The 72,089-nt window shown below is 38.5% G+C and overlaps 1 protein-coding gene across 1 annotated transcript; it reads right to left on the reverse strand.

Annotated features, from left to right (window-relative positions):
• Positions 1-21,501: 21,501 nt before the first annotated feature.
• LOC145097853 (uncharacterized) lies at positions 21,502-23,141 on the reverse strand. Its single transcript, XM_079035507.1, has 3 exons — positions 22,982-23,141; positions 22,068-22,344; positions 21,502-21,990 (listed from the first exon to the last, which is right to left on the reverse strand). The coding sequence occupies exons 1-3, from the start codon at positions 23,036-23,038 to the stop codon at positions 21,806-21,808; spliced, it is 519 nt and encodes a 172-aa protein (XP_078891633.1). The 5' UTR covers positions 23,039-23,141; the 3' UTR covers positions 21,502-21,805.
• Between the last annotated feature and the right edge of the window lie 48,948 nt (positions 23,142-72,089).

Consider the following 72,089-nt stretch of genomic DNA (forward strand, 5'->3'; position numbering starts at 1 on the left):
CTTATATGTCCAAGATGACAATGCCATAATGATGCTTTATCCAAGTTATTATTATTAACAGAATCAATACACAATACATTATTTCCTAAGTTATCAACCACAGATATTGTTTCATACACGCCATCACAAGGTAATGCTTTAAAATAAAGAACATTATTAAAAGAAAGCATTAATCGAACCAACTTCATTATCAAATGAAAAGGTGAAACCTTGTTTATACAATGCATGAAAGGAAATAATATTTCTTGCCATTTCTGGCGAATAACAACACTTATTCAAATCTAAACTAAACCCACTACTTAGCGATAAAGTATAAACTCCAATCTTGGTGACAGGTGAAGCTTTCCTGTTTCCCATGATCAAGTTTATTCTTCCTTGCTCCACATTCTCACTTCTTTTTAGTCCCTGTAAATCAGAACATATATGAATACCACAACCGGTATCAAGGACCCAAGAATTAGAATGGGGTGAGTTATTAGATAAGATAGTGTAAATACCTGCATGGTTGGGTTTGACTTTCCCATCCTTCACATCTTGCTGGTACTTTGGGCAGTTCCGCTTCCAATGTGCCTTTTCATGGCAATAGAAGCATTCAGCCTCTTTTGGGTCAGAAGAAGGAGTGATGAAACCTTTCTTGGTTCCACTTGAAGAAGAGCCATCAAGGGTCCTAACCTTGGTACCCTTCGAAGAACTCTTTCTCTTCTTCCCTCGTCCTTTCCCGATTGCCAAGACAGGGGCGGAGTTGATAGGAGTAGGAGTAGTAACAACCGCCTTACCCTTAAGACCACTTTCTGCGGTCTTTAAGAGTCCTTGAAGTTTGCTGAGAGTGACCTCTTCCTTGTTCATGTGGTATACCATGCGGAATTGATCATAACATGAAGGTAAGGAGTGCAAAATGATATCTATTGCAAGATCCTCGGGGAAGATCACATTAAGCTTCAGCAAACGGTCCACAAATCTTTGCATTTTCTGCATGTGGCCCGTGATGGGTTCTCCATCCTTCATGCGAGTTGTTATCATGGAGGAGATGATTTCATACCTCTCTTGTCGTGCACTTTGATGGTATCTTTCCATCAAATCTTGGTGCATCTCAAAAGGGTAGTAGTCCTCATAGGACTTTTGAAGATCGGCTGTCATAGTGGCCATCATGATGCATGCTACCTTGGTGGCATCCCTTTCATGTGCCCTAAAGTTAGCGATCTCTTGAGGAGTAGCAACTGTCTCATCAATCTCCTTAAGCTCCTTATCGAGGACATATTCCTTGTCCTCGTAGCGAGTAATCATTCTGATGTTTCTGATCCATTCATTAAAGTTGGATCCATCAAGAGTGACTTTCCCACACAAGTTCATAAGAGAAAAGGAACCACTAGGATTAGAGCCAGAAGCAGCATTGTTTGCAGACATCTGAAAAGAAGAAAAGTTTAGTTTAGAATAGAGATAGTCCTTAATAAAACACTCAAATGTAGTATTAAGGCTAGGACCCAATCACAATATATTATACTTAGAAGAGGTATGCCGTAATCTAAGTAATAACATATTTGAAAGGTAGGTGAATGACGATTCACCAATTTCCACCAAAGTCGAAATATTAAAATATTTAATTTGGTTCTTAGAAACTCCTAGATTCTTTTGAGATTCAATGAACTTTTCAAAGGCATGTTTCAATCTCGAGTGTGCCCTCCAAGTTTTGTGACTGGGATGACGAGGATTACAAAACGAGGTGTGAAGTAACCATGCAAATTACTTGGTACCCTTAATAAATTACCCCTCAATCGATGTGTCGGTTAACCACACACGCTCCATCGATACTATGATAAATATTAAGTAACCCTTTACCTACCTTGTTAAGTCCAAGTTAGTGTGCCGGTTAACCACACACGCTCCACTAACGACTTAGACAAAGTGTAAAGTGTAATTTCATGGATTAGCACCTTATTCACATTTTCTCTAAAGTAACTAAGATTGGGAATTTAATAAAACATTTAGTTACTTTATAATATTCATCATACTTTTAATGAGAATTTATAAGTCCTTGTCTTACCCGTTCGGCTAACGACCCTTCACCAGTCAAGCAAGCGGTGGGTGAGAGTGGACACCCATTAAGTTGCCATTTTATAGGCAACAACCTTATACCCACCTTATAAACCGGCTTCGTGAATGAGGCGTACTAGCAGTAAGACGACTTTAATCTTATACATATATATATATATATATATATATATATATATATATATATATATATATATATATATATATATATATATATATACATATTATTAACTTATAATATTATAAGTATAAGGGTTGAATTTTAACTTTTAAAATTCTAAGGGTTTGAACTAAAGTTTTAATCAAGACTTTACTTGTTCCAAAACTTGAGGGCAAGTTTTGTAAACTTTCAAAACTTTTCATTTCTTGTAACTTATGAGTTAAATAGAGTAATAAAAATAAAGACTCTTCATTTTTCTAACTCTTGTGATCTTTTAATGGTTTTAATTCAAGTGACTTTTGGTTTTCCATAAATTGAGGACAAGTTATGGACTCCATTAAAACACTTTATGATCAAGAATTAAACTACCACATAGGTTACAAATAATTCCTATGATCATCTAAACATCATAAGATCAAGAACATGAATATGAACACTTTCATGAATCAAAAATTACACCTAAAAACTTGTAATTTTGATAACTTGTTGTTGTAAATGGATTAACATGAACATTACACCAACTAAAACAAGTTTTAAAACACCAAAACAGTTTAGGATAATATTCCTAGTCCATTTCCAGCAACAAGAACCGAAATTCTGAAAACTGCAGCCTCTACTCGTCGAGTCCATGAACTGACTCGACGAGTAGCTTGCATTTGGTCATGGACTCGTCGAGTCCCCCCAAGGACTCGGCGAGTTCATATGGGCAGAAAACAGAAAACTCGATTTTTCAAGCAGTTTGCACAAAAATCAGACAAGCAAGCCTAGGCTTTGATACCACTGATGGGTTTTGAGCATTCTAACACTTCCTAAGTGTACATGCAACCCTAATAACCTTGGATATATGTTTGTCTAATAATCATGCAAAGTTGTTTTCCAAGGTTATGAACCTATCTAGCATACATGGGGTACAATTTTCTTTGTATAAAAGATAGAACTACATACCTTGTTGTTGTAAGTGTTCCTTGAAACCTTGTGAGCCTAGCACCTCAAGTGTGATGCCTCAAATGCTTCACAAAACACCTAATGCAAAGTATAAACTTGAGAGAATACTTTAACACACTCAAAATCGTCCAAGCCCTCTTGTTTCTCTTGTGTATCACAAGTGTAGCCGATTTTGGGGAGAGACATGGTCCTTATATAGTGTGTTGCATTAGGTAAAACCCTAATGTAACATGACTCTTCATTTCTCAATCCATGGGTTAACTCCATGGAGCATCCTATGGGTGGAACCCAACTTGATAATCCATGGAGCCTTTTAGCCCACTATATAAGATATGGACGATTTACATAATCTAACCATATATTTAATTAGTTATTCTTTTGATCACTTAATTAATTCTAAATTAATTCTTGATCAAAACTAATTAAATAATATTATTAATATATTAGAACTTATAATATATTAATAAACCATATGTGTTATTTCTCTCATTTAGTTTATCCAATTGCATGGTGCCATGCAACCCAAATGGACCATGCCGGGTCGGGTCAAGTATTTACCAGAAATAGTTATGGACTTAGACACCTTATCCAACAGATAGAAGATGATCGAGCAGCCAACTTCCGGGCTGGTATGTGTATTATTGCAAGGGTTTTGAGCAATAAAGGAAAGAATTTCGGAAATATCATTAGCGTGTTCTGAAGCGTTAGCACTTTCTCTGTGTTCCAATTGAGTATTTGGATACACCGAAGTTGTGCATTGGGTAAAATGACGAATTAATTATGGGGTTTAGAGGGAATGTATTGATGTATCCGTAAGATGATGGGAGTAGGAGACTAGTGGTTGAGGAAGCACATTGTAACGTTCTGTGTTAGTGCTCCGAGGAAGCTGGGTATAATGTCTTGATTTCAGAATTATTTTAGAATCTTGAGTTTGAGACGGCAAGTGCCAAGTGGTGTATCAAGAATCTACGGTTCCAGTGGGAGCCCTTCGAGTATGGTCATCAAGAGGGATTATTTAGGAATGTGGATCTCAGCATGGGAAGGTATTTTGTTTTGGCGGTTGCAGTCAGAGTCTGTGATGCATATTTGGGTCAAGTGTGTGTAGATATCTATGATAGTCTACGGAGCATGAGTTAGTGGACGTAGTGTGGTGTTGTAATGAGAATGAGATTATGGGTTGATGAGAGAGGGTGTTGTGATGCTACGGGGAGCCGTAGTATTCACTAGTCAGAGGGTGTTGTGATGCTACGAGGATCCGTAGTACTCACTAGTCAGAGGCTGTTGTGATGCTACGAGGAGCCGTAGTACTCACTAGACGGCAAGATAGTGTGATGATGAAGTGTTCTCTGATCATAGTATGATGAAGAAGAGTTTTAGGCTTGAGTAGCCCTAGTATTGAGTTTTGGAGCCTGGTGGTTGGACCAGAGGCGAGACTGGGGTCACCGTCTTTGTCGGAAATCGCTATATTCCGAATTGAGTGGTGGTTGTCGCAACCAAAGGGAATTAGAGAAGTGGTTTGCATGTAGGTTGCGAGTCATTAGTTATGAGATGATGGTTTTTTTGGGATGCGTAGTTCCAACTTTGGGGCCAACCAAACTCTCAAGTTGAGTTTGGCTCTGGTGATGCGTCAGGTAGGCAGGTTGAGTTTTGGATTTAGAGATGGATTTCGTGAAAAGAGGGGGGTGTTGTTGTTGTTGGAATAGTGTCTAAGGCTGCAACTATATTAGGCAGGTATTTGACCCGGTTGTGCATGGTCCTTTTGGGTTGCCGTCACCATAGCAACTTGACAGGATGATTTATTGTGAGAGAAGAAATATTATTAATATATTATGAGAATAATATAAGGAATAATAATATTATTATTTGATTAATATAAGTCATAAATCAATTAGGAATTAATTTGGTGACTTAAAGAGATTAATTGAATAAAGGGGCATAAACTGTCAAGTGTTTTATAGTTGTACTTTGGGCTATAATCCCTTATGGATAAGGGGTGGACGATTTCTAGGGCTTAGGATAGGCTTAGTATTCGTCCAAGAGCTTATCAATTAGTGTATTGGATTGCTTAGAGCCTAAGTTATCCAATTAGGGTTTAAGGGTGAAACCCTAAGAGCCTCACTAGTATAAATAGACCCTAAGGGTCAAGGGAATCGGCACCTATGCTCTAAGAAGAAACCCTGGCCGATTCTTGATCCTCTCTCCTCTCTCTCAAATCATCCTCTTGCTAGTTGGTGTTTGTAAGCCATTAGAGGAGTGACAATTGTGACTCTAAAGCTTCAAGGACAAGAAGATCAAGCAAGTGATTCAAGGTAATCTTCTAATTCTGATTTCTTATTGTTATTATACTCTATTAGCCATTAGAAGTCTTGGATTCAATGCATGTTCAATCAGAGAAACCTAGATCCAAGCATTAGGGTTTGCATGTGCACATAGGAATGTTCATATGGCTAAAACCCATCAGTGGTATCAGAGCCTAGATTGGTTTCTATTGAATTGATGCATTGGTTGCTTGTTTGATGGCTTCAAAATTCAAATTTTATGTTTCTGTCTGATGAACTCGGCGAGTCCCATAGTGGACTCGGCGAGTAGGGTCGACTCGGCGAGTCCATTGTGGTACTCGGCGAATCCAAGCGTCAGAAAGAGCTAATTTCGGGATTTCCTACTGTTTATCTTTGAGATACTTGCCTTAATCATATTAGATCAATATAAATCCGATTTTATGATATATATGAGTATATTTTTGACCTAAATGAAGATATTTATCAATTAGTAAAATATTTATTTCCTTATGTGATAATTGATTAATTATTTTAATTAAATTGGTAAATTGTTTTGCAATAAATTATTAAATAAATCAAATATGGATAATTATGTGATTAAATGTTAATTTAGATTATTTGTTATTTGATCCCCTATGTTTTGAAAAGTTTAAAACTTGCCCTCAAGTTTTGAAATTTATGTTTTGTGATTAAAAGTTTAATTTAGACAATATAAATTCCAAACCCTAGAATTTTACAAGTTTAAAATTCAACCCTATACTAATATGATATTACAAGATATATATATATATATATATATATATATATATATATATATATATATATATATATATATATATATATAATTAAAATGCTAGTCTTACCGTTAGTAGGCCTCATTCACGAAGTCGGTCTATAAGGTGGGTATAAGGTTGCTGCCTATAAAATGGCGCTTAATGGGTGTACACTCACACCCACCGCTTGCTTGATCGGTGGAGGGTCGTTAGCCGAACGAGTAGGATAGGGCAACCTCATCTCCTCATTAAAAGTATAATATGAATTAAAAAGTAACTACATGTTTTTTAAAAAAAATTCCCAATCTTAGTTACTTTAGGAAAAGTGAATTGATGCAATCCCATGAAATTACACTTTGCACCCTTGCTAAGAAGTTAGTGGAGCGCGTGTGGTTTACCGACACACTAATTGGTTCTAAGCAAAGGTGGCAAAGGGTGATTCATTTTTTATCATAGTTCGATGGAGCGTGTGTGGTTTACCGGCACATCGAATAGGTGATCGTTACAATGAAGGCACCATGTAAATTTGCATGGTAATTCACACCCACTTTGTGATCCTCGGTATCCCAATCACAAATGAGAGGGGCATATCGAGATTTAAACATGCCATTGAAAGGTTTCAATGAATCTCATCCAAACCTAGGAATTCTCAATACATTTAGAACTTATAGTTTGCATGTTAGAACTTATGTTTTGTGGTGGAGAATTAGTGAATCGTCATTCACTTACCTTCAAATTGTTTGCATGTTAGATTACGGCATCCCTTTTCTAATATGTAAATATTGTTGTTGGATCCTAGCCCTAATTTTCTTATTGGGTGATAATTATGGATTCATATTCTAATCTATCTTTGTCCTTTCTATTTGTAGATGTCGAACGCAAACAACGCTGCTGCTAGTTCATTCACATTAATGAGCCTTTGTCAAAAGGTGACTTTCAATGGGACGAACTTTAGCGAACGGATAAGATACATTCGCACAATTGCTCGCTACGAGGACAAGGAGTATGTCCTCGATGAGAAGCTCGAGAAGATCAACCCAGAAATCGCTACTCCGGCTGAAATGACTGCTTTTGAGACTCATGAACATGATGCAACGAAGGTTCATTGCATCATGATAGCCACAATGAACGCAGAATTCCAAAAGTCCTATGAGGACATGTATCCGTACGAAATGCACCAAGACTTGTTGGAGAGATACCACCAAAACACGAGGCAGGAGCGTTACGAGATTTTCACTAACATGATCTCCGCCAAAATGGGTCATGGAGAATCTCTAACCGTGCACCTACAAAAGATGCAAAGGTATGTCGATCGTCTTCGCAAGTTGAATGTTGACTTTGGGAAAGACTTAGCGATCGACATGGTGCTTCACTCTTTGCCTCCGTGTTACAATAAATTTAGGATGACCTACCACATGAACAAAGAAGAGGTCATCCTAAGTAAGCTCCAAGGTCTCCTTAGGGTTGCTGAAAGCAACCTTAAGGACAAGTCTGTTGCACCCACTCCCAATCCACCCACTGCTCCTGTTTTGGCCATTGGGCAAGGAAGAGGCAAGAAGAGGAAGGCTCCGTCTAAGAGCCATCGCAAGGGAAAGTCCCGACATGGTTCCTCTTCTAGTGGGACCAAAGTTGATCCCGCTAAGCCTAACCCTAACCCGAAGGAGGCAGAGTGCCACCACTGCCAAAAAATAGGGCATTGGAAGAGAAGCTGCCCAGACTACCTGCAAGCCATTAGGGAAGGAAAGATCAAGCCGTATTTCGCAGGTATATACCAAATTAAATCTAATGATTCATCTCATGCTATTTCTTGGGTCCTTGATACCGGTTGTGGTTACCACATTTGTTCTGAATTGCAGGGACTAAGAAGAAATAGGGATGTGGAGCATGGAAGAATAAATCTAATCATGGGGAACAGAAGATCGTCGCTTGTGACCAAGATTGGATTGTATTCTCTAGTGCTTAGGAATAGTTTATGTTTAGATTTGAACAATTGTTGCTATTCGCTAGAAATGGCAAGAAACATCATTTCATTTCATGGTTTGTTTAGACAAGGATTTAGATTTTCTTTTAATAATGAGAATGGTTCTATTTTGTGCTTATCTAAATGGTGTCTTATATTTTGAAGCAATACCATGTAATGGAATTTATGAAACTGTTATGATTGTAGATAACCTAGGAAATGATGTTTTATGCATGGATTCTTCCAATGCTATGGATAAAGCATCCTTGTGGCATTGTCGTCTTGGACATGTCAACAAGAAGTGCATAGCCCAACTCCAAAAGGATGGAGTGTTGGAGTCATTCGACCTTAGGGAAGATGACACGTGCGAGTCTTGTTTGCTTGGAAAGATGACTAAGTCACCCTTCACAAGTACGTGTGAAAGGGGTGAGGGTCTATTGGACCTAATACATACCGGTGTATGTGGACCGTTTAGATCAACCACGAAGGATGGGAACCGCTTCTATGTGAACTTTACCGATGACTATAGTAGATATGGGTATATCTACTTAATCAAGCAAAAGTCAGAAACTTTTGAAAAGTTCAAAGAGTTCAAGAATGATGTGGAGAATCAATTGGGCAGGAAAATCAAGATGATTCGATCCGATCGAGGAGGAGAGTACCTAAGTCTTGAATTCCATGATTATCTCAAGGAGTGTGGAATAGTTTCACAATTGACGCCACCTAGGACACCGCAGTTGAATGGTGTGGCAGAAAGGCGTAATCGAACCTTGTTATACATGTTTCGCTCTATGATGAGTCGTGCTTCACTACCTATCTCTTTTTGGGGGTATGCCTTAGAGACTGTCGCCCATATCCTTAACCGAGTCCCTACCAAGAAGGTTGCCAAAACACCTCACGAGATGTGGACACGGAAAGCCCCCTCATTGGCACATATCAAGGTTTGGGGTTGCGAGGCTTTCGTAAGACGAGATACTCACGACAAGCTCGAACCTCGTAGTGAGTGATGTATTTTCATCGGCTACCCGCAGAAATCCTTTGGAAATCTCTTCTATAGACCGAAGGACAATGTTGTATTTGTTGTGAGGAGAGGAGTTTTCTGAGAGCGAGAACTCATAAGCCAAGGAGACAGTGGGAGGAAAATCGAGCTAGAAGAGATTCAAGAGTCGATAGATGAAGGAACCTCTACCGCTGAAACTCAACCCGAGGAGGAAACTCCGGTTGAACCGATTGACGAATCATTACCTCTTAGACGTTCCAAATGAGTTAGAGTTCAACCCCAGTTTTATGGTTTTCATATTACTACCGAAGGGGACAAGTATATTAGTGATGGTACACTAATAAATCTAGATGAACCTAATAGCTATAAGGAAGCCATGGCAGGCCCGGAGTCTGCGAAATGGAAAGAGGCGATGGACAGCAAGATCCAGTCCATGTATGACAACCAAGTTTGGAATTTGGTTGATAATGTGCCCGGACGTTTGACCGTTGGGTGCAAGTGCATCTTCAAGAAGAAGACCGACGTGGATGGAAACGTGCACACATATAAGGCGCGATTGGTTGCGAAGGGCTTTACTCAAACTCCCGGAGTTGACTATGATGAGACCTTCTCACCAGTTGCGAAGATAAAATCTATTAGAGTGATGCTAGCAATTGCCGTATTTCATGATTATGAGATTTGGCAAATGGATGTCAAAACCGCTTTTCTTAATGGGAAGTTGGCTGAGGATGTTTACATGGCTCAACCAGAGGGTTTTTTCGATCTGAAGAATCCAAATAGAGTGTGTAAGCTTAAGAAGTCCATTTATGGACTTAAGCAAGCATCTCGCAGATGGAATCTTTGCTTCGATGAGAAAGTCAAAGATTTTGGATTTGTACGAAGCGAAGATGAATCCTGTGTATATGTCAAAGCCAGTGGGAGTATAGTAAGCTTCCTCGTTCTGTATGTCGATGACATACTACTCATAGGAAACGACGTCCTGACTCTGCAGGAAGTTAAATCCTGGCTCAGGAAGTGCTTCGCTATGAAGGACCTCGGAGAGGCTTCCTATATTCTGGGAATAAGGATAGTGAGAGAACGAAGTAAGAGACTAATAGGACTTAGTCAGAACACTTACCTGGATGAAGTACTGAAACATTTTAGTATGGAAAACGCGAAGAAGGGAGAATTACCGATACAAAGTAATGCCAAGTTGAGTAAGACTCAAAGTCCGAGTATCGAAGCTGAAATAGCAGAAATGAGTCGAGTACCATACGCTTCCGTAGTTGGCTCAATCATGTATGCTATGACTTGTACTCGCCCTGATGTAGCCTTTGCTTTGAGCATGGTTAGTAGATATCAAGGGAACCCTGGTAGAGCCCGTTGGATTGCGGTCAAGAATATCCTCAAGTACCTTCGGAGGATGAAGGAATGGTTCTTAGTTCTCGTAGGGAGTGATGACTTGAAGGTGCGAGGGTATAGTGACGCCAGCTTTCAGACCGACAGGGACAACTACCGTTCACAGTCGGGCTGGGTCTTTACCCTGAATGGAGGAGCAGTAACTTGGAAAAGTTCCAAGCAGGAAACCATAGCTGATTCAACGTGTGAATCAGAGTACATTGCAGCGAGCGAAGCGTCAAAGGAGGCAATATGGTTGAAGAACTTCATCGGTGATCTTGGAGTTGTACCTACCATAAAGGAGCCCTTGGAGATTTTCTGTGATAATGAAGGAGCGGTTGCCTTGACCAAGGAACCGAGGGATCATGGTAGATCTCGACATATCGACAGAAAATATCACTTTATTAGACATCATGTAGAAGAAGGACAACTCGTGGTGAAGAGGATATCATCAGCATATAACCCAACATATCCGCTTACGAAGGGACTGATCAGGGTTAACCACTTGCAGCATGCTAGGAGTATTGGGCTGAAGGATGATATTAGTATAGATTAGATAGTAGTAGAAACGTGTAATAGATAAATGTAATTAACATTTGATGATTAAATAAAATAGTATTATTTATGAGTATGTTACTGTCTTATGTTAATTGTTTAATTATTGTTTCACTTTGCATGTTTTGACTTCCAGAATAATTGAGCTTATTAAGAATAATCGAATTATTCAAATTGTCCACAATCGTTCATATGTTGGAAGTAGATATGAATGAAGATTGTCATGAATTGGTGTGTAGATTGTCTAAATGGTATTAGACATAGCAAAAGGTTGCTGCAACGTTCATGAGTGCTTATGAACTGGTTTTGAGCATTGGAACAAACCCGCGCTTGCTGGAATCATCTTATGGAATGTGATAAAAAGGATGATCGCAAGACGATAATATCATATGGTCTTAAAACCAAGATATATGGTTTGTTATTTGTTAATTGGTTGTACATTGATAATGTGAAACCGCATCAGTAACTTGATGTTATAAAACGCATTGTTGTGTATAGTTGAATGAATAAGTAAATGCATATAAGTCAAAGTTTATCTGTTACTTTTATCCTAAGAGGGTAAAAGCGATATCTCGACCGCTCGATGATTTGATTTGACTTATGTGTCGAGCCCGGTCAGAACTGAATTGATGTGTTCGATTAAGTTCTATGTCAAATAAATCTGAAATCAAAAAACCAAATGCTAGACAAATTGGTTCCATAGAATTGTCAGCATGATATCTAAACAGAGGACTGTACGATCCCTTATCTGAAGGACAAGATTGATTAGATTAGAGTTTGAAAGCGTCTTTGAGAGCTACGATTGCTAATCGGATTATACTTGTGTATATAGTTACTAGACTTATCCAAGTGGGAGACTGTTGGAATAGTGTCTAAGGCTGCAACTATATTAGGCATGTATTTGACCCGGTTGTGCATGGTCCTTTTGGGTTGCCTTCACCATAGCAACTTGACAGGATGATTTATTGTGAGAGAAGAAATATTATTAATATATTATGAGAATAATATAAGGAATAATAATATTATTATTTGATTAATATAAGTCATAAATCAATTAGGAATTAATTTGGTGACTTAAAGAGATTAATTGAATAAAGGGGCATAAACTGTCAAGTGTTTGATAGTTGTACTTTGGGCTATAATCCCTTATGGATAAGGGGTGGACGATTTCTAGGGCTTAGGATAGGCTTAGTATTCGTCCAAGAGCTTATCAATTAGGGTATTCGATTGCTTAGAGCCTAAGTTATCCAATTAGGGTTTAAGGGTGAAACCCTAGGAGCCTCACTAGTATAAATAGATCCTAAGGGTCAAGGGAATCGGCACCTATGCTCTATGAAGAAACCCTGGCCGATTCTTGATCCTCTCTCCTCTCTCTCAAATCATCCTCTTGCTAGTTGGTGTTTGTAAGCCATTAGAGGAGTGACAATTGTGACTCTAAAGCTCCAAGGACAAGAAGATCAAGCAAGTGATTCAAGGTAATCTTCTAATTCTGATTTCTTATTGTTATTATACTTTATTAGCCATTAGAAGTCTTGGATTCAATGCATGTTCAATTAGAGAAACCTAGATCCAAGCATTAGGGTTTGCATGTGCACATAGGAATGTTCATATGGCTAAAACCCATCAGTTGTCACCCAATATCTTAGACCTGAGCAGGGTCGGTTCGTAGGCGCGGGAAATACCATGGGGTACATGAGACGATTCCAGTTGAGAGTAAAGTATCCAGTTGGGGTAAAGAGGACTTTATGACTTGTGTGTCACTGGGCCGAGATAGTTGATGCGAGGAGGAATTCAGTGAGACATTTTGGATCATGTTATGGGTAACCATGGAGGTTCAACTATGGGGTTGAGGTCAGACCTCGTGTGGTGATAAAAGAGATATGGAATTTGGACCTGAGGCTTATGAATGTGATGTTTAAGGAAACTTTTGAGCAAGCATGGTTATGCCTTTGTGTCTGAGGGCAGAGTGTTGGGGGATCCTTGTTCGGATGGTTTCTGATAGCAGTTTAGTAGATGTGCCCGGTGGAGTGCGAACCATTTTATTCGTGGGGCATGATTCGTATGATTTAGCATGATCGTTTTGGAGGAGTGATAGCCGGTTGTTGGATGTAGTCTTGTGAGAATCAGAGAGCCAGTGAGTAAACAAGGTTGATATTCAAAGAGCGAATATCATGGTGATTGCTTGAGTAGGCGGTCTGGCGGCGGGTCTGGCCACTAGAGTTTCCGGGTATTGGGAAAGAGTATTTCAGCGACGAAAGAGTTGGTTTAAACTCTGGTCTTGGAAGTTCTATGTGATTTTGGGTGTCCATAGAGAAAGATATCAGTGTTTAATGAAGGGACTCGACGAGTCGGGTATCTGGACTCGCCGAGTCAGCGCTGTTAAGGGAAACCCTAATTGTCCAGGTTTGAGCCCTATTTAAAGGACCTTATAGCCCTCTTGTGCGGCTACCAATCCAGAGAGAGATACTCTAGAGAGCTTGAGCAAAGAGTGAGAGAGAAAATTCCCTTTTGAGCATTCTTGGTGTGATTTTGCAAGGTAGAAGTCATTTCCAGCAAAGGGAGGTCAAGGTAGTTGTTGATTCAGAGTTCCTGAGCTCGTATCTTCACTGTATAGGTATCAAATCGAATTCCCTTTTCTGTTTTGGTTAAGATTGGTGATTTTAGGGTTTCTACACCTTTCTATGGCATGTAGTGATGAGTATAGGGTCCCTTTGTGTGAGAGGTCCCAGATCTGGACCCATAGAGGTCCATATAGCCTTATTCTGTATGCTTTATGTTGGTTCATTGAGGGAATGAGACTTTGATGCCATTTTAGGAGCCATTTCTCCAAGGAAAGCCTTGTGAGCTTTTCATGTATGTCAAGCCTCGACCTTTACGTGGTTATTGGTCGTAAGGAAGCCATATCTATGGATTAGAGGATCAGATCTGACCTTAGAAGGTCAGAAGAGTGTTGTCATGGAAGCAACTTGCCGAGTCCATGGGAAGACTCGATGAGTCGAGTCGGGTTGCTCCGTGATTCGAATCCAGTGGAAACCCGTCGAGTGGAAGGTTCACTCGACGAGTCAAGTGAGGCCTTGCAGGAGTCAGAAGACACGCATGGACTCGCCGAGTCACCCTTGTGTACTCGACGAGTCTGGTCGGAGTTGACCGTTGACTTCTGTTGAATTTGGGGTTCGATCAACATAACTAATAGAGACCTTGGAGGGGTAAAATGGTCTTTTACCCACTACCCGATTAGAGAGGGAAAGAGTAATCGTCGGTTTAATTAGAGTTGAGACTTCAGAGTTAATTAGAGATATTTTCCTTATGTGTTATGCAGTGGCGAGTCTGAGATTCAAGTGTAAAGATAACCGTTTTCTGCTTGCCAGGTGAGTCTTCTCACTATGCCTTACCCGATGGAGTGATTATGTGTGACCGGAAGGTCTTATGTGTATGATGAAAATGTGATGTATGTTGTATATGTAATATGTTATGATATGAGTATGATGATATGGATTGGAAGGTCAACAGAGCATGGACCGGAAGGTCAACAGAGTTATGGGATGGAAATCCCCTGAGACACTTGGATCGGAAGATCCCATAGAGTTTTGGCCTGGAAATGCTTATGTGTTGTACGTGGTATTTTGGGGAACTCACTAAGCTTCGTGCTTACTGTGTTATGTGTTATGTGTTTCAAGTTTCTCTCAGGATTACGGGACGACACCGGCTCGATTGTACACACCAAAGGAAGAATTATGTTTTTGGAGGATCCTGGATTATTATTTAATTGAATATGGAGTTTTGTTTTGTAATTTATTCAAAAATGAGATTTTTACGAAAAGTGTTTTAAGATTAAGCGATTTTAAATGAAAATTTTTGTTTGAAAATTTTCAATGTTACACTTGAGGGATAATCATGCTTAAATAGGGTGCAAACTCTAAAAATTAGGGTTTTTCTCCAACAGCGGTTACCACGTCGTGGCACCTATTGTCACGTTGTGGTGGAACTCCACCACGCCGTGTGTCACACCCCGAAACCGAAGGCGGAAACGTTTCGGGGAGGTGGTGACTTCATGTAGTATCGCAACCAATGTACATAGTAAGCATAATAAACACAAAACATTACATTACATAGAATCATTACATTTGTTTGAAAACAAAGTTATACGTGTGTTATACATATATATATCATATGAACAAAAGCTAAGACGAGTCTTCTATATGCTCCGTCTTCTCCAAAAGATCGCAGGGTACCTGTCTAATGCGAACCTGAGAATACAAGCAGTTTGAAAATCAGCATAAAGCTGGTGAGTTCATAAGCGGTTTGTTTTCTGAAAATGAACAAGTTTCCTTTGGTTTTCTGAAAAAGTCGTTATCCAAGAAAATCTCATATTTTCTTATAAGAAAAGTTTAGTTATCCATTTGTTACACAGTTTTGGTTAAGAATGGTTATGTTATCCCAGGAAAAACCCTTATTTTCCTAAAAGTTTGTGGTCGGTTATTGATTTAGAACGCAGAGTACAAGTATCTACCATACTTAAAGTGTTTGTGTAAAGTTTCTGAAAGTCTGGTTATCCTTAAAAAGTACATTAGTTTTAACACGTATATAAAACTAATAAGTAAATAGAAAAGTTTTCATAATCTAGATTGTGAGTTCCATAACCATACTATAGACTAGATAAGGCTCGTAACGGGGCCAGTATCGCTTTATGACTTTTGTCACCCTTGAACCTTTCGGTTCGACTGTAGCTAGCAGCCAGGTGCAGGGTAGTCAATCCCATATAGATCTATACACTCAAGTCACGTTCTCCCTCCAGGAGATTCTGGTTACAGGGTTAGTCCTCCACTTTCATATCTAGGGGAAGTGTTACAAAGGACGTGTCTCCAATCTTAAGATTAATGAATTTTAAAAGTTGTCCTTTACTCTCGAATCTAGGGGGAGTATTATCAAGGACGGGTCTAAAGTTCTAAGTTTTAATGTTATTAGTCCTTCACTCTCGTATGTAGGGGGAGTGTTATCAAGGATGGTTCTAATATTCTAATTTTAATGTTATTAGTCCTTCACTCTCGTATCTAGGGGGAGTGTTATCAAGGACGGTTCTAATATTCTAAGTTTTAATGTTATTAGTCCTTCACTCTTGTATCTAGGGGGAGTGTTATCAAGGACGTTCTTAAAGTTCTAAGGTTCATACTTTTAACAGTAATAATGTGGAAGTCATTGTTGAAATGTAAAATATAACATTTTATAATAGGATTTGCAATCAGTTCGAAAACTAACTTTGCAAGTCAAACAGTTGGTTAATACGGTTTCGATTGTTAAAAACATACGGAATATGAAACAATTCAAAATGAAATAATAAGTTTGAGTATAAGATATTCTTGTACTTTTGCTTGTATTCCCCCCCCCCCTGAAAACATTAAAAAAAACACTGAAAAAGGTGTATGGTTATGAACTCATCGGTCGAGAAATGTGTCGGCTAGGATGCTAAGTGTCAGTTCGGGGCTTGAGTATACGCGAGGTTCCTATGTAATATGAAGAGATACATAAATGTATCTAATTAGACTTTGAACTACTAATTAAGTAATAATATACACTCTGAGGCGCGTAAACACTTCATATCAAGTGTTTAGAATGATCCGGGTTGCATCTATGGGTGTGTAAGGCCTAATTATGGAGTTTGCTCTTCAAGAGTAAACTCTTTGAGGAGTTTACGGTCCAATGACCATATCCCCATGAGTTTACGGCTGTAAACGCATGGGTGGTGGGTTCTTGGGTGCTAAATGGTCTCACAATGCACAAGGGAAGGTTTTAGGGTTGAATCAAAGGCTTAGGAAGTGATCGGGACTTGAATTGACCTTGGAAAGGAGTTTACGGTTTATGAAGATGTTCTTGGTGATTTTACTACCTTAAACACATGAATTTATGGCCGTAAACTCATTTTTGTCCATGAATCATGTGTTTTGGTGGTTGTAGGTTAAGCATACAAAGTTCTAGGTCCAATTCTAAGCCATACAAGGTGTTAAGGGCACTTTAACACCCTTTGGAGGTGTTTATGGTCTAAGAAGGGGTGTTTACGGTCCAAGAATGTTATTGGGCCGTAAACTCAAGTTTGACTCATTTGTGTATGTTTTGGTGCATCTCATGAAGGAATTGAAGGTTCTATGCACTCATGGAAGCTTATGGAAGCTTTTGGAGGTGTTTAAGGGGCAATCTAACACCTTAAAAGGTGTTTATGGTCTATGAATGAGGGTTTACAGTCCAAGCATGTTCTTGGACCATAAACTCAAGTTTACTCCCCAAATGGTAAGATTTTGGTGTTCAAATCTTGCACATGCAAGTCCTTAAGCCATATCTAAACACTAGAAGGGACTTGGAAGGGTTTTGGGGCTTCAAAACCCCATTTATAGGTGTTCACGGTTTGGGGAGGTTCTTGGAACGTAAACACAAGTTTTGGTCCTTTTGGATGATTTAAACACGAATTTGAAAGCTAAACATGCTAAACTATAAGCTAGGATAGATCACTTACCAAATTGGAGCTTGAAAAGGGTGGTTTTGGCTCAAACTCGAGTTTTAGAGAGAGAGTAGAGAGAGAAAGTTGTGAGGTGGTGGTAAAGAGCTAAATTTAAGTTCAATCATCCTTTATATAAGGCTTGAGTTTGTGGCCCGGTGGAAATCTACCCGATACTGACGTTAAACGAGGCTTTTGGTCGTACCCGGTTTAATTGTTTGTAACCCAACGGAATAAAACTAAAAATTTTCCAAATAATAATTTGGAGCGTTTTCACGAGTTTCTAACGGGTTTGGATACTCACGAGGTCATAATAAAAGTCTTAAATTAAATGACCTAATCCAAAATGTTAACGTAAAAATTTCAAGACAAACGGTTTTACTGACGGAAATGGGTTACCATGACGGAATAAATTACGGGTTATCACACCGTGGCCACCCAGAAAACATTAAACTTTGAAATTTAGATTCATACCTTTAATGGGTGTTACAATTTACCCTTATATTTAATTTGATATTTAATAATAGTTAGATGGTTAATTTGAGAATCATCAAGAATTGAATTTGAAAATGGACACAATGAATTTTTTTAAAAGAATAAGAGTTTAAATACATGAATTAATATGTAATGATACATAATTTCATGTTGTCACTAACAACATTACAATAGGATATGAGAGAGAATCGATTATTGGGAAGAAGATGAATGCGTTTCTATATGTTTAAAAAAAAAGAGTTTGGTTAGAAGTTAGCATCTTAAAAAGTAAAGTTTTATTAGATAAAGTCTCTCTTGTAATATTTCTCAATATTGTTCGTTTTATGCCACCCAACATGAGAACTTCGTAGTAGGTCACTCATCCTTTAATTGCTCTCTCATAGAGATGCTTAATTGAGAGTTCTTATATGATTTGCTGCCCTCTTAAATTGAAACTGTGTTGTGTTAGGACAGGTATCTACACCTTATAAGGTAATGCTTTGTTCTCCTTCCAAACTGATGTGGGATCAGGTGCAAGTAGCCACACACCGTTACCATCTTTACATGGTTTGATGTCACCTTCAAGCACATCGACCCGTGCCTTAGCTAGGATACCATTTATAACATCCCTCAATGACACGAATCACAAAATTGTCCGTTTTGGGTCATCCGATACAAAAAAAAAAAAAAAAAAAAAAAAAAAAAAAAAAAAAAAAACTTCCTAAGAAATCACCCATCTTAGAATTTCTCTCGCACGGGCACACTTAATTGCAACGCTCTTATGAGATATGTTGCCCTCACGGATTTAAGATGTGTTGTAATGGGGAAGGTATCCATACCCTTTATAAGGCAATACTTTGTTCTCACTCGAAGCCGATGTGGGACCAGGTGCAATTAGCCACCGACCATCACAGTGAAACGCCCATCACTAAGGTAATTTAAAATATCATTTTTTAATCTCTAAAACTTTTTGTTTAAGTTTGAAAAAATCATACGATCCCTTAATCCAAAATAAGTTTAAAAATTCAAATTATGAGTGCTTAACAATGAAAATATCATAACATAGTTTAATAGACCACACATGGCGTACCTTTCTCAAAATTCCTTGTCATTTCTAGTCTCGCCACTATAGTCTTCAACCAAGTCACATGTAAAAATAAGTTAAGCAATGAAATGTCTAGTGAGAGGCCGATGTTGGTTCATTTTGAGTAAAAAAAATAACAATCTACTTTCTTGAATCAAACTTCCAAAATCACTAAAAAAATATAGATCAAATTAGGGTTCTTATAACCCAAAACAATGATAAAAAGGGTAATATATAACGCATATCTCTCTAAATACAATCAAGGCTAAACATTAGTTAGCGAAGAACAACAAATCATCTCAACTTCCAAAACAAGGTAATATTTGATTCAATATGCAATATAATGTAATCATTTGTCTATTCCCAACCTTTGTCCATCTCATAAATTTAAAATCACCAAAGTAGATGGTTAACTATCAAGATTATGATATAACTTCCCCAATTTTGCTCGCTTATAGACTAGGCACTAGTGAACCATCATGCTATCTCATACAAGAGATAACTAGCTTACATGTGAAACATGAATATTATCTAGAAATCTACTCAAATACCGACTTAATGGCATCTCATAAACTCAAACTCACCAAAGTAGATGGTTAATCATCAAGCTTATGAGACAGTTTCCTCCATTTTGCTCATTTTTAGACTAGGCACTCGTAAACCATCACACTATGGCATACAAGGGGTAACCAGCTTACATGTGAAATATGAAAATTATCTAGAAATCTACTCATTTTCAAATCAATATTAGCTAACTAAGCAAGTTTCAAGGATGAAAGTAGTATCGAAGGGAAGTGAACGGATGAGATTGTATGATATGAAATATAAATGAAAATAATTAAAAACAATATATAAATATTATTTGTGGTGATCATTTGATAGTTTCCATATTACAAAACAATTCAACCCAAAATTTTCTTTTAATTTTGGTTTTGGACATGCCCAATATCTAAAATATTAAAAAAAAAGTTGTAAATACACAATCATTTTCATGTTACAAATTCGAACCATAACTTTATCCGTTTAATTTTTATGTCGTATAAATCAATTTAATTAAACAGATTGAAATATACGGCCCAATCATTTATTTGCATGTCGATATCATATCATATCAAGAATTACCACCCCTTATTTTTAAGGGAAAATGACAATGGAGGGTAGCTAAGCGTTGAGTTTGTTCTGATTTGGTATCTTTCCTTTTCTGTACCAAATATATCATTAAACTTGTTGTTTGTGTTCACTATAGCCCTTTTGATCGGCTTTTGACCAGCTGTCACCTATGATAACCGGTCAAAAGGTTATAATGAACACAAATAACAAGTTTGATGGTATATTGGGTACAAAAAAATGAAAGAGACCAAATGAGAACAAACTCAACGGTTGGTTACCCCCTGAGTCATTTTCCCCAAAAAGTTAAATGGAATTAAAACTACAAAAGTATCAAAAACTGTAACCTTCTTAAGTCATAACGTACATTAAGAACGTTTCGGAGGGGTATCTTCGTCAAAACATGGTCTATGCTATGCTTACTGTGTTTAGCTGTCAAGAACTCTTTAAAAAAAGATATGACTGTGTATGAGAGGTATCTTTATCAGCATAAACGTTTACCTCAAAGTATATTATAGTGATGTGTCTGCAAAAGCTAGATGATATTGTACATATTGATGTTGTATTTTATCTCATGAATTCGATCTTAAAGCCAAGTAAAATAAAAAATCACAGCACTTGTGATTCCACTCGTTTGTAGACTTGTCCAGAATCCATGATACAATAAATTATTTGATTGGGAATGTAAATGTAGTCATGAAATGCATCTGATCAATCAAGATTCTCCTAATAAATATTTAAATGTATTACAAAGTTATACATATATGAATAATGTTCTTTCGTGCGGTTATGTTTTAAAGAAAAGTAAGAATAAATCTCAGAAAATCATTAATATAAGCACAAAATGATATGGGATTTTATGTAAATAAGTAAAAGGATATAACTCATTAATATGAGCACAAAATGATATTGGATTTTATGTAAATGAGTAAAAGGATATAACTCAGAAGGTTAACCAACTATTGAATTTGTTCTGATTTGGTCTGTTTTCTTTTTTTGCTCAATATACTATCAAACTTATTGAATTTGTTCTGATTTGGTCTGTTTTCTTTTTTTGCTCAATATACTATCAAACTTATTGTTGGTCTGTTTTCTTTTTTTGCTCAATATACTATCAAACTTATTGTATGTATTCATCATAACCCTTTAACCGGCTATCACAGATGACAGAAAGTCAAAAACCAATCAAAAAGAATATAACGAAACAAACAACAAGTTCAATGATATATTGGATAAAAAAACAAATAAAAATAAACTCAAACCAGAATCATTCATTTTCCCTATTTTTAAATACCTAAAACAAAAGTTTTGAGAGGGTCCTTCAGTATTTAACTATATATCCTCTCAATGGATTTTACATTTTATATCTCAAAAGACACGACAATTATCGATGCAAGCTAGAAACAAACCTCACTACTATTACGAAAGTCAACATTGACCCAATTCACCATTAAGCACATAGAAACCCTAATCCTCTTAAACACTTCGACTTACAACACACGCTCATTTTATTCCTACAAACTTCAACCTTCATAACAACACAATCGCAGTAATTTCAAGGGCACTTTGGTCTGCCGCCGTGAGTTTTCATATTGGTGTAGCAGGTGCCGCAAACCTCCTTGTTGCCGGACTGACCCGGCGGAACACATTTGCACCGATCACAGCATGTCACACAAGCTCTCAGGCACACATTTTGCCTTGAATGATTCTTGCACCTCACCAAACATGGTGGGTAACATTCTGCAAAAGTAAAAGTACAGATGGAAATTAGAATCAAATGAAGAAATACAGTGTTTTAAAAGGCCAAAAGAGAGTACCTTTGGTGTTTCTTGGTGGGGTTGGTGGGGCGGCGGTGGGTGGCTTGGCGACCGGTGGTGCTGTGGTGGGTGGCTTAGCAACTGGTGGTGTTGGGGTTGGTGGTTTAACAATTGGTGGTGTAGGGGTGGTGGGTGGTTTTGAAACTGGGGGTGTAGCGGTGGGGGGTTTAGCAACTGGTGGTGCAGGGGTGGGGGGTTTACTCACCGGTGGAGGAGGCGACGGTGACGGTGGTGGTAGTGGTGAGCTTTTGGGGGCAGGGGAGGTGGCGAATGCAGCCTGTAGAAAGTAGAATAAAGTTATAAAATATCTATTTTTTTTATTATTTAGTACATATTTGAAATGGGTTTGTAGTTAAAGTCACATGTGATTGTGACTACTCGTATCATCTAAAATGGAATAATACATGATTACATTTGTTCCTTTTTTACCTCTCAAAGTGAACATATAGAGATCTTTTCAACATATGTGTTTCTTTTTTGTACTATTAAGACGTAAAAGAATGAAAACCAATTTGGTATATATAATCCTAGGTTAAATTTCTATAAAGTTCAGTTTTTTGGGGGTCAAATGACTAAATTAGCCCTGAAAGCATGATGAATATAGAACAAAACAACACAATGAAAGTTCAAGAACCAAGATATCTTAAATTTGCTAAATCTTGTTTTTATTCTTTTTCTGGTCATTCTCTTATCTTTACTTCCAAGATCTATAAGAATCCAAAAATGGGTACAACCAATGATAAAATATGATCTGAAAACCAAAAAATAAATCATATTTCAACAACATGACAAACATTTCCAAATAGATCTAAGCTTACAACTTGTTCATTGGATGAAAAAGGAAACAAAAAGAATAATGAGAAAGTAATAAATAAGAAACTAAATCGAAAGTGGATCAAAGTAAAGAAGCTTACAGAAGTAGAAACCAGAAGAAAAGAAGCAAGAAGGAAGAGATGAAGTTTCATAGCCATGTTGATTGTTGAACCTCAAAGACTGAACCTTGAGTGTTTGGGGGGGATGTACTTGATGGTTATGGAGGGTGTGGACTGCAGATGGTATAAATAGAAAGAAAAAATTATCTGGATGAAAGTAAATTAATTTTATTTTAAATATATCTTGCTAAATATGGTGATTTCAAGAGAAACTCATAAAAAAAAATGGGGCACGTATTCATTTAACAAAATGATCGATTATATAAATTATTTAACGTGGTTATCAATTTCTCAGTGAGTCAAATGTGATATTATGGACCCCACTAAATTATTTACCGCAGTCTTGTCTCTCACATTAACTTAAATTCAATACGGAAAACTCATATTTAAGGATCGATACACGTTTTGTAACGTATATGCATATGTAGATAAGGCTGAAGTTATATTTTTAATAACTATTTACTATGTAGATATTTGTGTGTATTTTATCTTTAGATATTTCAAATGGACTGATGACTTTATCATTTATGCACCAATTTTAGTTTGTTTAACTTAGCAATGTAAATCCATGGGTTTACAATAAAATAAGGGTTCGGCTGGATTATTGGTGATTTTTAGTATCACATGACAATTTAGTGTAATCGTACTATATATTGAGTTTCAAATGAGACTTAGATCGTAATCTAATACAGCTCAAGTGGTATGAACTGAATTTTGTACGAATCGTATATAAAATCAAAATATCAATAAAAAATAGTAAATTTTACACGATTCATTAAGATATTTTAATTACCATATTTTTTTTCTAGGTTCCTACAATTTGTACAAGTAAAATCCATTAAGGAGTATGGACTAAGCCAGTGTATACTATTGCATAACAATTACCCAGTGAGCAACAAATACTAATATGTGTAAACATATCTCATTTGGATGATTCCAAATAAATAGTCGAACAGACACGTGCCAAATATTCGTGTTTTGTATCATAGTTAGACCATGGGCCCCTAACTAAACATATTACCATTTGAAGGAAATTTCGGTCCGATTACTTTTTATTTCATAACGTCAAATGGATACTAGTAAATAGTTAAATACAATGAAAACTCATCTAAAATTTATAATTTTTAAAGTAGGGTTATCTACATAAAGCCTCAAACTTTTTTCAAAAGTTTCAATAAGGTCTTAATTTTTTTAACAGAAAAGTCCTAATATTTTGAAAAAATTATATAATCTATCATTTGCTGTTCAAATATAAAAAAACAAAATTTCGTTAATTTAGGAAAAAAAAATTAAAATATTAAGATTTTTCTATTAAAAGAAAATTATAATTTTATTGAAACTTTTGAAAAAGTTTAGGACTTTTAAAGTATAATATTGTCCTTCCTTTTTACCACATTCTAATGGGATCTCAATGTTTGTTGTTATTATTGCACTTATATGATTAAAATTTAATTTTTTAAAAACAATTATTTAACATTATATACTAAAAGGATTATATGACTATGAGCATGTTAACAGATTTGTTAGATCGTCTATTTTCTCACCTATCTCACAATATAGTTATGATCTTGTTATAATCATTGGAGAATATATTAATAATATTGGAATGAAAATTATTTATAAAAAAAAATAGAGTACATTGTACGTAAAAATGATTGTGTTTTCTGTCGACCTTTACCTTAAGAAATGTCTTCTCAAATTATATCTTAGGATCCCTTTATAAGTTATTTTTTCAGGTTAATGAGCTAAAAGGGTAACCGAGTTTAGTTGTTAACTATATTTAAGTAATTATATTTTTTTGTCTGCGTTTGATTGATTAGTAAACTTTTTGACATATTCATAATAAGATAATATCACTACTAATTACAAATAATATTATTTTATTTTGAACATATCAAACGTGTATAAAAAAAAGATTATGTAACAATGGACACAAACTAATGTTTGTTACTCTTTTAAGTCGTTATGATTTATAATCAAACAAATTATTCCTTCATATATCCAATATAAAATAGGATTTTTGTTGTAACATAAATTCTAAGATGATACATTTGTTTTTTGTCGAACAAAAGATATATTTTCAGAATCTTATCTCTAAACTATATATTTTTTCACCACGGTAAACTATCAACTAAAGAAAAAAAGAAAAAAAAAAGTTTTGAAACACCTTATACCGCCTAGATCAAATGTTTTTTTTTGGTTAATACAATACATTTTCAAATTAAAAATACACTCAAAACAATATTTCTTTCACATATATATTGGAGAAAATATTGCTTGCATATATACTACTCGAGAGTTGGTAGAGTTACTAGACTGAGCACGCAGTAGTTTGGGAGTGGGTAGAAAAACCAGCTGGAGTTGTGGTGTAAGTCAATTGAAATTGAAACATGCCAGCTTTCTTTTCCTTGGGAGACAAAGCCAAAGACCATTATTATTTAAAATAATGCTCTTGGAAACTGTGCTTGAGGTAAATCTCACTCATTCATGACCCCCACTCAAGATCTATGTTTTTAGATGCCTTCAAGGAACTTTGTCCTAAATCTATAATAATAATAATAGTAACACCAAATACAATATATTTTTTTTCACATGTTTAATTATTATATTTTTGCAATATATGTTACGATTTTTATCGTATGTTTTGCAATTGATAAAACTAAAATATATTTATTAAATTATATAACATTATACGTAATTCCTAAAATATTATTTAATTTTTTAAAATGACATCTCACTTAACATAATGCTATATGGAGTCGTACAATACAACATCTTAATACACAAATTGTTATGTATGGAAAAATTTTGTTGTGTACAAATCAGTTTCCTATAATATATATAGTTTCATATAGCATATATATAATATGAGGTAGGTAATAAGGCATCATCAATGTGGCATACGGGACATGTTAGTTTTAACATGTACTAAACAAAAAATAAGGCATCATCAAGGTGGCCTACGGGCCGATCATTTGGTATGAAACACTCCAAAATAACAATATTTTATGTTCAAATCTCGTTCAACCTTAAGATTATATGTCGTTAAGAAAAAAATAGAGGGTCACATTCTTTGTTTCATGGTTGATTTCTTTTGAGAATATATGGTTACAAATATAGAGGAATGTAACCATCATAATCTTTTTGAAACGTTCTGTTTTTGAGGTATATTTTATTTTTAATTACGTTTGAATATGGAGTTGCATGATGTGGCAAGTAAAGGCAACAACGTGGGGATGGATCGCCACGATGTGGCGAGGAATTTTTGGTCATGGGTCTCTTTTGACTTGCCAGGATGTGGCAAGTAAAAGCCACGGTGTAACGACCCGTCTCCGGTATGATGATTCTATGGTATTTATTTTGAAGTTTGCAAGAGGGACTCGGCGAGTTCATAGCCTGACTCGCCGAGTAGGGACGAGATTTCGAGCACGTGTTAGCTGGCGACTCGGCGAGTCCATATTCTGGACTCGGCGAGTCTGCCTGTCTGGATGAAACCCTAAATCCCCGGGTTGCCCACTATTTAAGCCACCTTATAGCCCCCAATCTCGCCTCCTTCACCCTCAGAGAGCTGTGAGAAAACCCTAATTCGTTCTTGAGTGATTTAAGTGATCTTGTGTGCATTTGTGAAGGCTTGAAGAAGGAGAATAAGAAAGGAGCAAGGAGAAGAGTTGTAGAGCAAAGATTCAAGGGCAAACCAGAGTTCTTTGAGGTATTCTTCGGATTTCCTTCCCTTTTATGCTTTAAAACCCCATTAGAACTCTTCTAGATCTAGTTGATGCTTTTCTCAAGCCTTATGTTGATATGGAAGCCCTATTATGTCGAGATATCCTTAGATCTGTTCATTTAGGAGTTGTAGAGCCCAGATTTATTGCCTTTATGGAGCTATTTTGCATAATAACCCTAGATCTACCCTTTTAAGTGCCTTTTTAGCCTTTATCCCCTTTTTCATGTGTTTGTACGCGTAAAGTTGTAAACTTTACATGGTAAATCAGCTTATTGGACTCAGATCTATCATTTGTATGTAATGGATTCAAGCAGAATCGAGTGTAGAAGAGTTGCATGGTTGTGACTCGGCGAGTCGAGTCGCGAGTCCCCGATTTCTTCCTTTTGAGCGGTGTCGAGTGGGACCAGTGAGTAGTGGAGTGGACTCAGCGAGTTTGAGGTTAGACTCAGTAATGGAAGGACTCGGCGAGTTGTTCATACAACTCGGTGAGTCCAAGGCAATCTTCTTAGCTCGAAGAACAACTCGTCGAGTTGTTCATATGACTCGGCGAGTCGGATGCAGATTGCGTAAGTTTTGGTTCAAAAGGAAACTCGTCGAGTTGATGCCATACTCGACGAGTAGCAGCGAGTAGGGTTGAGAAGTGAGAATAGGGACTCGGCGAGTTGGTGGCCCAACTCGGCGAGTCAGGTCAACTGTGGGTTGACTTTGACCAGGAGAGTTGACTTTGACCAAGGGTAAAAGAGTCATTTTACCCAGTGCAGTGTTTAGCATTGATTGAGTGTGTTTATGGATTTGTAGCCGGGGAGATACCGGAGCAGCAGCAGATAGTTTCTAGAGCCATACACACAGCAGCCAGTTCACGAGGTGAGTTTCCTTTCAGTAGGAACGAGTCTACGGCCACAATGCCGGCCCCTTTAATTAGCAGTAGTCCCGGACTTTGGTCCGATGCAGTAGCTAGAGTGCTTGATGTCTTTGTGATTCAAGCATATTTGTGTTATGTGTTCCGGACTCTGTTCCGATGCAGTATGCAGTATATGTGGTTATAATAGTTGTTATGTGTTATGCTATGTCATGATCAGTCAGTTCCGGACTTCGGTCCGATGCAGTCAGTTCCGGACTTCGGTCCGATGCAGCTAGTTCCAGACTTCGGTCTGATGCAGTGGGCAAGGCCCAGTATGTGCTTTATATGTATTGTATGGTATATGGTAGTTTGGGGGAGCTCACTAAGCTTCGTGCTTACAGTTTCAGTTTTGGTTTCAGGTACTTCCGCAAGCAAAGGGAAGAGCTCGGGATGATGGCATCGCACACACCACAGCTTCAGTTTTCATCCTGGGAGTTGATTCAGTTCTTGATTTTGATATGTCATAGAAATGATACAGTTTTCCTCACAGTGTTTTTGCTATGTTTGAGATACATCATGGATGGTTTTATGATATGATATTCAGATTATGGTTTTTGGTTATATTGAAAAATGAAATTTTTGGGTCGTATTTTTGGGTCGTTTCAAGTTGGTATTAGAGCCTTGGTTTGAGGGATTCGGATACACTTCCGGGTGTATCTGAACTCAAACTAAGGGGAAGATAGAAAGATTTTTAAAAGGAAAATGTTTTCTAAAGAGTTTTGAAAGCACTTAGAAAGAAAGAAATTTTTAAACGAGATAAAGGTGTGGTGCATGCGATCAGCTGAGCTCAAGTAAGTACTCCCAAATTACCCATACAAGTTATATGTTCAGTTTCAGTTTCAGTAGAACAGCATGCTAGTATAGGACTAAGGATCTAGGAGGATGCCTTATGTGCCTGCTTCATGTGTTACAGCTTTATGAGTATTGCATGCTAGTATTGAGTAGCCAGCAGTAGGATAGCCTGTTTAGGTTATGCCTGATAGTATGAGCTTAACATTGTATGCTAGTACAGTTTCCCCGTTATGAGGATAGGATGGCTTGAGTGATTCTTGTGTTCGAATGTTGCTTGCTTCGTGCTTTGTGGGATTCTGAGTGATGGGAGTTAGCCATTAGGTGAACACGTCACACCACATGTGATCAGGGTTGAATAATCCCAGAGTGCTGGAATTGGCCCTATTGCGCAGCTCTTGTTTGAGTCCAACCGTTATAGGGACGAGTCTTTTACTGGAAGGATTATCTGAGCCTCGTCACATGTGATGGTGTTCAGGTGGTGGCTAATTAGCATTATAAGGAGGCCTTCAGCAGCTGAGGACTAGTTGAGTTGAGTCTGAGGTTTCCCTAGGGCAAGCCTAGGATGAGAGTAGCAGAGATCAGTAGTAGTAGAAGTGACTTGGTGGAGTCAAGGCAGTTCTTGAAGAAAGTACGGATAGATGTGGAAGGTAGTATGGGCCCGTACTACTGAAAGCAGAGGATCCGTACTCGAATCAAGAAAGGCTGAGACAAGACCAGGAAGCTAGTTGTAGTATCAATGATCCCTTGAGATATTTCAGTTTTCTGATGTAGTTGTGATGTGTTTCAAAATGGTGGTTTTGCGTTCGAGACCAGCAGCCGGCAGTGGAGGTGCCGGGGAGGGATCAGGTTCAGGCTCGGGGGACGAGCGCATGGATGAGCAGACCCGAGAGTTTCTTTCTTCGGAGATTACGCACATCATTATAGAGCAGACTCCTGTGATCTTCGGTTCGATCAAGGAGGGAATTCTAGAGCTGATGGATGAGAGATTGGGCACCTTCTGTGCCGAGGTGGCGGCCATGATGGGGTCGCGCACCCTTACATTCAGGGAGTTCAGGGCATGTGGAGCTCCGGACTATCATGGGGCGCGGGACCCCATAGCGAGTACTAGATGGTTGGCGGATGTGGCCAACGCTTTCCGCACTAGCAGGTGTCCCGAGGGGGACAAGGTCAGATTGGCGTCCTGTCTTCTGAAGGACAGGGCACGGGACTGGTGGGAGGAGGTCGGACATGCCATTGGAGATGACGCAGCATTGGACGCCATGACCTGGGCTGATTTCTCTACCAGGTTCAGGGCGGAGTTTGCACCGGTTATTGAGGTGCAGCAGTTAGCTAGGGAGTTTCAGGACCTCACCCAGACTACAGAGATAGTGGCGGAGATCACCGCCAAGTTCAGGGAGAGGGCTCTTCTCGTTCCTCAGTACGTAGCCGATGAGGAGATGAAGAAGGCCCGTTATCATGAGAGGTTGCGGAGCGATATCCGCCAGTTTGTGAGCCGGTCCAGCTGTAAAACGCTGGATGACATGATTGCTAGGGCTCGGGAGAGGGAGATTGATCTCGAGATGGAGAAGAAGAGGAAACCGGAGACGGTTTCGGGTACAGGTAGTTCGGGCAAAAAGCCCAAGGTTTCAGATCACAGATCTAGGAGTCAGCAGAGCCACGGTCGATGTGGCAAGTGTGGGAGATTGCACGAGGGGGCGTGCAAGGCAGGGAGTTCCGACTGTTACAAGTGCGGTCGGATTGGGCATTTGAGTAGGGATTGTATGGCCCCTGCTACTGCTGTTGCAACATCAGATCTGATTTGCTTTCAGTGCAATCAGAGGGGACATAAAAAGTCCCAGTGTTCGAGTTTAGCCGCAGCAGGGAAGGTGGTTGCACCTGCCCCTGCTACCTTGAGGATTACAGATGGCTGGCAGGGCCGAGCTGATGCGCCAGTGGCGAAGATTAGGACGTTTCAGATGACAGCAGAGGAGGCGCGAGCGACTCCTGATGTGGTGACGGGTATGTATCTTCCCTGCATCTCTTTATTATTATTATTGATTGAATATTGCTTATGATTGTATGTTTTATTTAGGGTCGTTCTCTGTGAACGACATTTCTGCTATGGTATTATTCGATTCAGGGGCTACCCGATCATTCGTATCGCTTGCGCTTAGCAAGAGATTTAGTAGAGCTCTAGGGGAGCTGGATTGTCCATTAGAGGTTGAGATAGCAGATGATAGGACCATGAGGGTCGGCAGAGTGCATAGAGGGTGTTCTCTTCAGTTATTTGATGAGCAGTTTTCAGTGGACCTGGTACCTATTCCCCTGCGAGGGAATAAGGTTATTGTGGGCATGGATTGGCTAAGCCCCAATGGGGCGGTGATTGATTATGAGCTTCAGCTGGTAAGGGTTCGCACTCCCAGTAGGGGAGAGTTAATGATTCAGGGCGAGAGGCCACAGCGTGGACCGACCTTTTGTTCTGCCGCAAGGGCGAGGCGCTATGTTCAGCAGGGTTGCGCCGGTTTTGTAGCTTACGTCTTGGATGCCCGAGAGAAGGGCAAGACGACAGTTGATGATGTTCCTATAGTACGAGACTACCCGGATGTGTTTCCCGAGGATTTGCCGGGGATACCTCCTGAGAGACAGGTTGAGTTCAGGATCGACCTAATTCCTGGTGCGGCTCCGATAGCCAAGGCACCGTATCGACTAGCTCCCCCTGAGATGCAGGAGTTGTCTACGCAGCTGCAGGAGCTGTTAGACAAGGGTTTCATTCGGCCGAGCAGTTCGCCTTGGGGAGCGCCAACCCTGTTTGTGAGGAAGAAGGATGGGTCGCATCGTATGTGTATAGATTATCGGGAGTTGAATAAGGTAACGGTGAAGAACCGTTACCCACTTCCGAGGATAGATGATTTGTTTGATCAGCTTCAGGGAGCGTCTTGGTTCTCCAAGATCGATCTACGCTCCAGTTATCATCAGATGCGGGTTAGAGATGAGGATGTACAGAAGACTGCTTTCAGGACCAGGTATGGTCATTATGAGTTTGTGGTGATGCCATTTGGGCTCACCAATGCTCCAGCCACGTTCATGGATCTCATGAATCGCGTGTGCAGGCCGATGCTGGATCGGTCAGTGATAGTATTCATAGATGATATCTTGGTGTATTCCAAGACGCAGGAGCAGCATGAGGAGCACCTGCGAGAGGTGCTGGAGGTTTTGAGGAGGGAGAGACTTTTCGCAAAGTTCTCCAAATGCGAGTTCTAGTTGCGCGAGGTGCAATTCCTTGGCCACCTCGTCAACCAGAAGGGTATTTTGGTAGATCCGGCCAAGATAGAGGCCGTGATGCAGTGGGAGGTCCCGAAGTCTCCATCTGAGATTCGAAGCTTCCTAGGGTTGGCAGGGTATTATCGGAGATTTATTCAGGATTTCTCCAAGATAGCAGTGCCGCTCACCCGACTGACCAAGAAGTCGGTGGTATTTCGTTGGGGGCCTGAGCAGCAGGCAGCGTTCGAGACCCTCAGACAGAGATTGTGCGAGGCTCCGATCCTTACCTTGCCAGAGGGAGTAGAGGACTTCGTAGTCTACTGTGATGCCTCGATCACAGGTATGGGAGCAGTATTGATGCAGCGAGGCCATGTGATAGCTTATGCCTCGAGACAGTTGAAGCCTCACGAGGCTAATTATCCTACCCATGATTTAGAGCTGGGGGCGGTTGTGTTTGCCCTCAAGATTTGGAGGCACTACCTTTATGGGGTCCGTTGTACTATTTACACGGATCACAAGAGTTTGAGGTACCTTGTGGATCAGCCGAGTCTGAACATGAGGCAGAGGAGGTGGTTGGATGTGCTAAAGGATTATGATTGTGAGATCCTTTACCACCCAGGGAAGGCCAACGTGGTGGCCGACGCCCTAAGCCGCAAAGTGTCGGCAGCCCCTATCAGGGATCTGTGTTTGAGGATGACAGTGATTACTCCATTGTTGGAGCGGATCAAGGAGGCTCAGGTGGAGGGCCTCAAGGAGGAGAGGCAGAAGTGTGAGAGGATAGTGGGCCGAGTAGCCTCGTTTGATTATGACAGTGGGGGATTGCTGACGCTTCACGGGAGGGTGTGGATACCGTACTGGGGTGGAGTATGGCAAGTGTTGATGGACGAGGCTCATAAGTCTCGATTTTCTATCCACCCAGGGGCGACGAAGATGTATCGAGATCTTCGACCTGATTATTGGTGGCCCTGCATGAAGCGGGACGTCGCCTGGTATGTTGAGAGATGCCTGACCTGCCGGAAGGTCAAGGCGGAGCACCAGAGACCTCACGGCAAGATGCAGCCATTAGACATTCCCGTGTGGAAATGGGAGGACATCACCATGGATTTTGTCACCAAGCTTCCCAGGACCGCACGAGGAGTGGATTCGATATGGGTAGTAGTGGATCGGTTGACGAAGAGTGCCCATTTTATACCGATCCAGGAGAGTATATCGGCAGAGAAGTTAGCCGATATCTATGTGCGGGAGATTGTGGCACGTCATGGAGTGCCAGTATCGGTGGTGTCAGACCGAGATGTCCGTTTTACATCCAGATTCTGGAAGCGGTTTCACGACGAGATGGGTACTCGTCTTCATTTCAGCACCACTTTCCACCCTCAGACGGACGGGCAGAGTGAGAGGACGATTCAGACTCTTAAGGACATGCTCAGGGCATGTGTTCTAGACTTTGGTGGCAGTTGGGATACGTACCTTCCGTTAGCGGAATTTTCGTATAACAACAGTTATCATGCGATCATTGATCGACCTCCCTTTGAGATGCTTTATGGGAGGAAGTGTAGGACCCCGATTTGTTGGGGCGAGGTCGGTCAGCGAGTCATTGGGAGCACAGAAGTGGTGCTCAAGACGACCGAGTTGATCCAGCAGGTCCGTAGTAGACTGCAGACTGCGCAGAGTCGGCAGAAGAGCTACGCCGACAGGAGGCGTTCGGACTTGGAGTTCTAGGTGGGAGATATGGTCCTTCTGAAGGTCTCACCTTGGAAGGGTGTCATCAGATTCCGGAAGAGGGGCAAGTTGGGCCCCAGATTTATTGGTCCTTTCAGGGTTTTGGCCCGGGTGGGTCAGGTTGCTTATCGGTTAGATCTTCCTGAGGAGCTTAGTTAGATCCACAACACTTTCCATGTGTCTCAGTTGAGGAAGTGTTTGGTGGATGAGTCAGCAGTCGTTCCCCTAGAGGATATTCAGGTTGATAGCAGCCTGAATTATATTGAGAGGCCGGTAGTGATTCTGGACCGGAAGACCAAGACCTTGAGGAACAAGGAAATTCAGTTAGTGAAGGTACAGTGGCACCACCGGAAGGGGTCTGAGTGGACGTGGGAGGCTGAAGAGGGGATGAGAGAGCACTACCCTGAGATATTTGCAGATTCAGCCGTAGCAGACTTCGAGGACGAAGTCTGAGATAAGTGGGGGAGAATTGTAACGACCCGTCTCCGGTATGATGATTCTATGGTATTTATTTTGAAGTTTGCAAGAGGGACTCGGCGAGTTCATAGCCTGACTCGCCGAGTAGGGACGGGATTTCGAGCACGTGTTAGCTGGCGACTCGGCGAGTCCATATTCTGGACTCGGCGAGTCTGCCTGTCTGGATGAAACCCTAAATCCCCGGGTTGCCCACTATTTAAGCCACCTTATAGCCCCCAATCTCGCCTCCTTCACCCTCAGAGAGCTATGAGAAAACCCTAATTCGTTCTTGAGTGATTTAAGTGATCTTGTGTGCATTTGTGAAGGCTTGAAGAAGGAGAAGAAGAAAGGAGCAAGGAGAAGAGTTGTAGAGCAAAGATTCAAGGGCAAACCAGAGTTCTTTGAGGTATTCTTAGGATTTCCTTCCCTTTTATGCTTTAAAACCCCATTAGAACTCTTCTAGATCTAGTTGATGCTTTTCTCAAGCCTTATGTTGATATGGAAGCCCTATTATGTCGAGATATCCTTAGATCTGTTCATTTAGGAGTTGTAGAGCCCAGATTTATTGCCTTTATGGAGCTATTTTGCATAATAACCCTAGATCTACCCTTTTAAGTGCCTTTTTAGCCTTTATCCCCTTTTTCATGTGTTTGTACGCGTAAAGTTGTAAACTTTACATGGTAAATCAGCTTATTGGACTCAGATCTATCATTTGTATGTAATGGATTCAAGCAGAATCGAGTGTAGAAGAGTTGCATGGTTGTGACTCGGCGAGTCGAGTCGCGAGTCCCCGATTTCTTCCTTTTGAGCGGTGTCGAGTGGGACCAGTGAGTAGTGGAGTGGACTCAGCGAGTTTGAGGTTAGACTCAGTAATGGAGGGACTCGGCGAGTTGTTCATACAACTCGGCGAGTCCAAGGCAATCTTCTTAGCTCGAAGAACAACTCGTCGAGTTGTTCATATGACTCGGCGAGTCGGATGCAGATTGCCTAAGTTTTGGTTCAAAAGGAAACTCGTCGAGTTGATGCCATACTCGACGAGTAGCAACGACTAGGGTTGAGAAGTGAGAATAGGGACTCGGCGAGTTGGCGGCCCAAGTCGGCGAGTCAGGTCAACTGTGGGTTGACTTTGACCAGGAGAGTTGACTTTGACCAAGGGTAAAAGAGTCATTTTACCCAGTGCAGTGTTTAGCATTGATTGAGTGTGTTTATGGATTTGTAGCCGGGGAGATACCGGAGCAGCAGCAGATAGTTTCTAGAGCCATACATACAGCAGCCAGTTCACGAGGTGAGTTTCCTTTCAGTAGGAACGAGTCTACGGCCACAATGCCGGCCCCTTTAATTAGCAGTAGTCCCGGACTTTGGTCCGATGCAGTAGCTAGAGTGCTTGATGTCTTTGTGATTCAAGCATATTTGTGTTATGTGTTCCGGACTCTGTTCCGATGCAGTATGCAGTATATGTGGTTATAATAGTTGTTATGTGTTATGCTATGTCATGATCAGTCAGTTCCGGACTTCGGTCCGATGCAGTCAGTTCCGGACTTCGGTCCGATGCAGTCAGTTCCGGACTCTGGTCCGATGCAGGGGACAAGGTCCCGGTCAGTTCCGGACTTCGGTCCGATGCAGCTAGTTCCAGACTTCGGTCTGATGCAGTGGGCAAGGCCCAGTATGTGCTTTATATGTATTGTATGGTATGTGGTAGTTTGGGGGAACTCACTAAGCTTCGTGCTTACAGTTTCAGTTTTGGTTTCAGGTACTTCCGCAAGCAAAGGGAAGAGCTCGGGATGATGGCATCGCACACACCACAGCTTCAGTTTTCATCCTGGGAGTTGATTCAGTTCTTGATTTTGATATGTCATAGAAATGATACAGTTTTCCTCACAGTGTTTTTGCTATGTTTGAGATACATCATGGATGGTTTTATGATATGATATTCAGATTATGGTTTTTGGTTATATTGAAAATGAAATTTTTGGGTCGTATTTTTGGGTCGTTTCACACGACGTGGCCGCCGTTGATATCTTAAACCTTAATTTTCTGAGTATTTAAAAGAAAGTGGGATGATAGGGTTGTTCATTCTCAGTCTCCATCACTCTCACACCCCATAAACCATAACCCTAATCCTCCTTGGTGCCCTTATGCTCATTTTAGTAAACTTGTGGTGATTTTGAAGGAAGAATGAGGAGAGTTAGTGCTTTGGTTCAACAAATGATCCATTTTTCCATTTGTGTACATCTTCTGGACTCTTTGTAAGTCCTCAAGCTTCACCCTTTTGTGTTCTTCTTCATAGATCTAGGTTTTGGAGCATGTTTTGGTCCTTTTGGAGTGGTTTGAGTGGTTATAAGAGATACAGTTTGCAAGTTTATGGTTTCTCTATGTCCTTGAATGTTATATCTTATAGATCTGGACTTTTGTGGTAAGATGTGAACCATGCATGGTTTTTGGGTCATATTGTTCCTTTTTCGACCTTGTTTGAGGAAGGACATGCATGTCCATAAAGTTTGGATTTTTATGGACTATTAGGGGTCCTAGAAGTATTTTAGAGAAGTTAGACTAAGGACCTTCGGGATTAAGTGTTTAGTTATTGAGTCTTTGCCATTTTTTAGCCTTATGGAACCTAAGGTTAGAGATTTTGTCCTTTTGGGTGGACTCAATGGATAAAATTGGAAACTTTATCCCTCTAGACCATATTTCAGACTAGATATGAGCTTTGGAGCTCTTGGGACTAAAGGAAGCATCTTAACCCATTAAGCGGTTTTGGATCTAGTGCACATGACGTGGCATCACGTCACCACGTCGTGGCGACTGGGTTGGATCAATTGTTTTGTTCTAATCTAGTGTCACGGTTTGGCCAAGGATGGATACGACGTGGCGAGTCATTGAAGCTAAATGTTTGATTGTTGAGTTAACCTTTGACCATTGACTTTGAGGGTTGATTTTCGACTTGCTGACTTTGGTCAAATGTCTAGTTTTAGAAAGGTAGACTAAGGGTTTTCCTTACATGTATATCCAAGTGGTGTTTAGCACCGCTTTGGGACTTTGTGAGCTTGTTGATTTAGAGTCGCGTTTGAGGTGAGTCTCCTCACTGTACTTGTGGGTCGAAGGCACTAATGTCGACCCACTGGATTATGTTGTAGTATAGTGGTGATCTTCGTGATACTTACTGATATGCCTTTATGTGTTTGTTGTCTTTGAGACTCTTGCTAGTATGAATGTATGCTTAGTTGTAAGGGATGAAATAGAGTCGTACTGATTGAAAGATACCAAAGGATTCGGAAGGAACTCAAAGAGTCAGCAGGGATTCAGGGAGTCGGAAGGGACTTAGGGGTGAAATAGACACATTACATGCTTTAGTATGATATGTATGTATGATGTGGATGTATAGTATGTGGTATTTTGGGGAAACTCACTAAGCTTTGTGCTTATAGTTTATGTTTAAATGTTTTTCAGGTACTTCCAATTCAAAAAGGAAGGATCTGGCATGATCGCATCGCATCCACTAGTATTTAGCATTTTATGATTTTGGGTTGTACTCTGATAATTATTTTCCAAATTGACATGTTTCTGATGGTTTGAAATGAATAAATGATGGTTTTGGTAGACTTAAAAAAAATTTACCTAGTATTTTTGGCATGTTAAACTTTTGATCATGGATAACGTCCTTTTTGGAATATGTGTAACGTTATGGAAGAATGTAACCGTTACATTATTTTGATCATGGCTGATTAAAAAATATGAAAATTATGAAAACTAATTATTAATTATTAATCAAATTCATAGGGTCCATCCGAGGGGGGGGGGGGGGTAAAATCGATGTGTTAGTGGTGATAACTTCCCTTGGGTTTCTTCCCCGAAACCCATGTAACCCGCTCAGTCTCCGCCTTCCTCTTCAGGAGGTGCTCAATGTCAATCTCCCTCTCCCTCGCCCTCGCAATCATATCATCCAATGTTGGGCCTGCCGAGTAGCTGGCATGTTTCCAAATGTCAGCTCTCAACATGTCATGATAGTAGGTCTTCCGTATCTCCTCATCCCCTGCATACTGAGGCACCAGTAAGGCCCCTCCCTGAACTTGGCGGTAATATACGCCACCGACTCAGTCGTCTGCCTCATATCCGAGAACTCGCTGGCCAACTGCTGGAGCTCCACAGCCGGCGCAAACTCAACCCTAAACCTGGTCAAAAAGTCACACCAGTTCATAGTCTCAATGGCTGAGGCTCCTAAAGAATCACCAACTAACTCCCACCAATCTCTAGCCCTGTCCCTCAAACATCCTGCAGCGTACCAGACCTTCAACCCCTCAGGGCAGAACCAGGGCTAAATCCATTTCTGCAATCCATCTCCTGGCAACAATGGGGTCCTTCACCCCGTGGAAGTATGGTGCACCACATCCCCTGAAGTCCTTAAAGGAAAGTGTACGCGCCCATGACTGGCTAGATGCCATGTCACTCTGGAACGCTCTAAGGCGATCCTCAATAATCTCGATGATCCCCTCCTTGATCGACCTAAAAATCACTGGGGCCGCCTCAAGGATGCCTCTCGTGATCTCGGAAGAAATGAACTCACACAGTCTCTCATCGACTGGCTCGACACCTGATCCAGATCCTGATCCTGAACCTCCCCCTCCGTGATGTGTAATCATCACCATTCTGAAACAAAACACATAATCGTCAGGGTCATAAATAACCTCGGAAGGTCTCACATACTACAAGTTCCCTGGTTCTATCTCGGCGCTCCTTGACTCGTGTACAGATCCTATGCTTTCAGTAGTACGGGCCCATACTACCTTCCACATCTATCCGTACCTTCCTCAAGGATTGACTTGACTTTACCAAGTTACTTCTACTACCACTGCTCACTGCACTATTCTCATCCTAGGCTTACCCTAGGGTAATCTTCTGATCTACTCTCCGCCATCAGCTGCATAAGAATTCCATGTTATCTTGCTCTAACTATCTCGCAAATACAATTACATATTACTAAGACCAGATAATTCTTCGAATGAGAGGTCCTGCCCTACAACGGTTGGACTCAGATACGAGCTGCGAAATAGGGCTAGACCTAACCTTCTGAAATTATTTAGTCCTCATAATGTGTAACTTTACATATTCGTCTACTAGTTCATTAAAGATAACTAGAACTCCTAAAAAGCACAAAGCAAGCAGCATTCGGGCATTGAGTACCCACACCAAGCATATCCTATTCAGGCCATCATATCACTGTCTAATTAGTTCTATCATGAAATACAATAAGCACATATAGCAGGCATGTAAGGCATCTCCCTAGATCCTTAGCCCTAATCTAGCATACAGTTATCATAATCATATCATATCATAACATAAAATGTATGGGTATCTTGGGGAAAACTTACTTGAGCTCGGTCGATCGCACGCATCACACACCTTGTTCTTTTCAAAGTTGTTTTCCCTTTTAAATTTCTTTTCAAACTCCTTTTTATAAAAATGATTTTACTTTTGAAAATTTTCATACCAAGTCCTTAGTTTGAGTTCAGACACACCTGAGAGTGCGCCCGAATCCCTCAAACCAAGGCTCTGATACCAACTTGTAACACCCTAAAAATCATGACCAAAAATTTCATTTTTAATTAAGTAGCTTATAAAAGCGTTTACTAAAAACATCATCAATATCATATCAACCCATAATCCCATAAGTCAAATATCATAAAACATGTCGTGGAATAATAATGTCAGAGTACAATCCCATGGATCTCAAAATGCGGAAATCATATGTGTGTGATGCGCTACTATCGTGCCAGCTCATTCCTCTTCGATGTAGAGGTACCTGAAAACAAAACTGAAAACTGTAAGCACGAAGCTTAGTGAGTTCCCCCATCATACCATATACCATACAATAACATATCTAGCCAGGCATATCTAGGTTTCGGCCTCCCTTTCGATCTATTTCAACTGGATAGTTTCCTAGCATATCTCGATGCTGGCCTCCCCTTCGGTATATCTCAACCGGATAACTCCCTAGCATATCTGGGTATTGGCCTCCCCTTCGGTCTATTTCAACCGGATATAGAGGACTATTTCACCCCTACCACTACCACATAGAATCATAACATATTGACACATAGAACATTACAGATAGTGGCATACCAAACAATTATCACACAGACAATCATCTAACCACAATCTTCTACTAGTGGGTCGGCATTGTGGCCTTGGACCCACTTCTACTGGAAGGTAACTCACCTTGTAAAGCTGAGTGTCGAATCTCACATGAAGTAATTGTTGGATTAGTGTCTAAGCCCATAACTATATTTAGTAAGTACTTGACCCGGTTGTGCATGGTCCTTTTGGGTTGCCTTCACCATAGCAACTTGACAGGGTAATTTATGGACAAAGAAGATATTATGATTTATTAATATCTTATAAGAATAATATATTAAAAGAGATATCATATTATTTGATTGATATTGGTCATAAATTAATTAGGAATTAATTTGGTGACTAAAAGAGATTAATTAAATAAAGGGGCATAAACTGTCAAATGTGTGATGGTTGAGTTTTGGGCTGGGAAACCTAATGGACTAAGGGGGAACGAAATTATGATGAAGGATCATCATATTTTTGTCCAAGGCCCTATTCCAGAAGGTTCCATGGGTTGCTTAGTGATTAAGTTGTCCATTAGGGTTTTGGCAGAAACCCTAGCAGCCTACAGTATAAATATGACCCTTGGGCTATGAAAATCGGCTACACTTGATCTCAAGAGAAACCCTAGAGCCAATTTTAGCATTCCCTCCTCTCTCTCATAATTGCCTTCTTGCTAGTTGGTTTTTGTAAGCCATTAGAGGAGTTACACTTGTAACTAAGCTCCAAGACAAGAAGAATCAAGAAGGAATCGAGCAATCAACAAAGGTAATCATCTAGATCTGATTTGTAATGTTATATTTCGAATTCATGCTATTAGATCTAGGGTTTGAAAGTCTTGGATTCATTGCATGTACAATAGAGAAGCCAGGATCCAAGCATTAGTGTTTGCATGAGCACATAGGATGTTTATTTGTGTAAAACCCATCAGTAATCTCTAATAGATGCTCCGAAGACTCCCGGCTACCATAATCATAATAACACTCAATCACAATCTATAACACTACTTAGGGTAAAATGACCATTTTACCCCTTGACATAACTTAAACCATTCCTAAGGCCCAATTCTAACTTATTAAGTCCAATACACCCATGGCCCATCAAAGGCTCCCTAAGGGCTAACTAATGGCCAATTTTCTAAATTGGTCCCAACCCTTCAAATGGGCCTTTTCACAATTCTACTAAGTCCTTAGCCCAAAATGAAATAATCTCAAGTGGCCCAATATGGTCCAAAAAGCCCAATACTTCTGATTCCAAATTCCCAGTCCCAGAACTATATTCCACAGTGGGCCACGGGGCCCAATAGTCCAGGCCTAGTCCCCTAAGGCCCAAAAAGCCAAATATAGCCACTCCGCATGCGTACGCAGGGCGTACCTGGCACGTTCACCCAGTGTACGCTGGCCTTGACCAAAACGGGGAGTTAACCCAGTACGTGCAGCGTACCAGGGTGTACGCTTAGAGTACTGGCCAGCTTTCTTGGGACTTCATTTGTGACTTAATCCATGTAACAATTGGTAAAAATAGGAACGATCGTACGATGCTATGTTTTGATTATTAAGCAATATGAGTATTTCATCAAGAATGGTTGAAGGAATTTAACCTCTTTTATTTAAATAAGTTACTGTGAAATATAAAACAAGTAGCTATTGATAAATTTCGTTATGATGTATGGCTACGAACCATCACCGGTTTGTGAAATTAGCATATAACATCATTTGAACGCAACAAACTTAATTTTTGTATCAACATGTATCTAGTTGATAATTAAGTTAGGTTCTATGTAAAACGTGTGCTTAATAGTTGTGTAGGATCTAATTTCGACAAATATACGAACCAAAGTGACAAAACGTGTTTAACGATATGGTTAACCGGTTAAATGTCACGAAATTATACATTGGTCAACAAATTTTATATTTAAATCAATTAAAATATAAAATGAATTATTATAAGGTATAATTAGAATGTATTTAAGTGTTTTTGAATAAAAAGAATAAAACATCAACATTAAAGTTCAAATACACAAAAACTACATTGTTATTTTATACTAAGTATACATGTATGTATTTGTATATATGTATTATTATCTAGTGAATGACTAGTTATGGGTCATGACTTAAAGTGATTTCATGTAAGTTTTATGATGTCTAAATCAATTAAGATAAGAGAATTGGTGGAGATAAGTGTCAACTTAATTAATAAGTGCTTAATCACTTAAGACATTTTACTAAGAATGCTTCTTAATCCCTCTTCTAATTTTTGAGATTAAGACCTTCCCTCTCCTTAACTAGAACTCCTAACTAACTAAATAACTAGTAGTTAGTTAGTTAACTAACTCTATCTCTAAGCAACCACCCAAGCAAGTGGCTAGACAAGATCACATCACTTAAACTCACATCCCATCACAAGCTAGTCTAGGTTTTGTCCCCTTATCCTATTCCACTCTTTCCTCCTTCATATCCACGAAATTTACTCTTCATTTTACCCTCATTTGACCAGCCAATACTCCATGGAATTACTCTCAACCTTCATCTCATTTTCAAGAACAAGAACTTCCTTCCAAAGCCATCAAAATCATGAACAAAAGGGTTGCTGTCCCTTTTGTGTTTCAGCCACCATTTCACCCATCTACACCTTCCTTTTGCTTGATATTTTTACCACAAAATACCCCTGGAAGTTACTTGTTATGATACTCAAAATTATTGATTCAAAACAGTGAGTAAACTACCCTTTTTCTTGCTCTTTTGCTGTGAAATTTTCGTGACAGCAACATAGCCAAAAGAGTGGCTGTTTTGGAGCATCAAACCAACAACCAAAAGTTCATCTTCAACCTTCCATTCTTCAAGTATTCACATAAGGTGAGTTCATACCCCTACATTTTCATGTTTTCTTCAAGTTTTAAGGGGGGGAATACAAGTTAGAACACTAAACATAACTTAAATTTAAATGACAGCTTTCTACAGAAAAGTTGAGTCCTGTTCACGGACTGTTTTGACCATCTTAAACTTAATATATTTCAAAACTGTACAATATGCAAATAGTTCAAGTTTATAACTTTCTAAGGACTAGTCGCACGCGTTCATACGATTTTTCTACAATTTATGGCGATTTTTATAAAACTGCCTGTCATTTCAGAAGTGATTTCGGACCAGTCTGTGAAGATGTTCATTTTCACACTAGTTTGAGACCACTAAAAATCATAATAAAAATTGGGAACAAAGTAGACTAATTTTATAAACTCTCAGAGGTGAAGGATTCAGTTTTTGACTTACGATGATTTTTCTATGAGTTTTCTAAAAACAGGGACAGTAAAGGGTAAAACTGTCAAAAGTGGTTTATAGATTTATTAACACCTTCTAACATTTTTAAGCAATGTTTATACATTAAGGAAGTTAAAACACAATCATTTAAATATGTTTAATTACCATTTTTACAAAAGTGATAAGTACAAAAAGGTCTTTAGTATCAAACTTAAGGATTATTTCATGCAAAGTTTCTAATAAAAACGTAAGAATATGAACAACAATTACGAAACATACCAAATCATCTTTTAAAACTTATACATATATATAACCATATACATATATATGTTTTGTTTACAAACTTGTCTTCTACATCAAAAATTTCACTTTACTCGTTTTTTTATCAAATGAATCACTTGTGATTTATTACTACTATGTGAAAACTCTTGTCATACTTTGCATGCACTAGATTTATACAAAGTATTTAGAAATTCCAAAGTATCCTTCATTGTTAAACCGTTTTAATACATTTTAAAAAACTTATGATTTATGCATTGTCAAAACTTTGTGAGAAAGGATGATCTTTGCATACAAAACTATTACTTTAATACAGACTTAGTTGAGAATCCGTGAGACAAGTACATCTTCAAACACTGCCTTTTTGCTAGAAGGTATCGCTACAAGTCCTGTTTATAACCAGAGTCTCCCGTTCGGAGAACGTGTCAAATGTGTATAGATCTATACGGGAAGTCGTGATCCCGCGCCCTGACTGTTAGCTACAGTCCGTCTTTTGGGGTGACAATTTGTCATAACGCTACGACGCCTGAAGAACGTCGATACAGGCATATTATGTTTAGTATGGTTATAAAACTCATCGGATATACAATTATTATGGTATTATGCTTTTATGAACGAGTAGCTATTAAAACTATTCTTCATCTAACAAGTGCGATCTTCGTATAGCTTTATTATATAAAACTATGCCACAACTTTTAAGCACGTCGGTTGCTTGCGATTTTCGGTCTTAGAGACTGCCAGTTATGTTAGGAAAATAAGGGTTATTCCTGCATCTAAAACAAACAACTAATAGGAAAATAAGGGATTTTCTTGGTGCAACTATTTACAACTTATAACACGAACAGTCATATGCATTTCATACTTTTATAAGAAAATAAGAGTTTTTCTTGGAAAGCACAACAAATCATATCTCAACTATTAGGGAAAATATGGGATTTTCTGGATCTAATACATTCATTTTCAACCCAATGAATCATAACTCTTTTCATTTGAAAATACCGCGTTTTCTGGAAAACATACATGAACTTTCGAATGGCGTACATTTTCTCAAAACACTACTTATGAACTCACCAACTTAATTGTTGACACTTTTTCTTTGAAATAACTTGTATTCTCAGGGAACCACTAAGCAGGTTTGGAAATCAACTTTTGAGGATTAACGTGCTGACGTTAATTACTTCTTTTGAAAGATGTTTATGTATTTATCTTTTGAACATGTAACGAATACAATTATGTAAACATTTTGGAAACCTTAATATGTATGGTGGTGTGTACTTTCATTTCTATGAACTGTTATGATACTGAATATGACGTCATCCGCCCCCGAACATTTCCGCCGTTCTGGTTTGGGGGTGTGACAGATTGGTATCAGAGCATCGTTTATAGTGAATTAAGTATATCAAAACCATTTTTGGTATACAACTATAAACTCAACTGGGCAAAAACACTCTGAGAAGAGTCATACTTTTGAAATTAAATTTATTTAGTTTTTGTAAAGTAAGCATGCATTCATTTCGTACTAATAACAGTTTCACATCGGACCATTTTAGAAGTATTATAAATAAGTTGTGCAGTGCAGGTACGCCTTGGGACATGTAATCGGAACTGGGAAGGATATAGCCTGATCAACTATATTTGTCCGAGAGCCGACTAACGTGTGCCGAGGAGTGTCTGCAATGGACAACAAATTTAAAACTTACCAATAAACCATACAAAGAAAACTTTAACATACAAATTTAAAATACTATAGGAGTATTTTGCGTTACAATAGAACCACACACTTAGATTCTTCATATGATTCTTACCCCTATTCTCGCATAGGCATATCAGCTAGACTTCATCTCCACATAGACCCCTACTATCCTGCCACCGAAGCCAATAGATGGATCAAGAAGGATCCAGAAGAAGATTTCGAAGAGTACCAATATATGAAATACGAGGAAGAAGATTTCCGAGAAGGGACCAGATGGAGAAAGAAGTTCGGGAGATACCATCAATAAACCTTACCCTATCAAGAGGAGTGTGAGAACCTCCACCTCTCATTTCAGGAAGCAACCCGCAATTAACTACCTAGCCACACATATAGACTGGAGAGGACAACCGATGATCCACAACCGACATAAACTCACTGCACCGTACTTCGGGCCATAGCACCCATAGACCGGCAAGCAGATCAAGAGAACAATACGGATCACCTACACCCCTTAGAAAAGGAGATAGTCGTTATAGGACAAAGAACCCTTACAGCTACAACCTGGACAGTCATCACAGAACTGAGAACAGAGGAGGCCACTCGCGAAATAGAATCATGCCGACACATGAAGGTAATCAGCATACTGGTGCAACACTAGTTCTATAAATAGACCCTACAACATTTCAAATTGCGGTAACAGCCGCCGTGACAGTAGTCATGGCACACCTCGGCGCTAACAACACAAACAAAAGCGGGAACAGCGCCGAAAGTTCCAATCGTAATAACAACCAGGGACACCTCGAGTCTGTTCCTGCAACGACGCCCCAAATCAAGGACCTACCAAAAGACAACAAATAGTGAAATTCCATACCACCACCATCCCTACTACCTCAGTGCCGACAAGACCATATGTTGGAAACCTACCAAAATGCACCAAGTGTAGCTTTCATCACAAAGGAAAGTGCAGGGAAATGCACTGCAAGAACTGTAATGAAAAGGGCCATACCACAAATTTATGTAGGGTGTCGGCTCAACAGACCGCCCAAAACACAAAAGCTGGGATGAGTCGGACTTGCTACAGATGTGGAGAAGTAGGACATTTCATAAAGGAGTTCCCGAAGACTAAAAACAAAGATGTCAGGAGCGTTGGAAGTGTTTTAGCAATAGAGCGTGGGAAAGAAGTAATAGACCCCGCTGAGATTCCGGTACGTTCATTCCCGATAGCATATATGCATGGATACTATACAATAGCAACGCGGAGAGGAGTATTGTGAGTCGTAGATTTAATCAATTTCTCAACCAAAAAACCTCAAAAACTTAATCGAAATATTTACAGTAGAATTGGAATAATCAAAAGCACTAGAGACGTGTACATAGGGTGCACTCTAACACTAAATCAACCAATTCGTTCAAATCATCCTAACACCGGTCACAATAAAAATTTACAACATTTTCATTTTAACAACGTATTAGTTAGTTTCCTCACCATACCGATATCATATATTAAGAAAAGGCCATTTGCCTAAACCCATCGAGTAATAGAACCCTCGTTGTCTATGACGACAAACCGAACACAATCCCCCCGACTCACCTTTTACAACAAGACTCAGAAGTACCTACACAAGAGGTACCACGCCGTCCTAGCCCTTGTTGTGGATAAGAAACAAGAAGAGAAAGACATCATGGATGTTGAAAAAGCCCGTAACCTTCTCGATATATTCCGAGAAGATCTCCTGGGAATACAATCCATACGACAACCCGAGTTCAAAAATCAACCTAAGTGCAGTAGTTGTGGAAAAGGGTTGTTGTAAATGTCATCTCACCCAAGTTAATCACCCCACTCAAGTAGAGACTATGGACCCATACTAGTGAATCTATGATTACTAAGTGTATATATTGGAGGCCTATATAATTAAAATTATACGGACTTAGGGTTGGTAATTTCGCTTTAAATCCTTTTCCTTGTTTGGATGTGGGCTTAGAATATAATCACCGATTCAACTATCTTTTCAATCTTAATTATATACGACTTATAAACACAAAGAGATGATAGATGAATCAGTTATGATTCATACCATGAACTCCATGACAAGTTACCCAGGACAGTGGATGGACATGCTACCACTTGAGCGATCGTAGGCAAATCAACCAAACCCACACACTTTCTACCGACCAAGGATACAAGCAAAAATAGAAAAGCTGACAGGAGCATATCACAAGAAAATTGCAAGACTGCATAGTATACCACTATCTATCATTTTGGATAAGGGACAGGCGATTCGCCTCATGTTTTCAATAGTCGTTAAAGAAGTCCTTTTTATCACCCTCAAACTGACAGACAAAGCGGAAGAACCATTCATCGAATCCTTATACAACAACAACTATTAAATTAATATCAAATTCGCGTCATTTGAAGCTCTCTATAGAAGCAAGTGTAGATCGCCTCTGTGCTGGGCTGAGGTAGGTGACACGCAAATAGCTAACAGGCAAGTTCCTAACAACACCCTCACCAGCCCCCAGATCATACGAGAAACTACAGAGAAAATTATTCAAACCCGTGAACGATTGAATGCATCCCAGGATCAGAAGAAGAGCTTGTCTGATGAGACTCTTGTTATTCCACTGGATGAAATTGAAATCAACGGGAGTCTAAACTTCATCTAAGAACCGGTGGAAATCATGGATCAGAAGGTCAAAAGGACAAAACAAAGTCGCATGCCCATAGTGAAGGCTCGTTGGAACGCCAAGCGAGGACCGAAATTCACTAAGGAATGCGAGGATCAAAAAAAAAACCCCCCAATTGTTTAGTGATATCCCGTCTACAAGTTGAATTTCGGGGCTAAATTCTTTTAACGGGGGGAGAATGTAACAATTGGTAAAAATAGGAACGATCGTACGATGCTATGTTTTGATTATTAAGCAATATGAGTATTTCATCAAGAATGGTTGAAGGAATTTAACCTCTTTTATTTAAATAAATTACTGTGAAATATAAAACAAGTAGCTATTGATAAATTTCGTTATGATGTATGGCTACGAACCATCACCGGTTTGTGAAATTAGCATATAACATCATTTGAACGCAACAAACTTAATTTTTGTATCAACATGTATCTAGTTGATAATTAAGTTAGGTTCTATGTAAAACGTGTGCTTAATAGTTGTGTAGGATCTAATTTCGACAAATATACGAACCAAAGTGACAAAACGTGTTTAACGATATGGTTAACCGGTTAAATGTCACGAAATTATACATTGGTCAATAAATTTTATATTTAAATCAATTAAAATATAAAATGAATTATTATAAGGTATAATTAGAATGTATTTAAGTGTTTTTGAATAAAATGAATAAAACATAAACATTAAAGTTCAAATACACAAAAACTACATTGTTATTTTATACTAAGTATACATGTATGTATTTGTATATATGTATTATTATCTAGTGAATGACTAGTTATGGGTCATGACTTAAAGTGATTTCATGTAAGTTTTATGATGTCTAAATCAATTAAGATAAGAGAATTGGTGGAGATAAATGTCAACTTAATTAATAAGTGCTTAATCACTTAAGACATTTTACTAAGAATGCTTCTTAATCCCTCTTCTAATTTTTGAGATTAAGACCTTCCCTCTCCTTAACTAGAACTCCTAACTAACTAAATAACTAGTAGTTAGTTAGTTAACTAACTCTATCTCTAAGCAACCACCCAAGCAAGTGGCTAGACAAGATCACATCACTTAAACTCACATCCAATCACAAGCTAGTCTAGGTTTTGTCCCCTTATCCTCTTCCACTCTTTCCTCCTTCATATCCACGAAATTTACTCTTCATTTTACCCTTATTTGACCAGCCAATACTCCATGGAATTACTCTCAACCTTCATCTCATTTTCAAGAACAAGAACTTCCTTCCAAAGCCATCAAAATCATGAACAAAAGGGTTGCTGTCCCTTTTGTGTTTCAGCCACCATTTCACCCATCTACACCTTCCTTTTGCTTGATATTTTTACCACAAAATACCCCTGGAAGTTACTTGTTATGATACTCAAAATTATTGATTCAAAACAGTGAGTAAACTACCCTTTTTCTTGCTCTTTTGCTGTGAAATTTTCGTGACAGCAACATAGCCAAAAGAGTGGCTGTTTTGGAGCATCAAACCAACAACCAAAAGTTCATCTTCAACCTTCCATTCTTCAAGTATTCACATAAGGTGAGTTCATACCCCTACATTTTCATGTTTTCTTCAAGTTTTAAGGGGGGGAATACAAGTTAGAACACTAAACATAACTTAAATTTAAATGACAGCTTTCTACAGAAAAGTTGAGTCCTGTTCACGGACTGTTTTGACCATCTTAAACTTAATATATTTCAAAACTGTACAATATGCAAATAGTTCAAGTTTATAACTTTCTAAGTACTAGTCGCACGCGTTCATACGATTTTTCTACAATTTATGGCGATTTTTATAAAACTGCCTGTCATTTCAGAAGTGATTTCGGACCAGTCTGTGAAGATGTTCATTTTCACACTAGTTTGAGACCACTAAAAATCATAATAAAAATTGGGAACAAAGTAGACTAATTTTATAAACTCTCAGAGGTGAAGGATTCAGTTTTTGACTTACGATGATTTTTCTATGAGTTTTCTAAAAACAGGGACAGTAAAGGGTAAAACTGTCAAAAGTGGTTTATAGATTTATTAACACCTTCTAACATTTTTAAGCAATGTTTATACATTAAGGAAGTTAAAACACAATCATTTAAATATGTTTAATTACCATTTTTACAAAAGTGATAAGTACAAAAAGGTCTTTAGTATCAAACTTAAGGATTATTTCATGCAAAGTTTCTAATAAAAACGTAAGAATATGAACAACAATTACGAAACATACCAAATCATCTTTTAAAACTTATACATATATATAACCATATACATATATATGTTTTGTTTACAAACTTGTCTTCTACATCAAAAATTTCACTTTACTCGTTTTTTTATCAAATGAATCACTTGTGATTTATTACTACTATGTGAAAACTCTTGTCATACTTTGCATGCACTAGATTTATACAAAGTATTTAGAAATTCCAAAGTATCCTTCATTGTTAAACCGTTTTAATACATTTTAAAAAACTTATGATTTATGCATTGTCAAAACTTTGTGAGAAAGGATGATCTTTGCATACAAAACTATTACTTTAATACAGACTTAGTTGAGAATCCGTGAGACAAGTACATCTTCAAACACTGCCTTTTTGCTAGAAGGTATCGCTACAAGTCCTGTTTATAACCAGAGTCTCCCGTTCGGAGAACGTGTCAAATGTGTATAGATCTATACGGGAAGTCGTGATCCCGCGCCCTGACTGTTAGCTACAGTCCGTCTTTTGGGGTGACAATTTGTCATAACGCTACGACGCCTGAAGAACGTCGATACAGGCATATTATGTTTAGTATGGTTATAAAACTCATCGGATATACAATTATTATGGTATTATGCTTTTATGAACGAGTAGCTATTAAAACTATTCTTCATCTAACAAGTGCGATCTTCGTATAGCTTTATTATATAAAACTATGCCACAACTTTTAAGCACGTCGGTTGCTTGCGATTTTCGGTCTTAGAGACTGCCAGTTATGTTAGGAAAATAAGGGTTATTCCTGCATCTAAAACAAACAACTAATAGGAAAATAAGGGATTTTCTTGGTGCAACTATTTACAACTTATAACACGAACAGTCATATGCATTTCATACTTTTATAAGAAAATAAGAGTTTTTCTTGGAAAGCACAACAAATCATATCTCAACTATTAGGGAAAATATGGGATTTTCTGGATCTAATACATTCATTTTCAACCCAATGAATCATAACTCTTTTCATTTGAAAATACCGCGTTTTCTGGAAAACATACATGAACTTTCGAATGGCGTACATTTTCTCAAAACACTACTTATGAACTCACCAACTTAATTGTTGACACTTTTTCTTTGAAATAACTTGTATTCTCAGGGAACCGCTAAGCAGGTTTGGAAATCAACTTTTGAGGATTAACGTGCTGACGTTAATTACTTCTTTTGAAAGATGTTTATGTATTTATCTTTTGAACATGTAACGAATACAATTATGTAAACATTTTGGAAACCTTAATATGTATGGTGGTGTGTACTTTCATTTCTATGAACTGTTATGATACTGAATATGACGTCATCCGCCCCCGAACATTTCCGCCGTTCTGGTTTGGGGGTGTGACAGATTGGTATCAGAGCATCGTTTATAGTGAATTAAGTATATCAAAACCATTTTTGGTATACAACTATAAACTCAACTGGGCAAAAACACTCTGAGAAGAGTCATACTTTTGAAATTAAATTTATTTAGTTTTTGTAAAGTAAGCATGCATTCATTTCGTACTAATAACAGTTTCACATCGGACCATTTTAGAAGTATTATAAATAAGTTGTGCAGTGCAGGTACGCCTTGGGACATGTAATCGGAACTGGGAAGGATATAGCCTGATCAACTATATTTGTCCGAGAGCCGACTAACGTGTGCCGAGGAGTGTCTGCAATGGACAACAAATTTAAAACTTACCAATAAACCATACAAAGAAAACTTTAACATACAAATTTAAAATACTATAGGAGTATTTTGCGTTACAATAGAACCACACACTTAGATTCTTCATATGATTCTTACCCCTATTCTCGCATAGGCATATCAGCTAGACTTCATCTCCACATAGACCCCTACTATCCTGCCACCGAAGCCAATAGATGGATCAAGAAGGATCCAGAAGAAGATTTCGAAGAGTACCAATATATGAAATACGAGGAAGAAGATTTCCGAGAAGGGACCAGATGGAGAAAGAAGTTCGGGAGATACCATCAATAAACCTTACCCTATCAAGAGGAGTGTGAGAACCTCCACCCCTCATTTCAGGAAGCAACCCGCAATTAACTACCTAGCCACACATATAGACTGGAGAGGACAACCGATGATCCACAACCGACATAAACTCACTGCACCGTACTTCGGGCCATAGCACCCATAGACCGGCAAGCAGATCAAGAGAACAATACGGATCACCTACACCCCTTAGAAAAGGAGATAGTCGTTATAGGACAAAGAACCCTTACAGCTACAACCTGGACAGTCATCACAGAACTGAGAACAGAGGAGGCCACTCGCGAAATAGAATCATGCCGACACATGAAGGTAATCAGCATACTGGTGCAACACTAGTTCTATAAATAGACCCTACAACATTTCAAATTGCGGTAACAGCCGCCGTGACAGTAGTCATGGCACACCTCGGCGCTAACAACACAAACAAAAGCGGGAACAGCGCCGAAAGTTCCAATCGTAATAACAACCAGGGACACCTCGAGTCTGTTCCTGCAACGACGCCCCAAATCAAGGACCTACCAAAAGACAACAAATAGTGAAATTCCATACCACCACCATCCCTACTACCTCAGTGCCGACAAGACCATATGTTGGAAACCTACCAAAATGCACCAAGTGTAGCTTTCATCACAAAGGAAAGTGCAGGGAAATGCACTGCAAGAACTGTAATGAAAAGGGCCATACCACAAATTTATGTAGGGTGTCGGCTCAACAGACCGCCCAAAACACAAAAGCTGGGATGAGTCGGACTTGCTACAGATGTGGAGAAGTAGGACATTTCATAAAGGAGTTCCCGAAGACTAAAAACAAAGATGTCAGGAGCGTTGGAAGTGTTTTAGCAATAGAGCGTGGGAAAGAAGTAATAGACCCCGCTGAGATTCCGGTACGTTCATTCCCGATAGCATATATGCATGGATACTATACAATAGCAACGCGGAGAGGAGTATTGTGAGTCGTAGATTTAATCAATTTCTCAACCAAAAAACCTCAAAAACTTAATCGAAATATTTACAGTAGAATTGGAATAATCAAAAGCACTAGAGACGTGTACATAGGGTGCACTCTAACACTAAATCAACCAATTCGTTCAAATCATCCTAACACCGGTCACAATAAAAATTTACAACATTTTCATTTTAACAACGTATTAGTTAGTTTCCTCACCATACCGATATCATATATTAAGAAAAGGCCATTTGCCTAGACCCATCGAGTAATAGAACCCTCGTTGTCTATGACGACAAACCGAACACAATCCCCCCGACTCACCTTTTACAACAAGACTCAGAAGTACCTACACAAGAGGTACCACGCCGTCCTAGCCCTTGTTGTGGATAAGAAACAAGAAGAGAAAGACATAATGGATGTTGAAAAAGCCCGTAACCTTCTCGATATATTCCGAGAAGATCTCCTGGGAATACAATCCATACGACAACCCGAGTTCAAAAATCAACCTAAGTGCAGTAGTTGTGGAAAAGGGTTGTTGTAAATGTCATCTCACCCAAGTTAATCACCCCACTCAAGTAGAGACTATGGACCCATACTAGTGAATCTATGATTACTAAGTGTATATATTGGAGGCCTATATAATTAAAATTATACGGACTTAGGGTTGGTAATTTCGCTTTAAATCCTTTTCCTTGTTTGGATGTGGGCTTAGAATATAATCACCGATTCAACTGTCTTTTCAATCTTAATTATATACGACTTATAAACACAAAGAGATGATAGATGAATCAGTTATGATTCATACCATGAACTCCATGACAAGTTACCCAGGACAGTGGATGGACATGCTACCACTTGAGCGATCGTAGGCAAATCAACCAAACCCACACACTTTCTACCGACCAAGGATACAAGCAAAAATAGAAAAGCTGACAGGAGCATATCACAAGAAAATTGCAAGACTGCATAGTATACCACTATCTATCATTTTGGATAAGGGACAGGCGATTCGCCTCATGTTTTCAATAGTCGTTAAAGAAGTCCTTTTTATCACCCTCAAACTGACAGACAAAGCGGAAGAACCATTCATCGAATCCTTATACAACAACAACTATTAAATTAATATCAAATTCGCGTCATTTGAAGCTCTCTATAGAAGCAAGTGTAGATCGCCTCTGTGCTGGGCTGAGGTAGGTGACACGCAAATAGCTAACAGGCAAGTTCCTAACAACACCCTCACCAGCCCCCAGATCATACGAGAAACTACAGAGAAAATTATTCAAACCCGTGAACGATTGAATGCATCCCAGGATCAGAAGAAGAGCTTGTCTGATGAGACTCTTGTTATTCCACTGGATGAAATTGAAATCAACGGGAGTCTAAACTTCATCTAAGAACCGGTGGAAATCATGGATCAGAAGGTCAAAAGGACAAAACAAAGTCGCATGCCCATAGTGAAGGCTCGTTGGAACGCCAAGCGAGGACCGAAATTCACTAAGGAATGCGAGGATCAAAAAAAAACCCCCCAATTGTTTAGTGATATCCCGTCTACAAGTTGAATTTCGGGGCTAAATTCTTTTAACGGGGGGAGAATGTAACAATTGGTAAAAATAGGAACGATCGTACGATGCTATGTTTTGATTATTAAGCAATATGAGTATTTCATCAAGAATGGTTGAAGGAATTTAACCTCTTTTATTTAAATAAATTACTGTGAAATATAAAACAAGTAGCTATTGATAAATTTCGTTATGATGTATGGCTACGAACCATCACCGGTTTGTGAAATTAGCATATAACATCATTTGAACGCAACAAACTTAATTTTTGTATCAACATGTATCTAGTTGATAATTAAGTTAGGTTCTATGTAAAACGTGTGCTTAATAGTTGTGTAGGATCTAATTTCGACAAATATACGAACCAAAGTGACAAAACGTGTTTAACGATATGGTTAACCGGTTAAATGTCACGAAATTATACATTGGTCAATAAATTTTATATTTAAATCAATTAAAATATAAAATGAATTATTATAAGGTATAATTAGAATGTATTTAAGTGTTTTTGAATAAAATGAATAAAACATAAACATTAAAGTTCAAATACACAAAAACTACATTGTTATTTTATACTAAGTATACATGTATGTATTTGTATATATGTATTATTATCTAGTGAATGACTAGTTATGGGTCATGACTTAAAGTGATTTCATGTAAGTTTTATGATGTCTAAATCAATTAAGATAAGAGAATTGGTGGAGATAAATGTCAACTTAATTAATAAGTGCTTAATCACTTAAGACATTTTACTAAGAATGCTTCTTAATCCCTCTTCTAATTTTTGAGATTAAGACCTTCCCTCTCCTTAACTAGAACTCCTAACTAACTAAATAACTAGTAGTTAGTTAGTTAACTAACTCTATCTCTAAGCAACCACCCAAGCAAGTGGCTAGACAAGATCACATCACTTAAACTCACATCCAATCACAAGCTAGTCTAGGTTTTGTCCCCTTATCCTCTTCCACTCTTTCCTCCTTCATATCCACGAAATTTACTCTTCATTTTACCCTTATTTGACCAGCCAATACTCCATGGAATTACTCTCAACCTTCATCTCATTTTCAAGAACAAGAACTTCCTTCCAAAGCCATCAAAATCATGAACAAAAGGGTTGCTGTCCCTTTTGTGTTTCAGCCACCATTTCACCCATCTACACCTTCCTTTTGCTTGATATTTTTACCACAAAATACCCCTGGAAGTTACTTGTTATGATACTCAAAATTATTGATTCAAAACAGTGAGTAAACTACCCTTTTTCTTGCTCTTTTGCTGTGAAATTTTCGTGACAGCAACATAGCCAAAAGAGTGGCTGTTTTGGAGCATCAAACCAACAACCAAAAGTTCATCTTCAACCTTCCATTCTTCAAGTATTCACATAAGGTGAGTTCATACCCCTACATTTTCATGTTTTCTTCAAGTTTTAAGGGGGGGAATACAAGTTAGAACACTAAACATAACTTAAATTTAAATGACAGCTTTCTACAGAAAAGTTGAGTCCTGTTCACGGACTGTTTTGACCATCTTAAACTTAATATATTTCAAAACTGTACAATATGCAAATAGTTCAAGTTTATAACTTTCTAAGGACTAGTCGCACGCGTTCATACGATTTTTCTACAATTTATGGCGATTTTTATAAAACTGCCTGTCATTTCAGAAGTGATTTCGGACCAGTCTGTGAAGATGTTCATTTTCACACTAGTTTGAGACCACTAAAAATCATAATAAAAATTGGGAACAAAGTAGACTAATTTTATAAACTCTCAGAGGTGAAGGATTCAGTTTTTGACTTACGATGATTTTTCTATGAGTTTTCTAAAAACAGGGACAGTAAAGGGTAAAACTGTCAAAAGTGGTTTATAGATTTATTAACACCTTCTAACATTTTTAAGCAATGTTTATACATTAAGGAAGTTAAAACACAATCATTTAAATATGTTTAATTACCATTTTTACAAAAGTGATAAGTACAAAAAGGTCTTTAGTATCAAACTTAAGGATTATTTCATGCAAAGTTTCTAATAAAAACGTAAGAATATGAACAACAATTACGAAACATACCAAATCATCTTTTAAAACTTATACATATATATAACCATATACATATATATGTTTTGTTTACAAACTTGTCTTCTACATCAAAAATTTCACTTTACTCGTTTTTTTATCAAATGAATCACTTGTGATTTATTACTACTATGTGAAAACTCTTGTCATACTTTGCATGCACTAGATTTATACAAAGTATTTAGAAATTCCAAAGTATCCTTCATTGTTAAACCGTTTTAATACATTTTAAAAAACTTATGATTTATGCATTGTCAAAACTTTGTGAGAAAGGATGATCTTTGCATACAAAACTATTACTTTAATACAGACTTAGTTGAGAATCCGTGAGACAAGTACATCTTCAAACACTGCCTTTTTGCTAGAAGGTATCGCTACAAGTCCTGTTTATAACCAGAGTCTCCCGTTCGGAGAACGTGTCAAATGTGTATAGATCTATACGGGAAGTCGTGATCCCGCGCCCTGACTGTTAGCTACAGTCCGTCTTTTGGGGTGACAATTTGTCATAACGCTACGACGCCTGAAGAACGTCGATACAGGCATATTATGTTTAGTATGGTTATAAAACTCATCGGATATACAATTATTATGGTATTATGCTTTTATGAACGAGTAGCTATTAAAACTATTCTTCATCTAACAAGTGCGATCTTCGTATAGCTTTATTATATAAAACTATGCCACAACTTTTAAGCACGTCGGTTGCTTGCGATTTTCGGTCTTAGAGACTGCCAGTTATGTTAGGAAAATAAGGGTTATTCCTGCATCTAAAACAAACAACTAATAGGAAAATAAGGGATTTTCTTGGTGCAACTATTTACAACTTATAACACGAACAGTCATATGCATTTCATACTTTTATAAGAAAATAAGAGTTTTTCTTGGAAAGCACAACAAATCATATCTCAACTATTAGGGAAAATATGGGATTTTCTGGATCTAATACATTCATTTTCAACCCAACGAATCATAACTCTTTTCATTTGAAAATACCGCGTTTTCTGGAAAACATACATGAACTTTCGAATGACGTACATTTTCTCAAAACACTACTTATGAACTCACCAACTTAATTGTTGACACTTTTTCTTTGAAATAACTTGTATTCTCAGGGAACCGCTAAGCAGGTTTGGAAATCAACTTTTGAGGATTAACGTGCTGACGTTAATTACTTCTTTTGAAAGATGTTTATGTATTTATCTTTTGAACATGTAACGAATGCATTTATGTAAACATTTTGGAAACCTTAATATGTATGGTGGTGTGTACTTTCATTTCTATGAACTGTTATGATACTGAATATGACGTCCTCCGCCCCCGAACGTTTCCGCCGTTCTGGTTTGGGGGTGTGACAATCCATTAAGTCTTTACATCCTAAATGTAGATCCAGGTCCTTTAAGACCTCCTAATCCATAAATCCACAAACTTTATGTGCTTGCATGCATGGTTGGGGTCAAAACATGATTTTGGTCCTTTTAACAAGCTTTATGAGCATTAAACACTAGCATGGTTGTGGCTTAACCAACAAGGTCCAATTTTTATGACTCTTAGTGCCTCTAAGAGCCTAAAAGGACAGCTCTTATGGTCCGAAATTGTTAAGATGCAAGAAGCCTCAACAATGGAGTCCAAAAGTGACCTTAAATACTCCTATAAACAAATATAAGCATGCAATGGTCAAGTTTGGAACTTGATACCTCAAAAGAGTCAGAAATGATGTCAATCTCCTAGATCTACAAGCTCTTTGTGAATCCTTGCTCCTTCTTCAAGCTCCTTTCTCTTCCAAAGCACCAAAACTACACCAAGATACTCTCAAATAGCTTCCAAATTACAAGGACACACAAATATGGGTTAGGGTTTTCGTGGTAGCTGCCTAGAGGTGAGAGGGAGGCTGGACCAAAGGCATAAGGTCCTTTATATAGGGATCAAACCCTAAAAGTTATGGTTTTAGACTCTACGTGCGTACGATGCACGTACCCTTTGGTACGTTGGGCGTACGTGCATGGCATCCCCGCCCAATCCACTTGAGTACGTTACACGTACATGGCATGCTACGCCTCACGTAATGCCTTTCTCATCCCAAATCCTAAAGCCCAACTATCCTGGCCCAAACCAAAAACAACCTATTATTCAATAAAATAAATAATATTAATATCTGCAAATCTCGGATGTTACATAAAATCTAAAGTTCTAAAGTTCAATTATAAACTGAAAACTGATTTCACGATCTGATGGTAAGTGAAGTATGTTAATCATTTAAGTTTTATTCACTCATCTCCTAAGTTCTTAGGTGTTTAAAGTTAGGGCTAGTTTTGCGGGAAAAAATGTCGAAAATACACCATGAGCATGATTTAGGTGGATGCTTTTTAAAGGTTAGTTTAATTTCAAATTTAAATCATGAATTATAATTATTTACAGTTCCCTTTTAGTTTTGTGGTTTTCTTGATTTTTGTTGCATGATCACTTGCTAAAAAGGATGATTTTTATGAGTTTGAAGGGTATTAAGCGGTGAACCAATATACGGTTTTTGAATTTAATAATAATAATAATAATAATGGAAATCTTCAGAAAAGTTCCAGTATTTTGGGAAAAAATTTAATAAAGACCTAAATTTATTTTTTTAAGCAGAAAAGTCCTGACTATTTAACTTTTTGAATAAAAAAACCCAAGAAACCGGCTAATTTATTCATTTTAACCATTTTTGACCTGTTCAGCAGGTTATGAGACCAAATCGTTATTTTTTTCCAAAATAATGAGACTTTTGTGCAAATTTCGTCCAAATTTGTATATAATGTATAAACACATTTTTTATGTCTTTATATATATATATATATATATATATATATATATATATATATATATATATATATATATGTGTGTGTGTGTGTGTGTGTGTGTGTGTGTGTGTCTTTTTTCAAGTTTTATACGTATAAATGTATTTTTTTTTACATATTTATATGTATTTTTAAGTATTTTATAATTTTATTTATTTATTTTGAAGTACTATTTTTTTATGTATTACATATTTATATGTATTTTTAAGTATTTATGTATTTTTTAAATTTTTTTTATATAGATGTTTATGTATTTTAAATGTATAAACTTATTTTTTAAGTATTTATATGTATTTAGAAGTATTTTACATAATTCTTATGTATTTTTATGTGTTTTTTATGTATCACATATTTATATGTATTTTTACGTATTTATGTATTTTTAAAGTTTTTGTAACAACCCAAAAATACTAAGTAAAAATTTTTGTTTTAAACCGACCAAACCATCAACCATTCATTTCAAAAACCATCAAAGTATGTCAATGTAGAAAATAGTTATCAAAGTACAACCCAAAATCATAAAATGCAGAGCACAGGTGGATGTTGTGCCATCATGTCAGACCCTTCCTCTTCGATCTGTAAGTACCTGAAAACATTTTAAACATAAAACGTAAGTACAAAGCTTAGTGAGTTCCCTAATATATCACATATCATACATACAACGGGTCCCGCACGGTACGAATATGTCAATAACATGCGATGGGCCAAGCCCAACACATTTATCAGGCCCCACCTGGCATCGGGCCCGCCCGATACACATACAATACATGCAAGAGTCACACAGACAATTAGCATCCTATAAACATAAATCAACGAGCCAACATTGGTGCCTTCGACAAGCAAATACTGTAAGGAGACTCACCTCAATTTGAAGATAACCGAATTCTCACACACGTAGCTGCTACAAAGCTCCTCACACTGAACTCATCCAAACCGACCCTAATCAGTCTTTAGGGTAATAACCTATAATCAAAGGTCCAAATCTTATTCTCTCTTACTAAGGGTAAAAGACCATTTTACCCTTCCCATACTAGATCCAACTAAATATGGCCCATACCCAAATATGGCCCAAATGAAATTATGGGAATACCGCAAGCGTATTTCCTCATTACGCCCTGCATACTCGGTGTCCACATAAAGATCACGGACAGAACCCATTATGCCTCGCGTACACATAGGTTACACCTTGCGTAGACCTCTATTGTCCAAAACCACCTTTTAAGCTCTTAATACCTAAAGACTAAATGTCCAACTCACATATCTTAATCGTAGGAAGATCTTAACTTATAAATTCAAGAACTTTAAGCTTTTACATGGCTTAATTGATCCCAAAATCAAAGCCTAGGTCCATAACTTCCCAAAATGACCAACAATTCATGCATGGGTGGAATATAACCCTCAAGATCCAATTTTTATGCCATAAGAACCTTAGAAACATCAAGAAATGATAATCCTAAGATATGGAGTAGCTTTTACTCACAAGAACCAAAACCATGGGATCAAAAGCATGCAAATCTCTAAGCTAACCTATATCTACACAAAAGAATCATAAAAGTGTGAGCTTTATACCTCCAAAAGCTTGCAAAGGTGAAGGAAACTCTGGATCTACAAGCTCCAAGCCCAATAATCCTCAATGGTGTACTTCTCCTTCTACAATGATCCAAGAAACACTCTAAATGTCCAAAACAAGCTCTAAAAGGTGAAAGCTTTATACCTCCAGAAGCTTGCAAAGGTGAAGGAAACTTTAACCCACTATGCTCTCACTCTTCCAGTGCTCCCTAATAGGAGTACCAGCCGCCTTGTGGATGAGAGCATTGACCATCACGTTGGCCTTCCCAACTTGATAAATTATCTCATAATCATAATCATTCACCACATCGAGCCACCTGCTCTACCTCATGTTCAAATTTGGCTGGTCCCTCAAATACCTCAAACTCTTGTGGTCCGTGTAAATGATACAATGAACCCCATACAAGTAATTACGCCAAATATTTAGGGCAAAAACCACCGCCCCAGATCTAAATCATGATTGTGATAAGTTGCCTCATGAGGCTTTAGCTTCCTCGAAGCATAAGCTATCATACGACCCCTCTACATCAATATTGCACCCAATCTTGAAATCGACGCGTCACAATATACCACAAAAATCATCCACACCATATGGTAGAGTCAAAATCGAAGCCTCGCATAACTTCTTCCTCAAGGTCTCAAACGCCGCCTGCTGCTCAGGCCCCCAACGGAAAGTAACTGACTTCTTCGTCAACCGGGTCAAAGGAACTGCGATCATGGAGAAGTTCCCAATGAAACTCCGATAATACCTAGCTAAATCAAGGAAAATCCAAATCTCAGATGGAGACTTTGGAACCTTTAACTACATCACGGTCTCAATCTTGGCCGGATCGACCAATATACCTTTCTAATTGATGAGGTTCCCTAATAATTGCACCTCACGTAACTAGAACTCATACTTGGAGAATTTGTCATAAAACCTCTCCCTCCTCAAAGTCTCCAGAACCTCACATGGATGATCCTCATGTTGTTCCTTGGTCTTACAATAGACCAAAATATCATCAATGAAAATAATAACTAACTAATCCAACATCGGCCTGTAAGCCATGTTCATGAGATCTATGAACACTGCGGGTACATTGGTGAGCCCAAAAGGCATCACCACAAACTTGTAATGACCATAACGAGTCCTAAAAGCTGTTTTTTGAACCTCCTCATCCTGAACCCTCATTTGATGGTAGCTTGAACACAGATCAATCTTGGAGACCCAAGACGCACCCGACAACTGGTCGAACAAATCATCAGTCCTTGGAAGTAGATAACGATTCTTCACGTTAAGTTGTTCAGCTCACGGTAGTCAATGCACATCCTATGGGAGCCATATTTCTTCTTTACAAACAAAATCAATGCTCTTCAAGGTGAACTACTTGGTCTGATAAATCCATTCTCTAACAGCTCCTGTAGTTTTGTAGACAACTCTTGCATCTCCGGTGTTGCTAACCGATAAGGTGCCTTGGTTGTCAGAGTCGCACCTGGAACTAGATCAATACAAAACTCAAGTTGCCTCTCCGGAGGCACTATAGGCAAGTGTTCTAGGAACACATCAGAATACTCTCGAACGATTGACACATCATCAATTGTCCACTTTCTCTCCTCTATGATATCCAATACATAAGCCACAAAACCAGAACAACCCTATCGAAGGTACCTCCTAGCTCTCGCAGATGAACAAAGAGCTAGCCCACACTAAGCTCCCTCACCACAGATGACTAGTTCTCCCCCACTTGGGGTTCGAATATGAACTAGATGGTGCTCACAATCAATCGTTGTCCTATTAAGGCTCAACCAATCCATCCCCCACGATAACATTACTCTCGCACAAAGGAATAGGAACTAAATCAATCAGATATCACTCATTAAATAACTCCAGAACATAGCCTCGATGAACCCTTGATACTCGCATGAGACGATCGTCAAAGATCTCTACCTCTAACATATAATCAAGCTCCCCAAGAGCATCACCGAATCTCTTGATGAGCGCAAGAGATACTAACGACCGGGTGGTGCCCGAATCAAATATAACTAAAGCTGGAGCACCGTTCACTAGGAACGTCCCTAAATAACATCATAAATATAATAAGCATAAAAATCAAAACACTAATTGAAACAAGGAGAAAATATATATCAGTAACCACATATGGTGTTGCACGAGCCTCCTCGACTGTCAGTTGAAAAGCTCCTCACAACTGGTGCATCCGCCTTGCCCTGGCGGCGGTTAGTGATCCTCAATGTCGCTGGAGAGGGTGTTGCAATAGCTCCTCCTACTAAGCTATTTTGTGGACCATCTAGTTTCAATGAAAGCAATTCAGATCATATACATGAGTGTTGGTGCGCGATGGTGCAATCCTCGTTGTAGTGACCCGTCTTGCCGCACCTGAAGCAGCCAGAACCACCCACCCTGGAAACCCCATCATGCATCTAGTTGTAACATCCAGACTTCCAGGTATAAGAGTTATCTTTTGTATGATTTTCTAGTCAAACTTATGCGAGTTAGGTAGCCTTAACTTGGTGTGTTGAGGAATGTTTTGGACGTGGCATTTAATGAAGCAACTCGGCGATTTAAGGAGCCTCAACTCGGTGAGTTGATAGCCGGGAAGGAAAGCCTAATTTTTAGGGTCTTGCACCCTATTTTAAGGCCTTATGTCCCTTGGCTGGCCTCCTTACCAACCACCTCTATCCAGAAGCCCTAAATTCAAGTATCATCTTCCATAGTTGAGTGTGTGAGCTTGTGGAAAGCTTTGAGTGTTGATTATTGGTACTCTTTTGAATGATCCTTGAAGTGAAGGTGTCTATCTTGGTGGAAAGGATTTAGATCCAGAACTTCCCCACTTATTGTAGTCTCTTTGAGGTATAAAGTTTGTACCTTGCTTCTTCATTGATTAGATCTCTTCTTTTGTGGTTTTATCTTGATTATTAGATTCTTTGATGGATTGTCCAAGGATTTGAGTGTTTCATGGGTTGTCATTTTAGATCTGGCCATTTTGTGGCCTCATTTGGTTTAAAGTTGCAAGATTTATGACGATTTTGGTGTCATGCATGCATTAAGTCAATTCTTTAGTCCATTTTAAGCTTAAGAGATTCATTTAGACATGCATGAACATAAATTTGGCAACTTTATGTGGTTTTCCAACTCAAGGAAGTCAGATCTAGGTTTTGGGGTCATGTACTTATGGATTAAGTGCTTATTGTATTAAGTTGTCAGGTTTTGAGCGGACTCCACGAGTTTATTGATAAACTCGACGAGTTGAATCGGTTTTTCCCGACTTTGCAGTTAAATAGAAAAAAAACACAGCGAGTTGAAGGAACAACTCGGCGAGTTGGGTCAACTCGGGTCGTTGACCTTGACTTTTTGACTTTTGTATTTGACCAAGTTGTCCTAAGGGGGTACTTGAGGTAACCTGAATTGTAATAGAGGAAATTATGGGCTTAGGATAAGACTCATATGAGGTTGGGCCCAATTTGAAAAATTGGGCCACTAGTGGGCCTTTGTGGATCTTTTGGTTTTGGACCTTTTGATTAATGGAATTGGGCCTTAGTTTTGGTTCATGTTGATGGTTTGAGCACTATAACAATCCTATGGTGCACATACAACCCTAATGCTTTGGATCTAAGTTTTCTCAAGTTATACATGCAATTTCATTTTATCCAAAGCATATACCCTAGCTAGCATACAATTGGAGATATATAACATAAAACCTAGTTAGATGAATACCTCTTTGTTGTAGCTTGTGATTCTTGGCCTTTCAAGAGCTTAATACCTCAAATGTGATACCTCTAATAAGTCACAAACACCAAAAGAAAATGGAGGATTATGAGAGAGAGAGGTTATGAAGCACCAAAATCGGCTAGGGGTTTACCATGGAATGCAAGTGCCGATTTTGGGAGGCTAGGGGTTCAGTTTTTAGTGTGGAATCCTTAGGGTTTCATACATAAAACCCTAATTTACCTAAGCCTTTAGGTATTCAAATGATCCATATGATAGGCCCTTTGGACTAACTCTTCATGGACTCTTACATAGATTTAGCCCATCCCTAATCAACATGAATCATGTCACACCCCAAAACCAAGAACGGCGGAAACGTTCTGGGGCGGAGGACGTCATGTAAACTATCATAACAATGCAAAGTAGTAAACAAGCAACAACATCATCCATTGCATTAATAGTAGAGTTTTAATACATGTGTGTTCTTTGTAATGTAATAGACACCAAAAACGAATGATCAAAATAAAAGAAGAGTCTTGTTTGTGCTCCGTCTTCTCAAAACCCGTCACCGGTACCTGTCTATTGAGGACCTGAGAATACAAGTTATTTTAAAAGCGTAGATCAACATTTAAGCTAGTGAATTCATAAGTATTTTAGTGTCTTTGATTTGTAAATCTGTAAAGAAAATACTTGTAGATGTTTGATGAAAAGTTCGTATAAGTAAGAAGACCCTAGAAAATCTCATATTTCCTACTAGTATAAAATGTAGTCTTCTACCAAGACCCGACAATTTTGGAGGTTTTCTTCTCCGTACGAATGATGGTTTTTCCCCATCTACCTCATCGTTTATGTGAATGTGTCACAAGATAAAAGTAAAAGGGAAAATTATATAATCATTGAAATCGTATCCTTTTGTACTAGGATAAACACGGTGTGGCATCTCGCTGAACCGAATAACCGTAGACATCCGTCGATGTGCAGTTTCCCACTGTAGCTAATAGCCGGGTGTAGAATGGTAAGTCTCGTATAGTATGTAGAAGTATCTCTTCATATAGTATGTAATAGTATCTCTTCACATAGTATGTATTAGTATCTCTTCATGTAGTATGTAATAGTATCTCTTCATATAGTATGTATTAGTATCTCTTCATGTAGTATGTAATAGTATCTCTTCATATAGTATGCAGTATATTTGTATAGACTCATGAATGAACTGACTCTTGTATGTTCCCTTTGTACTGGGAATAACAAGTAGTATCTCCTAAACTATACCTATTATTGTTTAGTAGTAATGTAGTTTGAAAAGTCCATGTATGTTTATACACTTTTGCTACACAAAAGTGTTGGAGCTGAAGTCACAACTATCTTATCAATATATATATATATATATATATATATATATATATATATATATATATATATATATACACACACACACACACACATACTTACTACATAAATGTATAGATAGGGTTTTTAACAACACATAAGTTGAAAAGAGGTTTTGTAATACATTTAAAGGGTTTGAAACAATAAATAATCATGACTTGATGTCAGTTTATAAAACGATTTAAAATAGTTTGTTTGATAAGACAATTTGAAAGTATAACAATTTCATATGTTTGATAGTTATAAATCACATGTGATTGATATAATAACTATGATACTCAACTTGTATTCCCCCCCCCCCCATAAAAGCATTTAAAAGCATGTACAAGCATTTAAAAGTTTTGTTAAGGGGGTATGAACTCACCTGTAGTGAGTGATGCGACGGTAGGATCTGTTTAGGAGGTTGAGTGTCAATTGTGGACTTGAGCACAAACGAATCCTAATAACCATATAATTACATATGTATGTATACAATTAGCGTTTGAAACAACTAATTATTGAATTGGTACCACCTTAGGGGCTGGTAAACACTTATATTGAAGTGTTACAATCATATATGATTGTATATAAGGGGTGTATGGCTATACAAGGGAGTGTATGGTCAAAATACACCATATTGGTGTGTGTGCGGCCAGAGTGTGTGTGCGGCCGCACACTCCCTTTTAAGTGTGTCAAAATGTATTTTAAGGCCATAGAACTCATCTAGGAAGGTTTCTCACTTATTGTTCTAGCCTTATATGGAGTTTATTGCCATTTTAGGACCTAAAAGGGGTGTGTATGGTTGCACATGGTGTGTGCAGCCGTACACTCATGAAGATTATGCGAAATGGCATTTTTCCAGCAGATCTTCAAGTGTTCTTGGCATATAACAAGCTATGATAGGTGTTTACACTATCTAGAGGTTTAGAAGTATAGTTAAACTCCAAAAAGTTTAGTATGTGTTCTTGGGGATTTAACACCAAAAACGTGTTTTCATGGATCTAAGTGGGGAAGAAGGCTAGTTAAGTTCAAGTACCAAAAAATCAAAGGAAGTATTACTTACTTCAATGAAGAACAAGATGAAGACTTGGATGATACTTGAGAGAAAACGTGTTCTAGCTTTGAAGGAGTGAGAAAAGTGTTCAAAAATGACTAAGGCTGACTTATATATGTAGGAGTGTGTGGTTGGGTTGGGTGTGCGGTCGCACACACCTATGTGTGTCCGTATACTCAAGTGTGCGGCCGCACACTCCATGTGTTGGAGTGTTTGGCCCGATTTTGCTTGATATGCATCGCGTTATTCCATTTCTAGGCTCCTACCTTAATCGTACTAGGTTTAGAACATTCAAATAGACCCTAAACAGTGTTAAAAGATAGCAAAATTAGTCTAACTTGGATTTAAATTGACCTATTGTACAAGATGGAAATTTCGGGTTGTCACAAATCATTAGCCCAAACTATAAATATTACTGATTTACATAATCAGTCCCTATAAATTTAATCAGTCTCTTTTGATCACTAAATTAATTCTTGATCAATACTAATTAAATAATATGATTTCTCAATTAATATATTATTCATATAATATATTAATAAATCACAAATAATCTCTTTCTCAATTATCCATCCTATTAAATTGCTCTGGTGAAGGCAACCCAAAAGGACCATGCTACTATCGGTTCAAGTACATACCAATTATAATTATGGGCTTAGACACCTAATCCAACACATGTTGGGTCAAGGGTAAAATGGTCATTTTACCCCAATTATGGATGGTGGGACTTAGAATGAAACCCAATTGCTAATTGGGTGTTATTTGATCTGATAGATCGGAGGTTTCGTCGGGGCAACAGCTAAGTGTTAGGATCAGTATAGTGTTGCGTCTATTGGGCTCATTAGCTAGTCCAATGTTTATCTACGGTATGGGCCTGTCCATCCGTGAGTTTTGTAGGGTTTAGTATAAATAGATGCTTGCATGCATCCTAGAAAAAAATGATTAGAGAGGATTAGAAACGATTAGAGAAGTATTGTTCAGCATATTCATCGTTCTTATTTTGTAACCCTAGAATCCTCTACAGTGGAAGTTCTTAGTCGAGCTCTGCTGAGGATCGAGTAATCTAATCATTCGACACATTCTGATTCATACTTGTGTTTCGTTTTTACTATCTTTACGTTCATTACTTACCTGTTACAAAGATCTAATCGATTAAAGAGTTATTTTATAACTCATCAATTGGTATCTGAGCAGGAGGCTGTGTAATTCATACACATCTTTTCTGTGAAAGAGTTTGCGATTAGGGTTATTCCACATTAACTAATATTTATTGAGCCGTCATTCCATAATTGACGTAACTCAGCATTTATTTGTTTTACCCTAATATTACATATTACAAGTCTGATCTTTCAAACAGGTTAAACGATCAAGCATGGACGAGTCACAATCTAATCCCATCAACATCTCAAACAACATTGGATCAACGACGAAGATTCCTATTCTTTACACCCAGGATTACGAAGTCTGGGCGCATCATTTTGAAGATTATGTCATCGGATCTGAAGACAATGGATACCTTATTTGGGAAGCAATTGTATCTGGACCATTTGCTCACTCAGGAACATCAAAAATCATTAAAACTCAGAAAGAGTATAATGATCTGTTAAAGGACGTAAAGGATGTTGCTCAAGACGAAAAGGAAAAGTTTCAGTGCAACATTAAAGCATTGAGACTGATTCGATTCGCTCTTCAATCAGATACATTCAGGCTGGTGAGTTCATGCAGCGCCGCTAAAGAAATCTAGGATAGGCTGCGAGAGCTATATTCCACAGATGAAGATTTGGAGCATTCTATTCAGACCTTGCTTTTGTCTGAGTTTGGTGAATTTAAACAGAATTCTGATGAAACTGTTACTCGGACGTTTGATCGCTTCAATCATCTTTTTAGCAAGATGATCAAACACGATATAGAAAGGAAGCTGATTGAACAAAAAGTAACCTTTTTGAATGGCCTTAGATTCGAGTGGAGAGCGGCTGTGTCCACTGTTAAAGCTCATGAGCAATTTAAATCTTATTCATTGGCAAAGCTGGTGGGGATTCTGAAATCCCAAGAAAAGATTGTCTTGCAAGAGAAAAATGTGGTCTCAAGTTTGGGGTCCTTGGCACTCCTGTCTAAAAGCAAATGTGTGGTAGAAGATGAAGATCTCAACTTAGAAGACTATGATCTTACTTCTGAAGACTATGCAATGATGGTGTCGAATCCAAAGAGGTTCATTAAGAAAAGGTTCCCTACCAATAAGAACCGAAATTGGCAGGGAAGCTACAGTTCTGAAAAGGTTAAGGAGGAACCGAAGACAGAAGAGCCAAAGAAAGAGGTGAAAGTTGAAGGAGATTCTGGTGTGAACTGCTACTACTGTGGAGGAAAGAACCACTATGCCAAAGACTGTGTCCTAAAGAAAATGACAGAGAAGGATGAGGAAAAAGATGAAGAGGCTGTGTTGATGAAAAAGCTGGAAGAGATCAAGAGAAAGAAAGTTGCTACTAACCCTTCGATGAATGCTTTAATTGTGCAGGGTTCGGAAGCGGATGATGAGTTCGGTGGCGTGCAGATCTGGTCAACCGACTCAGAGGATGATGAAGTTAGGAAGCCATCTCATGGAAAGGCGTATGTTAAGAGAGGTGATGAAAGCAGTGGGAAGTGTTTGATGGTGACAGATGTATCTCAAATGAGGGCATACAATACAGACGATGGGAAAGAGGACACCAAGGAGTGAGAGGACTTATGCTTCACAGCAAAACCTCTTAGTGTGCAGGTCAATGAGCTTGATGAATTGATCAAGAAGGTACAATCCGTTTTTGTTTCTTTCAAAGTCCCACAAAATTCATATGAAAAAGAATTAAAAAGCTTAAATTCAAGAATCTCAAATCTAGATAGCAGTTTAACTCAAACACGGGTCACCAATTCTAACCTAACCGACCAAATAAGCAGGGTGTCATCCAAGAATGAGGAACGGAGGATGTGGATAGAGCTGAAGGAGTCGGAGCTGATGAAATCTAAGGACGAAAACATTTATTTACAAAGAGACAATTTAAAACTTCTTAAACAGAGAAATGTTTTTTGTTTAATTGCTAAACGTCTTTATGCTAACATCACTCAACTTCATCTGAACTATGAAATAGGGCAGAAAATTTATCGCATGATTTTGCCCTTCCTTGATTTTAAGGAGGATGAAATCGATGCTGAAGCATATAAATGCGAAAGTGTAGTTTCGTCTGATGATGTGAATCCGACTTATATGTATGGTCTGGACAAAATTGAATCTTTTATAAAGTCCAAGGACCATAAGGACATGCTGAAAAACCTTTTGGATGAAAACGATAAACTGAAACTAAGGACCAAAACCATACAAAAATTTGACTCATTGAATGCCAACTTGAGCTCAGAAAATAAAATTGATGTTAAAAACGCGTCTGAGCTTAATGAGGATGATGATATGAGCGTAATTTCTGTAGAGGATGAAGTTGACTGTTCTGAGTTTGTCAAGAGCAAACCCGAAAACCACAAAAATCTTATTTCTGAAAATTCTGTGGAGTTTGCTCGTTTGTCCCAAAATAAGTCCCCGATTCTTGAAGAAAAGGTCGTTGTGTACCAAAAGGTGAGAACGACACCAAATCAGGTGTATAAGGTCACAGGAGTAACCGAACATCAGACAGCCGAACTCACCGCCATAGTAAACGAAGATAATGCAGATGGATGTGATGAGTTTTCCTGGTCTGCTCCTATAGATAATGCTGACGAAACCGTTGGTCTGTCAGAGCGAACGTCCTAGAAAACCAAAGACAGATATGTGCCAGAGCCACTAAACAAGCCTGACAACTTCGATGTGCCAAGTACTAGTGGTACAAAAGAAGTTCCTGTAGAAGAAGTCACTCCTACAAGCGAAACATCATCTGTTAAAAGTGAACCGGCTGACAGGAAGCAAAAGCAAAAAGCCAACATCCACCGACAACCAAAGCAAGTGAAGGATCAAAAGCAGCAAAGGAATCTGAGATACAAAAAGAATCTCTCAGAGCGAAAACAGTTTTGGCGATCTCAAAACGTCCATTTCTCTTATCATGACAAAAATTCAAAGTCAGAGAAAAGTATTGTCAGGCCGCAAGAAAGTAATAACAACCGAAAGGACAGGTTCGGTTCTAAAAGGAATAACAACCGAAGGGAAAGGTTCGGTTCAGAGAACACCAACTACCGAAAGCATAGGTTCGGTTCCGAGAGCAAAAGCTATCGAGGTTCAAGGTTCGGTCCCACTAATGACCAAAACCTAAAGGGTCACTTAGAACCTCAAGTCAAGAAAACTTCTCAGTCTAAATTCTCTCGTTCTAATTCTTCTCAACCCCATTCCAAATCCAATTATGTTCAAACTCAAAATCCAAAATCTTCAACAGATTTGAAAGGAAAATCGAAGGTTTCCTCAGTCAAGAATGATCAAAAGCACTCCAAGGCCCAAACGCCTAAACCTGAATCCAAACCGACTGTAATAAATCCTAACAAAATTAAAGTTTTCACTATTAAGAAGAAAGATGAAACAACTTTAATAAAAAGAACATATCTTGTTGACATTTCTCTTACTATTCCTGTTCTTGTGAAAGGCTCACGTGGACCCAAGAAACTTTGGGTTCTTAAATCTGCTTGATTTTTGCAGGTTATCAGTGACGTGCAGTTCGACGAAGAATGGTATATTGACCGTGGCTGCTCACGTCACATGACAGGAAGGAAGGAAGAGCTGAGGGAATATCGATCTCTTCCAAACGGCGGGAATGTCAAATTCGGGAACAACTCATATGGCACGATTAAAGGTTATGGGATGATAACAAATGGAGACTTCACGATTAGAAAGGTTGCATACGTTGAAGGATTACAGCATAACCTCATCAGTGTATCTCAGCTTGTTGGAGGTACCGGTC

The sequence above is a fragment of the Lactuca serriola genome, chromosome 4, assembly GCF_051521515.1.
Source record: "Lactuca serriola cultivar US96UC23 chromosome 4, Lser_US96UC23_V15, whole genome shotgun sequence".
Lineage (NCBI taxonomy): Eukaryota > Viridiplantae > Streptophyta > Magnoliopsida > Asterales > Asteraceae > Lactuca > Lactuca serriola.

Excerpts from the sequence above, each read along its gene's own strand:
- LOC145097853 (XM_079035507.1), bottom strand. The coding sequence starts at position 23,038 with ATGGCTATGAAACTTCATCTCTTCCTTCTTGCTTCTTTTCTTCTGGTT. Across the intron at positions 22,345-22,981 it reads TTCTTCTGGTTTCTACTTCT|GCTGCATTCGCCACCTCCCC; the intron begins GTAAGCTTCTTT and ends TACTTTCTACAG. Across the intron at positions 21,991-22,067 it reads CCCACCAAGAAACACCAAAG|AATGTTACCCACCATGTTTG; the intron begins GTACTCTCTTTT and ends TTACTTTTGCAG.